The sequence below is a fragment of the Miscanthus floridulus genome, chromosome 8 (genome assembly GCF_019320115.1).
Source record: "Miscanthus floridulus cultivar M001 chromosome 8, ASM1932011v1, whole genome shotgun sequence".
NCBI classification, from domain to species: domain Eukaryota; kingdom Viridiplantae; phylum Streptophyta; class Magnoliopsida; order Poales; family Poaceae; genus Miscanthus; species Miscanthus floridulus.
In genome coordinates this window covers 30,349,069-30,420,624 of record NC_089587.1, presented here as the reverse complement: position 1 = coordinate 30,420,624, position 71,556 = coordinate 30,349,069, and the positions used below count along the sequence as shown (strand labels likewise).

The 71,556-nt window shown below is 47.8% G+C and overlaps 2 protein-coding genes, 1 long non-coding RNA gene and 3 pseudogenes across 4 annotated transcripts; 3 read left to right on the top strand and 3 right to left on the bottom strand.

Moving 5' to 3' along the window:
* The first annotated feature begins 19,852 nt into the window (after nucleotides 1–19,852).
* LOC136468798 (uncharacterized) lies at nucleotides 19,853–22,072 on the top strand. Its single transcript, XM_066467232.1, has 3 exons — nucleotides 19,853–21,161; nucleotides 21,363–21,562; nucleotides 21,992–22,072. The coding sequence occupies exons 1-3, from the start codon at nucleotides 19,853–19,855 to the stop codon at nucleotides 22,070–22,072; spliced, it is 1,590 nt and encodes a 529-aa protein (XP_066323329.1).
* A 3,559-nt stretch (nucleotides 22,073–25,631) lies between these two features.
* Nucleotides 25,632–27,553, top strand: LOC136471460 (uncharacterized). Of its 2 annotated transcripts, XR_010762044.1 has the most exons (4): nucleotides 25,632–25,946; nucleotides 26,559–26,659; nucleotides 26,746–27,156; nucleotides 27,263–27,553. It is a non-coding gene; the product is annotated as an uncharacterized lncRNA (long non-coding RNA). The 2 variants fall into 2 exon arrangements; XR_010762043.1 differs by having other exon boundaries at nucleotides 26,746–27,553.
* A 5,326-nt stretch (nucleotides 27,554–32,879) lies between these two features.
* On the bottom strand, nucleotides 32,880–33,644 carry LOC136471459 (probable pectinesterase 68). The gene is made up of 2 exons (XM_066469187.1): nucleotides 33,375–33,644; nucleotides 32,880–33,263 (listed from the first exon to the last, which is right to left on the bottom strand). Exons 1-2 carry the CDS (start codon nucleotides 33,626–33,628, stop codon nucleotides 33,200–33,202), a joined length of 318 nt encoding a protein of 105 aa, XP_066325284.1. The 5' UTR covers nucleotides 33,629–33,644; the 3' UTR covers nucleotides 32,880–33,199.
* A 3,153-nt stretch (nucleotides 33,645–36,797) lies between these two features.
* LOC136468797 (allene oxide synthase 3-like) lies at nucleotides 36,798–45,459 on the bottom strand (annotated as a pseudogene).
* Nucleotides 45,460–48,110: 2,651 nt separating this feature from the next.
* LOC136468796 (protein ROH1D-like) lies at nucleotides 48,111–50,157 on the top strand (annotated as a pseudogene).
* A 6,125-nt stretch (nucleotides 50,158–56,282) lies between these two features.
* On the bottom strand, nucleotides 56,283–57,871 carry LOC136468794 (phospholipase D alpha 1-like; annotated as a pseudogene).
* Nucleotides 57,872–71,556: the final 13,685 nt, after the last annotated feature.

Genomic DNA, 71,556 nt, shown 5'->3' with positions numbered 1-71,556 from the left:
CGATGACCCAAAACTGTTGAACGTACAATGTCTTCCCCACGGACGGCGCCAACTATCGGTATAGAAAGTGACCAACTAGTGAATATTTGTAGTTTTGCTGTACGTTGTGATCGGAGGTGGCCTAGCACTCAATGACACAGGATTTATACTGGTTCAGGCAACATGCCCTATGTCTAGTCAGGGTCAGTCGGTGACTTTATTCCTGAGCCTAGGTGCTCGAAGTTTGCAGTGTGGTTACAAACGAGAGGGAGAAAGATGGGGTGTGCAAGAGGTCCGGTTGGCTCCGACCGAAAGGGCCGAGAGTGACAGGAACTTTGCCATGAGCTAGGTATTCAAGCGTGTGCTTGAGGGTTTGTGAACTATCGATCTAGTGAGTCTGAACTTGAAGAAGTCGACCTCTCCTTGTTGGAGGGAGCGCATCCCCTTTTATAGATAAAGGGGATGGCTTTATAGGTGAGAGGGAGAGAGTACGGATGTTTCTAAGCCTTATTGCCCACGCTGATGAAGATTGGATAATGGTAGGTGCCCCCAACACTGTTGATGTCATTGTCAAATGTTAGATGCGCATGGGAGGTCATGCTATCTTCTTTAGGAAGGATGGATGTCGGTACCTGCAAATACTAGTTGATGCCTAGTGGCATGTGAGGAGCCATGCTATGTTCACCCGGTACGGAAAATCCTGGTGCCCATACTGTGATCGATGTCTAGGGACACGCGGGGGGGCTTACCGTATGGGAGTTTTAGCGGCCCCTACAATACTATAGGGGGAGATGTCGGCGCCTACAATACTGTTTATTTTAGAGTGGCTACAAAGTACTATTTCGTGCAGGGGATGGTCCCTGGTACAGTGGTTTTGACTTGTGAGCCTTGCCTTGCCTTTCTCCGCACATCTTCTAGTGCCTACCAAATGGGGTGCCCCCGGTCGGATGGCTCTAGTCGGCTCTGAGTGCGCCGGTCAGAGAAGAGCGGTGAGCAGGGTTCCCACAAGCCCCGGTCATGGGGTTGGAGTCACGGGGTCAGAGTAGAAAGCAGTGTTTTGGGCCAGGCCTTCCGATTGGAGAGACCTCTCGGAGGCAGCTGGTGCCCGAGGCGAGTGCTCAGGTCAGAGAGGTGGGCTGAAGAAGTTGATGAGCGGGCGCTTGTTCTTTTGGGCAGACCTTCTGGTCGACGGTCGGACTGCCCTTTTGGCCCGTTGTGTTTTAGACTCTTAGGCCGACCCATGAACTATATGTTATTTTCTTAGGCTGAGCCCGGGCTTAGAAGCCGGTCCTCGAGGGACCCCGGGTTTATGAACCCGACAACTACCTTGTGCCCTTGCTTCTTCAACCCTTTGTGAAACCTCCTCATAAAGAGAGCAACATCATCCACTTTCTCATATTGGTCATCATCATGTTCACTCTCACTAGAGGATGAGGTGGTCTCTATTCTTTCTTGAACTTGCTTGATTGCTTTGGGCTTGCTAATTGAAGCTTGCTTGTTGGTCTTGGACTTGCTAGTAGAGCCTTGGTTGCTTGATTTGTTGGCCTTGAGAGCTACATCCTTGTTGATCTTGATGCCTTCTAGCTTTGCTTGCAATTCTCCAAGCTTTTTCCTCTCATTTGCTTCTTCTCTTTGCATGTCAAAGGTCAAGATCCTCCCAAGTACATCATTTGGTGTGAAGTACTCAAACTTCTTCTTGTCTCTAATTAGAGTTACTATGGTCTCATTTCCTGGTGAATAAGCTTCCAACATAATCTTGACAACTTTGTGATCATCTAGCTCATCACAGCCATAGCCTCTAATCTTGCCCACCATGGTCATCAACCTATCAAACATCTCTTGTGGCCCTTCTCCATCCAAGATAACAAATCGGTTGAGTTTGGACATCAACAAATCAATTATTGCCTTTCTCACTTTGTCAACTCCTTTGAAAGCTTCTAGGCCCCTAGTTGGGTTTCGGTGATTAATGACAATACATGATTACTATGACTAACGTGTGTTTTATAGAGATAATTAAGTTATGTCACGGTAATGGAGATCGATTGGGCTATCAAGGTGGTCATGCCCCTACGTTGGAAATTGTTTTGGTTTTCAAAGGATGCACGACAAGGTTAAGAATGGACTAGTTCTAAGTGTCGATTGGAGTTGAAGAGACACTTAGAGTAGTTTAGGACTTTGTTTTTCCTTTGGCCATACTATTAAGGGGGGTATGGACGGGTAGCTTGACCTAGGTGAGTCTAGTGAGTTATATGTGGTGCACACTTGCTAAATCTAGCACTTGGTAGCTCCTAAAAAGCCCTTAGATCCATTAGAGCAAACTTCATTCACATATGATCGAGAGTTAGAAGTGAATGGAGGGTCAAATACTGATCAGACGCTAGCTCCGGGGTGACCGGACACTGGCGCAAAGTCTGGTCAGTTCATTTGATCAAGGTGAAATCATCTGGTGAGATTGGACGCTGAGAGGTGAAGTGACCGGACACTGAGTCCTAGCGTCTGGTCGACCCCAATTAGGTTCTAGAGAGAGAAAATCATGACCAGACGCTGTCCAGCGTCCGATCACAACTTAAACACTAGAATTCAGGGAGAACTGACTAGAGCGTCCGGTCAATATGACCAGAGCGTCCAGTCACCCTGCAGAGGCATATAATGGTTGGTTTTTAGCCATGGTTATAAATACTTCCTCCATTCGTGTGTGGAGGCACTTTTGCTCATTCCAACAGCTGAGGAACACCTTTGAGAGTGCCAAGAAGAGCAAGGTCCTAGTGAGGTGATTGAGATTTGAGAATCCCAAAGAGAGCCCTCATTAGTGAAAGCAAGAGTAGCAAAGTATGCATCCACCCTTCTCATTAGGCTTGTTGTGGTCAAGTGAGAGTTCATGCTTGTTACTCTTGGTGATCGTCATCACCTAGACGGCTTGGTGGTGATTGGGAGCTTGGTGATCATCTGGTGGAGCTTGTGGATGACCCAACTCAAGTTGTGAGCGGTTGTGGGTGATTTACCGTGATGGAGTGTCAAAGAATCAACCCATAGAGAGCACTTGATCCTTACGTAGATCAAGGGGGAGCTACACCCTTGCACGGGTGCTCCAACGAGGACTAGTGGGGAGTGGTGACTCTCCGATACCTCGGCAAAACATCACCGCGTTCCTCATTCTCTCTTTACTTTGAGCATTTACTTTGAGCAATTCAATTCTTATCATTTACATTCATAGAATTGCCATGCTAGAGTAGGATTGGAACATATGTTGTTAAACTTTTGTGTGGTAGATCAATAGAAACATTTTCTAGGCACAAGGGGTTAATTGGGCTAACCGTAGGACTTAATTATTACAAAGAAATTTAGAATTAACCCAATTCACCCCCGTCTTGGGCATCTTGATCCTTTCAATTGGTATCGAAGCCTCGTGTTCACGTATTTAGGCTTAACCGCCTAGAGAAAGATATCTCACGGGGATAGACCTCCTCCTATCTTTGAGAGGGATGATTTTTTATATTGGAAAATTCGCTTGGAGGCGTATCTAGAAGCTCTAGATGTTGGAATACTTAGAGCCGCCTCACAAGGCTTCCCAAAACCTTGGGATGCTACACACCTACAAGGCATGAGGTGAATTACAAAAAATGGAATGCAAAGGCTCGAAACACCATCTTTAGAGGCCTTTGCAAAGATGTGTTCAATCGGGTGAGGAACCACAAAGACACCCATGCACTATGGTCGGACGTTTGTGCGCTCCATGAGGGAACAAAGAGTGAGCATGAGGAACACTATCATCTTGTCATGAAAAAGCTTAACTCTTTTGAGATGCTTCCTAAAGAATGTGCTAATGAAATGTACTCACGCTTGAATATTCTTATAGAGGAAGTCAATGGGCTTGGACTCACTCAAATACAACCATCCAATGTTGTAAGAAAGATCTTGAGTGTCCTCCCCATTGACAAATATGGGCATATTTGTGACCATGCTTCATCAAGGTGATCTTTCCACCGCTACACCGACACAAATCTTGGGAAAGATCAATGCTCATGAGATGTACATGCACATCACACCTCAAGATGGCTCATCCTCTAACAAGAAGAAAGACAAAGACTTAGCATTCAAGGCTAGCCAAGAGAAGGACAAAGCAAGACTTGAGTATGAGAGCTCAAGTGATGATGAAATTGATGATGCAAGTCTTGCTCTCATGGTGAGAAGAACCACCAAGATGCTAAAGAAGCTCAACAAGAGTGGCATCAAGTTTGATAGCAAGAAGAAGTTCTTCGCTAGCTCTAGAAGGAAGTCAATCTCTGAGATGAATTGCTATAATTGTGGAGAATTTGATCATCTAGCACACCAATGCACCAAGCCCAAGAAAGACAAGTTCAAGAACAAGTACAAGGGCAAGAAAGATGACTCAAGCAATGAAGAAGAAGATGAGAAGAAGAAAAACAAGCCATACAAGAAGAGAGATGGCAAGAAGAAGGACTTCCACAAGAAGAAGAAAAGTGGAAAGGCTTACATCGTCGGTGATTGGCTCACGGACATTGATTCATCTAGTGGCTTATCCGATGATAATAGTGACAATGAGAAGGTGGCCACCATTGTTATTGACTCCTCATCATCTTCACCGCCACCACCACCATGATCCTCTACACACCTATGCCTTATGGCCAAGGATGATCACAAGGTATCAAATGATGATAGTAATGGTGATGAACATGCTAGCAATGATGATAGCGATAGTGATGATGATGAATATGAATCACCTTCTTATGATGATCTTGTTAAATTGCTAAATCAATACACTAAGCTCATTAGAAAGAGTAGAGCTAAGAATGAAAAATTAGAAGCTAAGAATGATTCTCTTTTAGCTAAATGTGATGTAGCCGAAAAGGCTAATGTTGAGCTTAGAGAGGCAAATGATGCTATATCATCCAAACTCAAAGAGCTCAAATCTTCAAAGAAAGAGCTTAAAGAAAAACATGATAAACTTGAGAGGATACACAATGAGCTCATCACTAGCCATAACATGCTAAAAGAAGAATATGCTACTCTTAAGATTAATCATGATAATCTTGTCATTGCTTAAGAATATATATCCAATGAGCCACATGATGCTACTAACAATGTTGTTAAGATTGATATAGCCACATCATATGATGATTTGTTCATTGAGAGCATTGAGCAAAGTTCTACTAGCAAGGGCAAGCAAGTGGTTGAGACCAAAGATTATGACTGAGTTTGTCAAGCTCAAGAATGACAATGAAAAGCTCAAGAAAGATCTTAAAGAGATCAAAAGCCACAACACTATTGTGCTAGAAACTCGTGATCATGATGGTGATTTGATTCTTGAGAATGAGAAGTTAAAAGAAGAGAACAAGAAGCTCAAGGAAGAGAAAAATAATGATGCACTCAAGGAAGAGAACAAGAAGCTTAAATTAGAGAAAGAGCATCTCAAGATTGGATTGAACAAGTTCACAAGAGGCAAGCAACTTTAAAGTGAGCTACTAATGAACACCATCAAGAAGATGGATAGAAGTGACATTGGATACTTGGCAAACCAAGAGAAGAAGGCTCAAGCTCAACAACAACACAAATCAAAGCCAAAGCTAAAGAGATGTTTTGAGTGTGGACAAGAAGGCTACTTTGCTCATGAGTGCCAAACTCCACCACCACAACCCTTTCCTAAGCATGCTAGACCTTTTGCCTTTAATGCTCATTACATGCTTAGAAAGGATTCTAGTGGGAAGATGAAAGTCATGTTCGTAGGACCTCCTAACAAGAATAGGCCTAAAAAAATTTGGGTAGCAAAGTCACTTGTTGAGAAGGTGATGGTCCCTCAACAAGTTTGGGTTCCTAAAGCTTGATCTCTTGTGTGTAGGTGAACTACAAGACCGATGGAAGTCATTGGGTTATTGATAGTGGTTGCACACAACATATGACCGACGATCCTCGTATGTTCACCTCACTAGATGAAGAAGTAGATGGACAAGAAAGAATCATATTTAGAGATAACTCAAAGGGCAAGGTGAAAGGATTGGGCAAAGTGACAATATCAAATGATCATTCTATCTCAAATGTGCTATATGTTGCTTCATTGAGCTTCAACTTGCTATTCGTTGGACAATTGTGTGATCTTGGCTTCCAATGCTTGTTTACTGGGAAGGAAGTTGTTGTATCTAAGAAGGATGATGATCAAGTGATATTCAAAGGATTTAGATACAACAACCTATATCTAGTGGACTTCACCTCCAAGATGCTAACTTGAAGACATGCCTATTCACCAAAACAACACTTGGGTGGCTATGGCATAGAAGACTTGCTCATGTTAGGATGAGCTCACTCAAGAAGCTAATGAAGAATGATTTGGTGAGAGGGTTGAAGGATGTGAAGTTTGAGAAGGACAAGCTTTGTAGTGCATGTCAAGCCAGCAAGCAAGTTGCAAATACTCATCCAACCAAAGCTTTCATGTCAACCACAAGAGTGCTAGAACTCCTTCACATGGACTTATTTGGACCAACAACATACAAGAGTTTGGGAGAAAATCTTTATTGTCTTGTGATTGTTGATGACTATTCAAGATACACATGGATATTTTTCCTTCATGACAAATCTAAAGTTGCATCTTGTTTCAAGAAGTTTGCCAAGAGAGCACAAAATGAGTTTGAAGTGAAGCTAAAGAAGATAAGAAGCAACAATGGGAAAGAATTTGACAACATAAACATAGAAGCCTATTGTGATGAAGTTGGGATCAAGCATGAGGTCTCCGCAACATATACTCCTCAACAAAATGGTGTAGTTGAGAGAAAGAACCAGACATTGATCACTCTTGCAAGAACAATGCTTGATGAGTACAACACTCCCAAAGCTCTATGGGCAGAAGCTATCAACACCGCATGCTATGCATCCAACCACCTATTCCTTCAAAAATTTCTTAGCAAGACACCTTATGAGTTGCTCAATGGAAAGAAGCTGGACGTCTCCTTCTTTAGGGTGTTTGGTTGCAAATGCTACATCTATAAGAAGTGGCAACACCTAGGGAAGTTTCAAGGACGTGGTGATATTGGTTTTCTTGTTGATTACTCATCAAAGTTCAAAGTATATAGAGTATTTAATCATGCCACTGGCTTGGTTGAAGAAACATATGATGTAGAATTTGATGAATCTAATGGCTCCTAAGGAGCATATGAGAATCTTGATGATGTAGGAGATGAACCATTGAGGGAGGCTATGAAGAACATTCTGGTTGGAGATGTCAAGCCTAAAGATGATGAAGATGATGTACAAGTAATTGATCTACCTTCTTCACAAATGTGCCACAAGATGGTGATAAAGATGAGAGAGTAGAAAATAAAGACACTCATGTCTCCCATGATCAAATGGTGGTACAAGCACAAGATGTTGATGCTCCACAACCTCCTCCACAAGTGGTTAATAGAAGAAACACACCTCTACTACAAGATCATCCACAAGATCTCATCATAGGGAGTCTATCAAAGGGAGTAATGACTCACTCACAAAAACTTGCTTCATTTATTGAACATCACTCTTTTGTCTCTTGTTTTGAGCCTACCAAGGTAGAAGAAGCTCTTCAAGATCCGGATTGGATCAATACCATGCATGAAGAGTTGAACAACTTCACTCATAATGAAGTTTGGACTCTTGAAGAGCAACCAAAAGGTGCAAGAGTCATTGAAACAAAGTAGGTGTTCCACAACAAGCAAGATGATCAAGGCATTGTTGTGAGGAACAAGGCAAGACTAGTTGCAAAGGTGTTCTCTCAAGTTGAAGGTTTGGATTTTGGAGAGACCTTTGCACCGGTTGCAAGACTAGAATCCATCCGTATCCTCCTTGCATATGCATCATATCATGAAATGAAACTATATCAAATGGATGTGAAAAGTGCATTTTTAAATGGCTTTATTAATGAACTAGTCTATGTTGCTCAACCTCCTGGGTTTGAAGACCCTAGATATCCTAATAATTTTTATAGGTTGTCCAAGGCGTTATATGGGCTCAAGCAAGCCCCAAGAGCTAGGTATGAGCGCCTTCAGGACTTCCTCATTAAGAAGGGCTTCACCATTGGGAAGGTCGACACCACAATATTTACCAAGAAGCTTGATGGACATATTTTCATTTGTCAAGTGTATGTTGATGATATCATCTTTGGATCATCAAATGAAGATTCTTGCAAGGAGTTTGGTGAATTGATGTCGAAGGAGTTCGAGATGTCAATGATTGGAGAGCTTACATTCTTTCTTGGTTTTCAAGTCAAGCAAATGAGAGAAGGGATTTTCATCTCTCAAGAGAAATATACAAATGATCTTCTCAAGAGATTTAAGATGGATGAATGTAAGGCAATCAAGACACCAATGCCAACTAATGGACATCTCAACCTAGATGAGGGAGGTAACATGGTTGATCAAACTCTCTACCTCTCTATGATTGGTAGCTTGTTATATTTAACCGCATCTAGGCCTGACATTATGTTTAGTGTGTGTATGTGTGCTAGATTTCAAGCTAATCCTAAGGAAACTCATTTGATTGCCATTAAAAGAATCCTTCGGTATCTTAAGCACACACCAAACATTGGCCTTTGGTATCCCAAAGGAGATATATTTGAATTAGTTGGCTATTCCGATTCGGATTATGCCGGTTGCAAAGTTGATAGAAAAAGCACATTCAAAGGGTGCCATTTGCTTGGTAGATCACTTGTGTCTTAGTCCTCCATGAAACAAAATAGTGTGGCTTTGTCCACCGCCAAAGCGGAATACATTGACATGGGTGCTTGTTGTGCACAAATTCTTTACATAAAACAAACTTTGCTAGACTATGGTGTAGTTTTAGAAAAGGTACCTCTTTTGTGTGACAATGAAAGTGTGGTAAAGCTTGCAAATAATCCTGTTCAACACTCTCGCACCAAGCACATAGATATCCACTATCACTTTCTTAGAGATCATGTTGCAAAGAATGATATTTCTTTAGAAGGTGTAAGGACCGAGGATCAATTGGCGGATATTTTCACTAAACTGCTAGATGAGGCGACTTTTTGTCGATTGCAGAATGAGCTCAATGTTCTTGATTTTAGTAACTTCACTAAAAAATGAGCTTGTGTTGTCCCTTGCATTGCATTGTAATATACAACATGTTTAATTTTTGGTAATGCATATAGGGCTTGTCTAACATGGTTAAGATGACCGCCATAAAGCGTGTGAAGAAGCTAAACTTGGATCAAACTTGACAAGCAACTAGATCTACCTTCAAGTATTGCATTGCATATGCATGAATATTGCTTTGTCATTTATCTTCAATTGCCCTCTTATTGCCTATTTTCCTAAAAAGAATGATAGCCTAAGGCAAAATATTTTTGAAAATTTTGAGGGTTTGAGAGAGGTCACTCATATCAGTCCCAATTGATGTTTATTTGGGTCTTATTCATGTTGGAACTTGATTGGGAATAGGCAGCTCGAAGGACTTTGAAGATTTGTTGGAAAAATAGTGACCTGATGCTACAGCAGACTCTGAAGTCCAGCGTCCGGTCAGTTCACAGGAGGTGAACCTACTATGATGGAGTGACCGGACTCTGCTGTTCAGCGTCCAATCAGATGACGTTCCTATGTCCGGTCGATCAAAGACGAAGGAGATAGGTTGCACTGGACTCTGGCTACATCCGGTCGGTGTTCACCGGACACGTCCGGTCGTGATTCCAGGGGTTTTGGACCTCTCTGGAATTGATCGGACGCTGGGTGGCAATGTCTGGTCGCTGCCACTGGAGCATTCGGTCAATAGGAAACATGCGGTTTCAGGACTTCTTCTCCGTTTCCTTCTCTATCATGCTAGGAGCCACCATATAACCGTATGCGTCGTGACCTATTCCCCAACCACCACGTCGACATTGCCGAGCCCGTGCCCTAGCCGTGCATCTCACCAGCGTCGCCCTGCTCCAGCACCCATACGCCGCCGTGCCCTGCTCGCGCCACCTGCTCCAGCGCCGCTGCCCATGCCGCTCCTCGTGCCTCCGTGCTACACAGCCCCGCACCGCTGTGCCCTACCCACGCCACCTGCTTCAGCGTCGTTGCCCATGCCGCTCCTCGCATCACCATGCTGCATAGCCCCGTGCCACCACGCCCTACCCATGCTGCCACGCCCTACCTACGCCACCATGCCCTGCCTGCGCTGCCACGCCCTGCCTGCGCCACGCCTTGCTCCTGCGCTACCGTGCCCATGTCTTTGTTTCACACCGCCATTCGATCCACGCCAGAGCCCTGGCCCTTTTTTAGTGTTGCATCCAGAGCCCTGCCAGAACCCTAGCCACTGATCCACACCCAATCCAGCGCAACATTGTCTTGCCAAACCCTAGCCTCGCATTACCTCCCGGTGGTTTCCCGATAGACGTTCCTCTTCTTTTTGAATCGCCGGTTCGTTAGGTAGCAAGCTATCATTTCCAATTTCATATCCATTGCTTGCTTTCTTAGGGTTTCATATATCTAGATATATTGTATTTATTTGTATATCCTATCTATTCTATCATGTAATGAGTTGGTGCCATTGTGGTTCCATTGGCAGTTGTTAGTTAACTCGGGGCCAAGCTCACGAGTACGGATCGAGGCCAAGCCTCAGAAGTCACAGTTGGTAGTTGATCTTTGTCAGCGGTAGTTATTGTTTTCAGATCCATTAGATGGCTCGTGTTAAGAATGTCGAAGGAGGTCCTGGTGATGTGGATTCGAGGCCCTAACCTCACCAGCCTGTAGATACAAAAGGCAAGGCGACAAAGAAGCTAGCAATGAGGAAGCTCAAGTACCTTAATGCAGATACAGCGAGAGCAGCCGTAGTTGCAGAGGCCACAGAGTGTGTAGAGAGAGGAGGTACTCGGAGTGGTGTTGTTATTGCAGATCAGCTTTCTCCATCTATGTGGGCTGCACTTGAGCAGGTTGAGCGCCGTCATGGTGGTTTAGCTGGGACTGTCATGGTTGGAGGACGGTGTGTGGCTATTGATGAGAGTCAACCTCAGGGGGAGTCACAGCAGTAGCCATAGCTAGCAGAGTAGACTTAGAAGGGAGAGCATGCTGAGGAGATAGAGTAGGCACCTCAGCCACAGCTTCGCTGCTCTGGTCATACCCATGCTCTAGTCACACCGAGATTAGAGACACAATGGAGGGGTTCTCGTTCACCGCCTAGACCATAGGGTCAGCCTCCAATGCCTCATCTAGATTTGAGGGCCACCACGGCCAAGCAGATGCAGCAGCTCAGATTTATGGACTTTGAGCAGTGGTTCCCACCGAGGAGGGATGACCGAGCTTCAGAGGGCTTCTACACACCACTATAGGAAGATTTTTATAATGCATATCTTAACAGTAGGGTAGTATTCAGATCTTAGAGGGTGTGCAACATTGAGTCCATTGTAGCTGTAGCTAGAGAGCATATTCACCCTTACTTAGCTTACCTGCCAGGGCTGATAGATTTACTTGGACAGACAGGCTTATATGTTCCATCTTGGGTCCATCAGTTCTATGCTATACTCTGGATTGACCCACAGCATAGATTCATTCACTTTGCTTTCAGAGGCAGAGATTACAGGCTGATGAGCTCTAGGGTCAGAGAGATACTTAGGCTTTAGAAGCAGCCCATCCCACTTCATGTGGTTTGCTATGGATAGACAGCGCCTCCCAGACGCCCTCACCGTGGTCTTGTGCCTCCTACAGATCTAGTGCGCCATTACTTCATAGAGCCTTTTGGTGAGGGGTCGAGCAGGACACCTAGTGATCTCACTCCTACTGCTAGAGTGCTTGATGCTATTATGAGGAGGACACTGCTTCCGACAATAGGGTATCATGAGGGTTTGACTCGCATATAGCTATGGCTACTGAACTCTCTGATGCAGCAGACTGTGTTTGACATTTGAGATCTTCTATCAGAGATAGAGGATACTATTGTAGAGGGGTTCAAGGGTCACAAGCAGCTGTCATATGCTCACTTGATTACATTCTTGATCCACCGGGCAGTTACTGTGAGGCCACCTGAGATACTGCTAGAGTATAGTGGTGCTACTATAGAGTTCCCTACCTACAACATGACTCAGATGATTCGCTATAGTGCAGTGAGGACTCCGAGCCAGTCGCACCATTGTCCAGAGGTGCCAAAGATGGCAGCCTAGCAAGATGAGACTATCAGGGGTATTACAGCTACAGAGGAGGAGTAGTTAGATGCTCAGCAGGAGAGGATGGTCGAGAGCGACCCTAGTGATAGCTCAGATGAGGACTACAGCGATATCCCTCAGATGCCTCCACAATGATATGACCATGAGGCCGGTAGCTCTAGTTTAGCTTCACCTGCACCATAGACAGACCTCGCTCTACTTGCCATACTTGAGCGAATGAGGCAGGATCAGACTCACTAGGCTCAGGAGACCGCTGCTTCTTTCGCATAGTTCCAAACTAGGCAGGATGAGTTCCAGCGACAGCAGCAGGCGATCCAGCAGCAGCAGTAGGCTATACAACAGCAACAGTAGGCCATGCATCAGCAGTAGCTTCTCATGCAGTAGTAGTTACTTGGGTTTATGCAGCATGTTGTGACAGCTATTGGGGCTCCACCGCCATAGCCTTCGCTCCAGCTTGGTCAGCCTGCCACTACTTCTATGACTCCAGCTTTACAGTCTAGTGGGCTTTAGAGTCAAGGATCGCCAGCGCCATAGTTTCCTTCACCTACAGAGCAGGTGTCCCAGTGGTTTGCTTCGCCAGTGCTAGCCCCGTAGTTCACTCCTCTTCATACGAGCTTTACTCTGCCTCAGAGTTCGTCAGTGCTCACCCTAGTTTCCAGGAGCCTTGGTGCTTCATTCAGTGACTTGATAGGGTAGCCTACTCCGCCAGAGCTACATGTCCCAAGTCCTTCCATAGTTGCGCCTATTACTAGGACTACAGAGATGCTCCCTTCATCAGTTACATCATCAGAGTAGGCGGCGCCAGTTATAGATCCGACCCAGACTGCTTCAGCATCGCTTCTAGCTCCAGAGGGTCAGACTGCTCAGAGCTTAGGATTAGATGATGATGGCACATAGTTCTAGCTCGCTCCTCGCAACTCAGTGCCCGACTCGTCCGCTGCAGCCCCACTGACCGACCCTTAGGTTTTGGTGTTTGACGCCAAAGGAGGAGAGGGATCGAGTATGTTTGACTTAGAGAGAGCGACTTAGGGGGAGATTAGTTTATCTATTATATCTGGTTTTTATGTGTGATACACTATTATGCATTCATGTGTGTTTACTTTCATGCATCAAACTATATTTGTATAATAGTGATATCTACGTGATCATGATATTTGACATGTGTGCTCTCTACTTTGAATTATTTATATGTCATATCACTTGTGTTATGCTCATTTGCTTTGCTTCTGCATTTTACTCCGATGCAAATGAGCTTTATTACTTGTACTCATGTTTATTTCATATCCTTTGAGTATATTATGTTGGCTTGGGTCATATAAGCTTGCCTAACTCTTTTGTTCTTATTGACAAAAGCTTATATGAACCAAGCATGTTAAAAACCTCATCTCTTTCACATACTCGAGGTGGTATTATCATCAATCACCAAAAAGGGGGAGATTGAAAGCATCTAGGCCCCTAGTTGGGTTTCGATGATTAATGACAACACATGATTACTTTGACTAACGTGTGTTTTAGAGAGGCAATTAAGTTAGGTCACGATAATAGAGATCGATTGGGCTATCATGGTGGTCATGCCCCTATGATGGAAATTGTTTTGGTTTTCTAAGGATAGACAACAAGATTAAGGATGGACTAGTTCTAAGTGTCGATTGGAGTTGAAGAGACACTTAGAGTAGTTTAGGACTTTGTTTTTCCTTTGTCCATACTATTAAGGGGGATATGGACGGATAGCTTGACCTAGGTGAGTATAGTGAGTTAGGTGTGGTGCACACTTGCTAAATCTCATACTAGGTAGCTCCTAAAAAGCCCTTAGATCCATTGGAGCAAACTTTATTCACATATGATCGAGAGTTGGAAGTGAATGGAGGGTCAAATACTGACCGAATGCTGGCTCCGGGGTGACCGGACGCTGGCGCAGAGTCTGGTCAGTTCATTTGATCAAGGTGAAATTGTCTGGTGCGACCGGACGCTAAGAGATAAAGTGACCGGACGCTGAGTCCTAGCATTTGGTCGACTCCAGTAAGGTTCCAGAGAGGGAAAATCGTGATTGGACACGTCCGGTCACAACTTAGACACTGGAATTTGGGGAGAACTGACCGGAGCGTCCGGTCAATATGACCAGAGCGTTTGGTCACCCCGCAGAGGCTCATAACGGTTTATTTTTCAGCCATGGTTATAAATACTTCCTCCATTCATGTGTGGGGGCACTTTTGCTCATTCCAACAGCCGAAGAACACCTTTGAGAGTGCCAAAAAGAGCAAGGTCCTAGTGAGGTGATTGAGATTTGAGAATCCCAAAGAGAGCCCTCATTAGTGAAAGCAAGAGTAGCAAAGTGTGCATCCACTCTTCTCATTAGGCTTGTCGTGGTCAAGTGAGAGTTTATGCTTGTTACTCTTGGTGATCGCCATCATCTAGACGGCTTGGTGGTGATTGGAAGCTTGGTGATCATCCGACGGAGCTTATGGATGACCCAACTCAAGTTGTGAGCAGTTGTGGATGATTCACCGCGATGGAGTGTCAAAGAATCAACCCATAGAGAGCACTTGATCCTTGCGCGGATCAAGGGGGAGCTACACCCTTGTGCGGGTGCTCCAACGAGGACTAGTGGGGAGTGGCGACTTTCCAATACCTTGGCAAAACATCGCCGCGTTCTTTCTTCTCTCTTTACTTTGAGCAATTCAATTCTTGTCATTTACATTCATAGAATTACCATGCTAGAGTAGGATTAGAACATAGGTTGCTAAACTTTTGTGCGGTAGATCAATAGAAACACTTTCTAGGCACAAGGGGTTAATTGGGCTAACCGTAGGACTTAATTATTGCAAAGAAATTTAGAATTAGCCCAATTCACCTCCCCCCCTCTTGGGCATCTTGATCCTTTCATCCTTCATGTGCAAGATGCAAAGTATCCCAAATTTGCTTGGCAACATCCACACCAATCACTCTATTGTACTCATCACCATCCAAGGCACTAAGTAGCACACTAGTAGCTTGACCATTGAGGTGCATGATTCTCATTTCTTCTATGGTTGGATTCTTGGGATCAACTAGTGGCTCAAATCTATTACAAACAACCTCCCAAATGCCAGGATGAAGACCTATAAGATAGGCTCTCATCAAGTGCTTCCACTTGACAAAGTTAGTCCCATCGAAATGAGGTAACTTGCCCGCGGGCACATTGATGAAGGACTTGCGACATGGCTAGTCATAGACATAGAAGAATACTTAAAGGATACGGTGGCATATTTATTGTCATCATTCTTCTTACCCTTTCCTTTCTTGTCCTTCTTGCTATGCACTTTGTAGGACTTATCATCATCACCATCTTCGGAGTTGCTAGATAGCTCACTTGAAGATGCATTTGAGGCTTTTGCTTCTTGTTTCTTCTTGTTTCTTGCTTCTCTTCTTTTTCTTCTAGCTTCTCTCTTGAGTCTTCTTTCTTCTTTTCTTGCTTTCTTCTCTTCTAACCATTGCTGCTCCTTCTTCTTCTCTCTTGCTTCTCTTTTCTAGCTACCCTTCTTCTTCTTTCTTCATTTTAAGCTTTTTGGGCATTGGTCATCTCTAGCTACGAGAGGGTGGAGTTGCTTGCTGTAGAGACGCTAAACTCACTACTGTTGGTGTCATGCAGCCCAACTTCCTTTGGATCAACGTTGATGGGCTTCACAATACTAGATCCTCCCTTGGGCTCCACACCTCACGCGGTGAAGCACACATGAGGTAACCTTGCTCTGATACCACTTGTAGGATCTCTAGAACATCTAGAGGGGGGATGAATAGGCCTATAAAAATTCAACTCAAACCGAAGTCAAATTCACCCGTGGCACTGCCACTCTATGAGCATGGCACTGCCACACCTGCAGGAGAGATTAGTTCACAATTCCAAATCTACCCAACGAAATTTAGATCGGGTAAATTTCTTAGCTTCCTATAGGGTAGTAGATCACAAATCGATAGTTGAAAGTGGTGGGAACACCACACACAAGTAGATGAGCCTCAAACTCTAGAAATCACCTCAATCAATAATATGTCATGCAAGTAATGTAAATCAAGCACAAGTAACACAATGATTTATCCCATGGTTTGGCTCGCCACCAAGGCTTGCCTACCCCCACGTTGTAGAGGTTAGCCACTAAGTCTTAGAGCTTTCCAGCCCTCCCTCATTCTCAAGTCAAGAGACTTAACTCTTGAGATGAGTGGTGAGTTTACTAGCTTTAAGAGATAGTTACAAACCTTCCGAGGTTGCCACACAAGTTGGCAAGCTTCGTGGGCGACGCTCTAGCTAGCTAGGAGCCAAGATCCAAGAGTAACAAACACAACCACCGGCTAAAACATGAACCAAGTGCTCTTTAGACTTTGGGAATCAATGGAGCTGCTCTCTAATCAAGTTTTGGACCCTTATCCCTCAAGGATTGATAGGGAAATCAATGGATTTGCTTGGGGGCTTGAGGTCAACAATGGAGTCTGTGAGAGAGAGCTCCTGCTCTATGTTTGGGTGTACTGAAGTGAGGAAGAAGAGAGCTTGTTTGGTTACCGTTGGGGAGGAAGGAGAAAGGTATATATACCCCCATCCCCCAACGGTCACTTTAAATCACAGATAGCCATTGGGGATGAAAGGAAAAGGTATATATACCCCTGGCCCACAACGAACACCACACCTAAGAGTTCGGGTGAGATGAAGCCCGTGGCCTCGAGGTCAAGCGAGATGGAGCCCACACCCAAGGGTTAGGTGAGACAAAGCCTGTGGCCTTGAGGTCAGGCCAGGTGGAGCCGGTGGCCTCGAGGTCGGGCGAGATGAAGCCCATGACCAAGGGGTCGGGCGAGACAAAGCCCGCGATCAAGGGGTCGAGCGAGACGAAGCCCGCGACCAAGGGGTCGGGTGAGACGAAGCCCGCACCCAAGGGTCAGGCAAGCCGGAGCTGTGACCAAGGGGTCGGGCGAGCCGGATCCCATGACCAAGGGGTCGGTCGAGCCAGAGCCCGCGACCAAGGGTTCAGGAGATCCAGAGCCCGCACCATGCAAGATAGAAGGGTAATAGTGAAGTATAGACTATCTTGACTATGAATCTGAGAATGCATGTGGTTGTTTGAGCACTTGGTAGCATATATTAGCTTAAGCATTGTGGCCCCCTTTATAGTACAGCTTTTTCTATACCCAAATTCAATATATAAAAGAATTTAAACCTCCTTTAAGTTTGAAGCCATCTATATTTATAATTGGGGGCTCCTTCATTTTGTGTAGCACCCTCAAATATAAATTCTCTGCTGTCATCTCGATAAATCTCATTAGTTCTCTAATTGCGTGGTCATTATCACCAAAACCCACAATTAAGGCTTGATTGCACTTTCAATTCTCATTTTTAGAGAAGTAAAAAAAAACTTAACTTCAACCAAATATATAATAAATTATTAATACTTATGATATATAAATATTATCATTAGATAGATCATTAAATCTGTTTCCATAATAAAATTATTTGAAGATATAAATGTCACAATTTTTTTTCTACAAATCTAATCAAACTTAAGAAAGTTTGATAAGCACAAATGCCATACTTACCCTTAAAAAGGGACAGTGGGAGTACATGATTTTCAATCCTACACAATCGATCTGCAAAGTATTGACAAAAAAAATCACATCATGAGTGTTGCTCATAAGACCGCCATTGTATAACCATTCATCAACGGATGATGCTTCCCAAATTGGGTAAAATCGCAATCCTATCACCGCAGAAGTAGGAATAATAGCATCAGAGATAATATTGTTTTCCATAAAGTAAAGAACCAGAAACAAGTTCATGAATACCATCAATATCTAGCGGAGTTGCAGCGATGAAGCCGCTAATAAATACAAAAGTTGCAGTCAATAAAGTAGGGATCGTCACAACACTGAACCATCAATGTAATTATGTAAAGACGATTTTAGGTGCTAGTTATCTAGTTGAAGAAGAGACCCTATCTTCTTCTTTTTTAGGAAAGTGTACCTATCTTCTTTTGCACATGACGAAGCTGTTTTTTGGGAGATACTAGCGTCGGACGTTTGGACAAAAGCGCGTGTCCGGATGCCTACGCCACCTTCGTCACGCGTGCCCATAGAAAAGGCCACGCTTGCTGCTACTTCCCCCTTGCCCCCTCCTCTCTCTCTCTGCGACCACAAGTCTGGACGCCCACGCGTCCGCTGGAAACGCCATGCCTGCCGCTCCTTCCCCTGCCCCCTCCTCTATCTCTGGGCAGGCGGGACCCGAGAGCCGGCATGAGGACGAGCACACCCTATCCATAGGATCCTAGGTGCACTACACGCCCCATCCCCTGACGCCCAGGCCGTGCCCTCATGACTCTACCTCTGAAACATGAAACGATTGGATGCAACATACAACTGAAACAGATAAAACATTTAGAATAGACAATTGAAACATGTGTGTGAAACATATGCAACATCCAGATAAAACACTTGTAAATTGCAACATGAAAACACTTATTGCAACATAAGACTGAAATGGCTGAAACATTTCGAACATACTCTTGCAACATAGGCGTGAAATATGTGCAACAACTAGATAAAAACTCTTGCAACATACGTCTGAAACAGATAAAATATTTTGAACAAACACTTATAACATGCCTCTGAAACACTTGCTAAATATGCAACATCTCGATCTACTTTTGCAACATCCATACGAAACACCTGCAATATACCTCTGAAATATCTGAAACAATTGAAACATATATTTGCAACATATGGGATGGGCGGTCAGGGCCGGTTGATTCTGGCCTTGGGGCGGGAGCACACCACCATGGGCCGCACTTACAGGTGACCTTGGCTTGGCCGGGGGCCACCCTGAAGCACGCGACGGCACCACGAGCACCAGCAGAGGCAGGCGACGCGCCCAACGACGCGAGAGCGAGCGATGCGGGTGGGATTGCGGGAACAAGGAGCGAGAGGCACGGGTGGGCATGCACTACGGACAGGAGCGAGAAGCGAACATCACAGGGGGGAGCGTGCGGGAAAATAGCTACGGCGGCAAATGCGAAGTGGGACGGACGCATGGCCGCGTGACACCGTGAAGCGTGCAATGGGCGAGCAAGTGGGTAGATATTTTTTTAGAGAGGGAGATGTGGGAGACGTAAAGAGGAGGAGATAGGTTTGGTGGGCCGAGCAGGCTCAGAAAGACCGCTTCCGATCTGACGGACGCCCGCACCGAGCATTACTGTTTTTTTAGTGGAACATGACGAAGCTGGTAACGCCTAGCATTCTCTGTTGGGGTTACTAAGCCCATTCAGCCTGTTCCGCACGTAACAAGTAACAACAATCCTGTGAGGCCCAGCTGCACGCGTTCCTGGACTGGCCTTGAGCCCTTGTCGAAAACGTGTCCATCAGCCCATCACCTGCACGCGCCCAGTCCCAAGTCCCAACTACAAACGGGCCGTCTGGTTCCGGCGGCGGCGGCGGGGCGCCGAGCGCACGGCACCAATTCTTTCCACCACCGTCTCCACGCTCTCCGTACTCCGTACGCAAGCCCCTCCGACTCCGAGTCCGACACCGTCTCCGCCTCCGCCTCCCGTCCCACCCTCGCACTACAAATACCCGTACGTGCCATCCTCTGCACCCCCATCGCATCGTCGTTGCCTCGCCGAAGCCGCACGTCGCTCTCCGCAACTGCCAATGCGCCGCCCGACCAATCTCCGGCCGGAAGCACCAGTCCCTCGCTCGCGCATCTGCAGCTCGATCCCGCTACGGTCGGCAATGGGTCACAAGAACAAGGAAGGCGGCAAGAAGGCTGCAGGCAGCGAGGCGTCGGCTGGGAAGGCCCCGCTGCTGGCACCGTCCGTCAACTTCAACCCCAAGGATGTGACGGACCCGTTGGAGCTCCTGGACATGTGCGTGGCGGTGCTCCACGACAAGTTCTCCTCCGCAGCCACGCGGGAGGCGGCGCTGGCGTCGCTCGTCGGCGCGCTGGAGGGCGGCGTCGTGCCGCTCGACGAGGCTACCGACGGCAGGCCCCTCGTCATCTTCGCCGTGTGCGGCGTCTCCATCAAGAAAGGGAGCGCTACCCCGGCGTTCGCCAAGGAGGCCCGCCTCGCGTACCGCGCCGTCGGCCTCCTCGCGCTCACCCTCCACGGCGGCGGCGCCACGGAGATCCTGGCCGAGTCGTTCCCGATGCTGGCCCGGACGCTGCAGCAGCCGTCGTCCATGGACCCGACGACGGTGGCCGCCGTGCTTGACTCCCTCGCGGCCGTCACTTTCGCCGGCGCGCTGGGCACGGAGGACGCGGAGCGGTCGCTCAAGGCCATCTGGGGCGTGGTGTCCCCGAACCCGAGCTCGAGGTCCCCCTACCCCAAGGCGGTGGTCTCGGGCAAGGCGAGCGCCGCCCAGCTGGTGAGCGCGGCGCTCTCCACGTGGACGTTCCTCCTCACCACCGCCACCATCACGGACGCGCAGCGGAAGGCGGACCGCGCCGCCTGGAACGCGACCGTCGCGTCCCTCGCGGGGCTGCTCCAGGCCGACGACCGCGCCGTCCGGATGGCCGCCGGCGAGGCGCTGGCGGTGTGCGTGGAGCTGAACCTGACGCAGCACACCCCGCGCAAGGACATGGAGGCGGTGCAGGCCCTGGTGTCAGACCTGGCCGCCGAGGCCGGCGGCAAGGGCGCGGACAGGGCGCTGCTCGTGGAGCAGAAGGAGCTGTTCCGGCAGGTCTCGGCGTACATGGAGCGCGGCGAGCGGCCCAAGAAGGCGCTGCAGACGTCGTCGGACCGGCGCAAGTCCATCAAGGTGTCGTCGTGGGCCAAGATGGTGCAGCTCAACTTCCTGCGGCGGTTCCTCGCCGCCGGGTTCCTGAGCCACGTGAAGGGCAACAAGCTGCTCAAGGAGTCCTTCGACGCTGGCGCCGACGAGAAGAGCACGCTGTCGATCGCCAAGAGGAAGCTCAGCATGAAGACCAAGGACAAGGTGATGAAGATGAACCGCGAGCAGGCGTGGGCGGCCAAGAACGTTTACTGCATTCCTCAAGGAGGGCCGCCGGAGAGCAACAGGCCGGAACAGCTTCTCAAACTTGGCACTAGCTCACTTCTTAGAGTTTTTTTTCCTTCACCTGTTCGTTTCATCGTAAACGATCGTCGATTATTTACTGCTGGCTGGTTTGGTGTGAGAGAAAAATAATGTTCCAGTTTATAATCCACGATCGTATACGAGCGAGCGAACGAGCTGTCTGTCTATCGGTCTGCAGTTTCTAAAACTATTTTCTTCTCCATGACAGCTGGGGAGTTGTCATGGAATCTCAGTTACAGGAGATGTTTTGGAAATCTTGAAATGGAGGAGTGGAGAGAGATGATGACCAAATTAGAGAGGATCAACCTCACAGAAGTGGATGACAAAGTTACTTGGAAGCTGGAAAAGTCAGGAAAGTACTCCACAAGGAGCATGTACAGATATATTACTTTTGCTGGAGTAGTGGATGTTAGAATGATGGAAGTTTGGAACTCCAAAATCCCATTAAAAGTGAAAATTTTCATGTGGATGGCATGGCATGACAGAATCCAAACAACTCAGCAATTGAAGAGGAGAAACTGGGATAAAGCAGATGTTTGTAAATTCTGTGACAAAGAGGAATCAGTTAACCATCTGCTATTTCAGTGCCCAATTGCAAGGATATTGTGGTGTTGGGCCAGGGACAGCTTAGGATGGCCAAGTGCCCCAATTTCTATCACAAATTTTCAAGATCTTTTTCTGGTACAGGGGAATAGGGATGATCATGAGATAGTGTGGTGGGTGATGGCGGCTGTGGGGTGGTCTATTTGGAAAACTAGAAATGACTTAGTTTTTTCTAACATTGTGATCAAATCGTCTAAACAAGTAGCTTATAAGTCTCTTGGCTTTATGAAGCAGTGGATCAAGATGACAAGAAAGGATGGAGCAAAGAAGGAAGCGGTGGTGGAGAAGCTGATGGCAGGGATGGAGCGCTGGTGACTTGTGCTTAAAGCAAAGATCTCTTGTGTTCTCCTTTTTAGTTGCAGCTCAAGTTTCTTAGCTTGTGTTTTTTTTTTCCCCTTTCCTTGAGCGAATGTGAGGTCTGGAGGGTAGGTGCTGTTTCTGAGGAGGAAGGGTCTCTTTCTGTGTTGTCTGTGTGGCTGCAGGGTCGTGGAGTGGTTTTGTATCGGAACATGGTCTTTGTAAGCCTGTATCCCCGGTAGAACCTCTTATTAAGCTTTCAATATAAGCTGGGCCAATGGTCTTTCGTCTTACTTAAATCGATTTTTATAAAAGGATTCTAGTTTCTGAAAACATTTCCGGCCTAGCCCGACTCGGCTACGAGACCACAACGTTCCTTGTCAGTTGTCACAGCCCGACTATGGCTATGGACCTATCACCTATGATGCCTTCCAAGTTCTAACAAGGAAAAAGTCCCGTTGACGGTTAAAATTATCAAAAGAGGTTAAATAAAGAATTTTCAATAGAAAATGCCTTTTTCAGATCGGCTAAGTCGGTTTTGGCATTTTGTCAAAATACACAATGGACTTCGCCTTTGTGTTTCTCTTGTTGAACGAGAACATATATAGATCCTCTAATTTGAAGGCTAAATGAACAAAATGCAACTTTAGGGAAATTATCCAGCACAAACCGGCTTAGCCGGTTTTAGAAGGTTTTGCGTAGCATGGACGTGATGCCCGAAGAAACCGGTTTTAGAAACTGGCTAAATCGGTTTTAGTGGTCCGAGTCAAAATCAAATTTATTTCGATGGGAACTCATCCAATGACATTGGAAACTTGTAGATTTCGTGTGGGGTAGGTTTTTTACTGGGATAAGATCACCCCCTCTATATGTATCAAAGGATCACAACCGATTGAGGTATTCATTCTGTAAACAATTGATCAAAGTATCAACCTACTACCCTCTTCTCCTATCTTTACTCGTCGAGAGAGGTGTTGGACAACAGGAGGTTGGAAGACCTCCCTTGCTATCTAACACCTATCTCGTTCAGGTTTATATATAGGAGTTCTAGGTGGCCTTGCCGACTCTAGGGAAAAACTTATTGTGCTCCTCCCTGATGGGTCTTTCCGGAAGGTATTCATAGGCTTTTCGGGTGAAAAATGAGCATCAATATGCATAGCTGACTTGTTGGTCGACCTTGATGTTTTTGACCTCCCTCGCTGCATGTCTAGGCCGTATGCGGAATCCAACATTCTAGCCATTGTTGATTTGTGACCTAAATTCGTGTCAACACACTTTTTTAGTGACTCCACTGTGGTAGATAAGAAGATCGAACATATCTACTAACAATATGTCTGAAGACAACGACAAGAAGATGAGAGATACCATCAATCCAAAGAATCTGGAGAACATGCTCTCGCCTTCATCGCTAGATCGACTCCCCCGACAACCTTCGCCAGGTGTTGGAAGCAAGATTCGCCACCGATCTGAAAGTGGTTCTTATTAGGAGCTGCAAAGTAGATCAGCATGGAGTTGTTACCTAATACATGAGTCTCATCTTCGACGAGTCTTCTACTTCCACATCTACATCTATCACCCGAGGTAAAGAAAGATGAAAAAGTTGATGATCCACCTTCTATTCATGCTGAGTTTGCCAAGATGCTAGATGATCATAAGAAAGGAAACAATAATAACCTTCTTCCTGTTGTTAATATGCTCATGATGCGTTTTGCATAGGCTAAGATTTGTTGATAAATTAATTTATTGCCCTAGTTCATCCCCTCTTGGGGGGCATTCGGTCCTTACATAGGCATGGTGGAGCGGCTTCAATCTTGGAGGGATAAGGGGGCGGGAGGTTGCAGAGCACGTTCTTGCCCTTGAGCCTCGAAGCTTGAGTGCCTATTGAGTCGTGAATTGTGTGGAGCTCGACGACGAGCGCAGCGCTGCATGGTCGCCCTTGGTCTTTAGAGTCTTGTGCATCCATGACAGATGGGACGAGAGGTAAGAGGCCAGGAGCGGGGTTGCGAACAGCTAGAGGATAGAAAGATGTGAGAGCAAGGAGGGATCGGCGAGCCAGTGTAAGAAAGTGAACGACACCGTCGACACGAAGGGATAGATGGGGGTTTAGGAAAGTCTGGGGGTGCTGCAGGAAAAAAAAATGAAGGAAGGATCAAAGCAACGGCCGTGGGAAGGGTGTATGTGCAAGGGGGAGAGGCTAGAGGGAGCTAGATTTATAGCTACGTTTTTTTCAGGGTAAAGTACACTTTACAACCCTCAACTCGCGCCGAAGTTCGATTTTCAACCTTCAACTATGAAACCGGTCAAGAAACACCCTCCAACTATCAAAACCGGACAAATTTGGTCCTCGGTCGGTTTCAAAAGCGGTTTTCTATTTTCGGGAGGCGCCGAAATTTTAAATTATTTTTTGAGCATCTTAACGTCCTCAAATGAAAAAACTCAAAACTACAAAGTTATAGGTCTCATTGAGGTCTACAATTTACATATAAAAATTATCTTCATCCGACATAGTATTGAAGTGTTTTCTATTTTTTGAAATTTGAGTCTCATCACGAGACAAAATATGGTGCTGAAATTTTATATTATTTTTTCGAGCATCTTACTTTCCTCAAATGAAAAACCTCAAAACTATAAAGTTGTAGATCTCATCGAGGTCTACAATTTACATATAAATATTATCTTCATCCGATATCGTATTGAAGGGTTTTCTATTTTTTGAAATTTGAGTTTCATCACGCGATAAAATTGTTTGTCGTGTGATGAGACTCAAATTTCAAAAAATAGAAAACCCTTCAATACGATGTCGGATGAAGATAATTTTTATATGTAAATTGTATACATTGATGAGATCTACAACTTTATAGTTTTGAGTTTTTTCATTTGAGGACAGTAAGATGCTCAAAAAAATAATATAAAATTTCAGCACCATATTTTGTCGCGTGATGAGACTCAAATTTCAAAAAATAGAAAACCCTTCAATACGATGTCGGATGAAGATAATTTTTACATGTAAATTGTAGACCTCAATGAGATCTACAACTTTGTAGTTTTGAGTTTTTTCATTTGAGGACGTTAAGATGCTCAAAAAAATAATTTAAAATTTTGGCACCTCCCAAAAATAGAAAACCGCTTTTGAAACCGGCCGGGGACCAAATTTGTCCGGTTTTGATAGTTGGAGGGTGTTTCTTGACCGGTTTCATAGTTGAAGGTTGAAAATCAAACTTCAGCGCGAGTTGAGGGTTGTAAAGTGTACTTTACCCTTTTTTTTAAGATAAAGACTGTAAACTTCGCCCTCTATATCCACATATGTGGGATATATATAGAGAGTTAAAAGTTACATAACCTTTTAAGTTTAAAGCATAAAAAATGAGCCCAAAACAATAAGAAAGAGAACTTAGAGACTAAGGCCCTGTTTGAAAGCCCAGTTTTGGGTCGAAACCGTTGTAAATTACAGGCCCGAATTTTCTTTTCGACGGAGGCCGCTTACGTGTTTGGATGACCGGTGAGCCCAATAATTTTACACCTGGTTTGGCCCAAAACCGGTGTAAAAAAAGTCGTCTTCACAGGCCTGAAAAAAAAAACGAGAACTATCGGCCTCCGCTCGGTGTCGAGGGGCGACGGTTTCTTGCGCCGCCCCGCCTGGTACTGCGCCGCCTCCGCACCCGACCCCGACGGTCCCTCCCCCTCCCTCTCCCCCAACCACTCGTCGAGACCTCGACGACCGCTCGCCTCGCCGCGGAGCCGACGGTGGCCTTGAGCGAGCACGCTGCCTGATTTGCGACCGGATCTGGGGCAAGGGCGCGCCGGGCAAGGGGTGAAGACGGTGCGAGCGAGGACGGTCTAGCTGAGGTAGGGATCGGCGGCGGAGAGGCTTGGTGCGCTGCGGAACGGTGAGGTAGGCTTCTAGCGTCTCACAATTTCTTTGTCAAAGTTCTTGTGATGTTCTGTTCTTGGTGACCCTCGTCGAGGGAGGAGTTCGATTAGCCCTTGATGCTTTCATTGACAGGAATACATGTGGGGATTAACATGTGGTGATTGAGATTTCAACTACTAGATAAGGCACTGATTAAATGAGAGAACGATGTGTCAGGCTAGATCGATAGGATAGGATGCTAGTTGTAGACACCAGTGCAGTGCTGATTCAGTAGTGTAACAAGTGGAAGAATTATGTGGTCTTTGATGGATGTGGTCGGTAGTAGACACGAGTGCAGTGCTGATTCAGTAGTAGACACCAGTGCAGTGTTGACTCAGTAGGATGCTAGAACGATGTGGTCGGTTTGAATGATGCTAGGAGTAGTTGACCATCACTACATGTGGTCTTTGATCGGTTTGTAGCCTGACGGTTTGTTTTTCCTTTCATGTTTAATTAGCATACAAGTACATTATTGAAATGGATGGATAACAGAACGGTGTAGTATCAGGTTCTTTAAAAATGGTTATTTAACAAGTATAGGACTCCCATCGTCCAATATAGTATTCATTTTCTAATGTTTTTTTTTTGTACCAGGTCGCGGGTTCGAAGCAGCCTCTCCGCAGATTTTGCGGGGAAGGCTTGCCTCGGTTTTTTCCTTCCTCAGACCCCACTCACGTGGGAGCCTCCGGCACTGGGTCTGTCATTTTTCTAATGTTTTTTTTTGGTACAACTTTCTAATTTATGCCATCACATTCCTTATTTATATACTATCCTTCTTTAGACTACAAATGCTAGTAGATACATTCATCCGATGGATATCGAAGAGGATAGAAGAACTGAAACTGATTTGGAGGAAGAAGATGAAGAAATGATGATGCTTGTTTTTCCAGCATTATATGCAGCTTCTAGTAGAGCTAAAACACCATGCCATACTTCAAAGCTTAGTGGTGCGGAGTATATATCTATCAGATTTTTATATATCTACTGTTTAAGTATACAACTATATATTACTTCCTCATTTTCTTGCCATTATTTTATCAACAACCATGAGAATTCATTTTTTTTCCTTTCTGGAAGCTATGTGATTGCAGGTTCCCTATTTAATCTTGAATTAGTTGAAACTCAACTGAAAGGTGTGTAGTGAGATTGGGGACCTCAGTTGGATCAATGGCAGCCTTTCAGTTAGCAGCAGGTTAGCAGATTTTAACTAGTAAAATCTATGTGACTGCTAACCTGCAGGTTAGCAGCAGCAGGGCCTTATCTAATCACTGTGCTATTGATCGTGGAACTCAAAGCAGATTTGGTGTCTAATTTAGTAATTTCTGAGCTCAAAAGCTGGAGGCAAATGAGTTGCTCAGTTGTGATGCATCTGAAGTATGAATATGGTCATGTTTGCTTCTAGCGTTTGCAGTTATGGATACCACCTTCTAACTATGCAAATGCAGCTTTAGCCCATGTAAAAATGTACTAACTGCATGGAAAATAACTATAACACAAGCTCTTATGTTTACTATCACCAAAGTTTGTTTATTTAGATTATACAGTGTATTTTATAACTCTATATATTTTGAAGGTTAGTGGCCGCAACATTTAAAGATGAGTTAAATGCATCATTGGTCCATTAACTTTTGTCCATGTTTCTCTTGGTCCATCAACTGTGAAAGTGGTTTTTCGGGTCCATAAACTTTTTAAGTGATGCATCTCTAGTCCATACCCCTTCGTTTCTGTTTTTAATCCGACGTGGCTGTCCATAGTGGCGCTGACATGTCCTTGGAGGCGGTTGCGGCTCACGTGAGCAGTAGATGATGGCTGGTTGATGACCTCCTGGCACTGGTGGTGCTCGCCTACACCGTCCACGGCAAGCTGCCACGCCGGCGCCCGGCGGTGGCGTGTGGCAAGGCGCTGCCACTGCCGCCTGAGTCGATGGACTTGGCGTACCGAAGCAGCTATGGTGAGCAGTCGTAGCCTGGAGGAGATGCAGAGAAGGGCACGGGAGGTGTGGCCGCGGGACCAACGACCGTGAGGCGGACGGAGGGCGGCGTGGAGCCCCACGACATGTGGGTGAGCGCCTCGAGCAGCGTCGTCCATCGGACACCGTGCGAGACGCCGATGTCCACATCGTGAACCTGACGGGGCTCGGTCAACGCGGCCTGCGTAATCGCGGAGTTGGCGAGCGCGTTCGCCGAACGATGGGCTTGACCTAGATGAACTTTATGGGCGAGGCTCGGAATCGGCGTCTGAGAATACCGGCGTTGGGCACTCGCAAGCTAGCCGCTTGGCGCATGGCGTGGGAGGCGTGGTGGTTCGGTTCGCCGGAGGAGGAGGCTAGCTCGACGAGCACGTACAGCAGGTGTTGCGTGCGTGGCATGTTCCCCACTTCGATGGCGGCCACCCACACGTTCAACAGCTGCTCCGCCCACCGCACCTCCCTGTCCGGACTTGCTGCGGTGCCCCTGCCACCCGTTGATGTCTACTCTGTCCAGGAGCCGTATTCTCTGCTGCGAGGTGCGAGGTCATTGGTGACGACGCAATGCTAGTACCCAGGCTCAAGCTTGGCTGGTGCAAGGTTGTGGCATTAGGTGGTAGCGTCTCCATGGTCATGTTGCTGACGTCGTGCTGCTCCTGCGCTTCCGATGCCGACAGCAGCGCCTTGCCGCACGCCCGCACGGCCACCCATCGACCCCGGCGGCAGTGGCAGCGGCAGCACCTTGCCGCACGCCCGCACGTCAGTACCAGCTCGGCGGCCCGCCGCTTCCTACCGCAGATGGCGCAGGCGAGCACGACTAGTGCCAGGAGGTCCATCAACCAGCCCCATGGCTCCAAAGACATGTCAGCGCCACTGTGGACAGCCACGTCATGTTAAAAACAAAAGCAAAGGGTTATGGACTAGAGATGCATCGCTTAAAAAGTTTAAGGACTCGAAAAACCATTTTTACAGTTGATGGACATAAGTGAAACATGAGCAAAAGTTAATGGACCAATGATGCATTTAACTCTTTAAAGATCATACAAAATCGAAACATTTAAAGATCACACTATTGTTTGATGCTAGCAGTTCCTTCAACCATTAGTCAGCTGTTTTGAAACATTATCTATGTCCTTGTATTTGAGCTTAGAAGAACATCCGAGCATGCCAACTTTGTTGGATCCTATTTGAAGGAAGTATGTCGAATTTTGGCTCCTTGTTGGATATGAATTTTGTTTAACTTTCAGCTTGAACATGTCTTGTTTTCGAATTTTCTATATGCTCCATGTCATGATTGTGCTTACTGGCTTACTGAGATGTCCAGTAGTCACTGCTGCAGACTTTGGTCATTTGAGATGTCAGAAGCTCACAGCCTTCAGCCATTTGGGACTAGCGTCAGTGTGTGTGTGTGTGTGTGTGTGAATCCAGCGTCACTGTGTCTGTGTGTATGAATTCAGCAAACGCATGCAGTAGTGGCTATTCATTTTGGGCAACGAAGGCAATTTTTTTTACCTTCAATCCAAACAGCTTATTCCAAGGGAAAAGATATATATACAACTATATCCTTGTGCACTAGAAATTACACCTGTAAACCAATTACATATCAATAAAAATACCATTCTGCCAAACAGGACCTAAGAAAAAAAAAAGCTATCGACTCACGATTCCGTTAATTGGATAACTCTTCAACGTCCCTAGAGCACACGTAGTCAGCTAGTCACTGCTAGTTACAGTTGTATGGTATCACTTGACGGATCTCTTGGCTTCTCGCCACATGGCCACTTCCAATTCCAGTTCGAAGTGTCCGATGCAACAGCTATATGCATCCGGCATTGTGCTGTCCATGCAACACCGGGATTGATAAAAATTTCCAGTAATGTACACTGAAAAGAAGGGTAGACACACCGCTCGAGTGTTTCAGGTGGATAGAACACCCGAGTGTCAGATCCCCTAGAAACACTCAATTGCAACAAACAAACATAATTGAGTGTCAGATAGCAGCCAAACACTCAGATTCCTATAACCACTCGATCCAGATCTAACGATGCAAACAAAATATGTCAAATAAATACAAAAACCGAATAATAAAATAACAAAAAAATTACCACATGATTTTCTATGAAGGACAAATTTGAAAAAATTCAAAGAAAAAGCAAATAAAACATACAAACAACAAATAATACAAAATATTAAACATAGAAAATAAAAAATAGCCCGCTTATTTTTATGGAAGCCAATTTAGAATATTTCAAAGATGAACCAAATAAAGCATACAGAAAAACAAAAAAAATTGCGAACAATCAATTTACCCCAACTAAACACAAAACTTACACACAAACAAGAATAGTAAAATATGGTCCGATGAGATGTAATCTACAACTAAATCGGCTGTGTACTGTATTCACTCTTATAAACACACGTGTCGGTACAGAAAGTGACCAACTAATGAATATTTGTAGTTTTGCTGTACGTTGTGACCGGAGGTGGCCTAGCACTCAATGACACAGATTTATACTGGTTCAGGCAACGTGCCCTACGTCCAGTGTGGGTCGGTCGGCGACTTTATTCCTGAGCCCAGGTGCTCGAAGTCTGTAGTGGGGTTACAAACGAGAAGGAGAAAGATGGGGTGTACGAGAGGCCCGGTCGGGTCCGACCGGGAGGGCCGAGGGCGACCGGAACTCCGCTATGAGCTAGGAGTCTAAGCGTGTGCTTGAGGGGTTATGAGCTATCGATCTATGAATCTGGTGCTTGGAGAAGTCGACCTCTCTCGTTGGAGGGAGCGCATCCCCTTTTATAGATGAAAGGGGTGGCTTTACAGGTGAGAGGAAGAGAGTTCGGATGTTTTTAAGCCTTGTTGCCCATGCCGACGAGGATAATGATGATGGTAGACGCCCACAATATTGTTGACGTCACTGTAGAATGTCAGATGCACATGGGAGGTTGCGTTGACTTCTTCAGGAAGGGTGGATGTCGGTACCTGTAAAATACGTTGGTTATGTGAGGAGCCCTTACCACGTGTGCCAGGTATGGTGGATCCTGGTGCCCACTATCGATGCCCAGAGGCATGGGCGTCTTTTTGCCATATGGAAGCCCAATGGCGCCTACAATACTGTAGGCACAAATGTCGGCACATACAATACTGTTTGCGTCAAAGCGGTTGTGGACCACTGTTCCCGCAGGCGTACAGGGTATGTTCTCGGTATCGTGGTTTGACTTGTGCGCTGCCTTCTCCGTTCGCCCCTGGTCCCTTCCGAGTGGACGTCCCCGGTCGGACCTGGCCGCGTCAATCGGAGAAGAGCGGTAAGCAGACTTCCTACGGGTCCTCGGTCGTAGTCGCGAGGTCGGAGTAGGAAGCAGCGTTTTGGGCCAGGCCCTCCGATCGGAGAGACCGCTCAGAGGCGGCTGGTGCCCGAAGCGAGTGCTCCGGTTGGAGAGGTGGGCCGAAGAGGTTGACGAGCGGGCGCTTGTTCGTTTGGGTAGACCTTCCGGTCGGCGATCGGGCTGTCCTTCCGGCCCGTTGTTTTTTAGACTCTTGGACCGGCTCATGAACTACGTGTTGTTTTCCTGGGGCGAGCCTTGGCGTGGAAGCCGGTCCCCGAGCGACCCCGGGTTTATGAACCCGACAACACGTACGCAAATTCTACCCTTATGAGGACCTCCGAAGGACCGAGCCGGCAGATCTCGAGATTCACGAAGTCACCACAGGTGCCTCGATGTCGATGGGGACGTCGTCTAGCATTGTAAGCATAGCGTCGTTAAATACTGAAATAAAATCAGAAAAATACGAGCACTCGTGCCAAGTCGAGGACTTGAACTCAGATGGGTAGGTTCCTTCATTTCACATATAGTTTCTGGTACTTCACAATTTGAATTCATATACATTCACACAATTGCGCACGAATGATTAACAGTCAATCGGTGATCTTGATGCATGCAAATTGCCTAACAAGCTAAAACAACTTTTTCTTGACAGATGTGAACAGTGCCGGATGCTCAGTGTGCACTCTGTGATCAAATATCGGAAATGATGGACCACATCCTGATTGAATGATTGGTTGAGTCTTCGGCCAAGTGTGGTCGATGGTGCTGGGCCATTTCATTTGAACCTTGGTTATTTATCCACTCAGCTCCCGTGCTTATCAACTGAACCAATAAGGACGTGCCACCAATGAAGGTTCTGTCATTTCGTTCTCTCCCACATTGTCCATGAAATCAACAGGACCACACTTCGCCGGAATTGACGAGACATCAGCAGCTAGGGTGGCACGTCCTTATTGGTTCAGTTGATGGACTCTATCGCCTCTAAGGCTAACCGCCACCCTAGCTCTCTGGTGCACGGCCGCACGGCAGGATTCAGGAAGCCCCAAATTTTTACTATTCAGCTCTTTTTTTTAAAAAAAAATTCGAGTCTTAAACTCATCTTTAAATCTTAGGAGTCGACGCCAGAATTCGTGGCGCCGAGGTAACACCTCTCGACGCCGATGCCTGGCTGTGCGCTGGAGGAACCTTGTGGCGTTGACGTGGCCGGCGGCAAGCTCGGCCTCCGAGCCGTATAATCTGCACCGAGCATGCTGTAAAGAACTGCCAAGGACAGGCTTCGACAGCAGGGCTAGCTTTTTTTTTAAATTGAGCTAGCAGGATACACACAGGGCCTGTTTAGTTTCCAAAAATTTTTGCGCGGTATTCATCACATCGAATCTTGTGACATATGTATGAAGTATGAAATATAGACGAAAAAAAACTAATTACACAGTTGGGTAAGAAATAGCGTGACAAAACTTTTGAACCTAATTATTATATAATTAGACACTAATTGTTAAATACAAATGAAAATGCTACAGTAGTCGAAACCTAAAATTTTTTAAATCTAAACACGGCCACAGGAAAGAGAGCTAGCTAGCTAGTAGGATACAACGGCAGTGTTCGGCTGGCTTATTGTCGGCTGGCTCACGAAATCATAGAGACGGCAGCTAGCGTTTACAAAGTCCAGACTTGTGACTCTGAGGTTTTGTCACTTTGCCTGCCACAGCCCTTTTTCCCTGTGCGTCTTGTGACCTCGCGCTCGCGTACGAATGCACACTCGGGCCTTTCGTTCATCATCATGGACCACTGGGTCAGGGCAATGCATGCAAACGGCTGCTGCTCACCTTCAAGCTGATGTTCTTAGCGTTGAAATAGTTAGCGAGAATGGTTACTGAGGCGGTGTTGTAGGTGCGGAGCGGCTGCCCGTCGGGGCCGCGGTCGCTGGCCCGGTCGTGCCACTCCACCGTCACGTCGCGCCGGCGCCCTGGAACGTCATGTACGGCTTCGACGCCGGCACCACCACCTTCTCTCTGCACGCACGCACGCACATATACACCCCGGCCGGTCCGTCAGGAAATGAACGAAGCTCTATCAGCCTCAGCGAATGAAAAGGGCCAGAGCTAGATAGCTAGCAAACTTACATGTACGTGCCGGCGTTGATCTGCATGATGACGCGCATGGTGTTGCCCTCCGGCACCGAGTCGACGGCCTGCTGGATGGACACGAAGTTGCCGGCGCCGCTCGCGTCTACCACGATCTTCCGCACGCCCACCGGGTACTTGTACCGGTGGCCGGAGTGCCTTGTGTACTCGCACTTCGTCGCTGCCTGCTGGCTCGCGATCGGCGGCAGGAGGCTCGAGATGGTGACCAGCGCCAACAAGAGGATGCGAGCCATAGTGCTTCGCGAAACTAGCGCGAATTATTCTAGCTCGTTGCAACAATGTCCGTAAGTAGCTTGCTAGAGGTTCCTTTGGTATGCGCGTGGCCTTAGCTTGAATGTGTCTTGTCAACCTATGTATCACTCTTCTATCAGTCTAGCTCTCTCACCCTCTCCCTCTCTCTCTCTCTCTCTCTTCACATGCACAACATATGCTGAGACGACGGAGAGCGAGGCAAGGGCCGCGTTTAGTTGCGGCCAAACTTGCGCTGCCTGAATTCTATAGACACTGTAGTGCATCGTAATATTTCGTTTGTATTTGATAATAATTGTCCAATCGTTGACTAATTAGGCTCAAAACATTCGTCTCGCAAAGTACAACTAAACTGTACAATTAGTTTTTGATTTCATCAACATTTAGTACTCCATGCATGTACCACAAATTTAATGTGACATGTAATCTTCTTTTTATATAGTGTTAAAGTTTAGATTCTGAGTGAACTAAACATGGCCGAGGTAGCTACCACACGGGCTCTACTGCGGTGCAGCTGTGCACTGCTGCACACTCTGCGCCTTGTCCCTCCATTTAAAAAAAAAGCTGGGCTTGGTTTAGATCACCTCTAAATTCTAAGTTTTTTCATTCTCTTTATTACATCAATTTTTTGGACGTATGCATGGAGTATTAAATGTAGGTAAAAAAAATAACTAATTGCACAGTTTGGTTGTAAATCACGAGACGAATTTTTTAAGCCTAGTTAGTCCATGATCAGACAAAGTTTATCAAATACAAACAAAATATGCTATAGTATTCAGATTGCAAAAATTTGCAATCTAAACAAGGCCCTGGCCTGCGGTCAAAGCCTGTCCTTGGCAGTTCTTTACAGCATGCTCGCCGCAGATTAGACGGCTGTGGCGCAGAGCTCGACGCTAAGCAGCATGCTCGCTCGGTTGTATTTAGTTTATAATGCATATGTTATCAATATTATTTTTTTTCTCACGTCAAACCAGTCAACAGCATTTTTAGCCATGGCTTATCAGCCAAACAAGCCCAAACGAATATGACGAAGATCTACGACGTCGAACTCGGCGCCATGTATTCTAGCGCCGAGGTACCGGCCACGTCAACGTTACCTAGGATTCCCTGCAGTGCACGGCCAGACACCTCAACGCCAAGATCTGTGGCGCCGAGACATGTTATCTCGACACCATGAGTCCTGACGCCGACCACAGGGTCCAAAAATAAGTTTAAGTCTCTCGGGAGGTAAAACATAATTTTTTTTAGAAAAAGGCCAAAAAGTAAAAAATTAGGTCAGAAGCTGGAGTTGCCGACCTTGTTGCTTTGATCAGTTTGCTTCCGAGTAGAGCTTTTAGTCGCAGAGCTCTGTTTAGGGGTTGTTTGGTCTTAGGCCACGTTTTGCCACGCCCAGCTGCGGCGAGTTGTTTGGCCCCGCAAGTGTGCCGGGCCACAGCTGTGGCGTAGCGAAGTGTGGCGTGAATCCAAACAATTTCTCGATGTCTATGACTGATGATGTTGTCGTTTTTTGATAGGTACTATGTATTTTTTGGGTTATGGTTCCGTTTCTTGCCCGCCTGTGGTAAGCCAAGGCTTGCTTGGGGGTGGCTGTGTCTTGTATTGTGCTAGTTTCAATTGAGGAACAACCACGCCTAGTAGTGAGCTTTTGAGCAATATTCTGTTTTGTAAGATAGCTCACAAAAAATATTTCTTTGAAAAAAGGAGTTATCTCCAGCCTCTACATGCAACCTTGTTTAGGGTTTTATGACAAAGTTAATTCAGATAAACTACAAATCAAAACATGGAACTGAAGACCGAAAATTAAATAAAGCAAATTCTATTATGAAAATTGATATAAATTTTATCTTCATCCGGCTTCATTTGAAAATATTGTAAATTTATTTGTATTGGAGATATTTCTAAGGGCGGTTCACTTAGCTAACTGCCTTCAAAATCGATTTCCAGGGACAGTTGACTTCACTCAATTTCAAAGATGGTTGACATAAGCAAGTAGCCCTGAAAAATTATATTTTTAAAAGCGGTTCTCTTAAGTCTCACCCTGAAAGTAGATATATTTTTAGTGACGGTTTACAACGCTTATGGAACTAGTTACAAACAGTTTGCTAAGTAAACCGTCCTTAAAAAAATAGGATGCGTCTGTAAAAATATATATATTTTTATACAAGTACATGTACTAGTAATTTATTACAAGATTATCTCCTAGAATTGTGTTATGTGTTAACTTGGGTTCCTTTCTTTCACATGTACTAGTTTCTGACTTAGTTCACAGTTTGAACTTACCAGTCTGGCTTATTAGTCATGGTATAGTGTTTTTTCTCTCACAACAAAACAGCATCAGCTGACTTATCAGCCACACAAATCATCAGCCGAACATCCCGTCACATGCTTGTGCACAAATGATTAACGGTGAATTGGCGATCCTGATGCATGTAATGGCCCAACAAGGTAATAAAACAACTTTTCTTCAATTAGTATGCTTCAAAATATGGAATGTGGTTCCCGAATTATATTTATAGTCTATAGTTGAGACTTCGGAACAACCACTCACATGCTCACTACTCATGTGAACACTTGCGACTTGTGGAATGTAGCTCAAAAAAAAAAAGGAAAAAGGGGATTATCTCCAGCCTCTACATGCAACCTTGTTTGTTTTTTTGGACAAAGTTAATTCAGCTAAACAACCGATCAAACACACATGGAAAGTGATTGACCTACAACCATTACACCACTCCGTTGTTCTGCAACAATCGAAGTCTAGATGAGAGTTCTCCGACAATCGAAGTTACCATACATATTGGAGGATCTGGCTGCTTATACATACATCACAAGTCACAACCAATCAAACTGGAACTGCAAATTGAAGAATTATAATTAAATTAATGAAGCGAAGTCTATTATTATTCCTCCATATGCCCTTATAGCTCACAGAAAGCATGACACACAGTAGCAAATGTTTTGAATTTGTAACCTTTTACAACAGATAATTTAGAAGGGTCTCCTCTTATTGCCCCATCAAACATTGTGTCGTGGTCCACCATTGATCTAATGCCACCAAAACCATAAGCTAAGCAAAGTCAACATCCTCACTGGCAAGCAAAGCACATGACAGAACTACGTGCAGTACGTATCACACACAGCACCGTGCATGATCGATCAGGGCTTGACGACGCTGCCATGGCCCACGGCGGAGGAAGCCGCCCTCGTCAGCGAAGTGAACGTGACCACGGGCTCCACGGGGCTCTCCTCGACGCTGGCGACGAACGTGTCGTACCGACGGAACAGCTCCGCCACCATCAGCCGCCCCACCGCCACCACCGCGTCTTTCCCGGGGCACTGCTTGTTCCCCTCCGCGGCCGCGCCGGTCTCCGGCCCGTTCGACCACACCACGTGCTCCAGCATCCGCCGCCGCTCGTCGTCGTCAGAACATACAGCGAACCGGTCGGGGACGAACTCGCGGCCGCGCTGGAACACGCGCTCGTCGCGCGTCGCCAGCGGCTGGTAACCGAACACCATCTCGCCCTTCTTCACCTCGTACGCCGCGTCGTGGCTCTCCACGACCGTGTCCCGCCGCGCGCGCCCATACTGGAACTCCACCGGTGGGTTCATGCGCAGCGTCTCCCACACGAACGACTTCACCAGCGGCATCTTCTCCACGTCCGACAGGGTGATCGTCGTGCCCGGCGGTGGGACGACGGCGCGGACCTCGGTGGCGAGCCTGGCGTGCAGCTCCGGCCCGCAGCGCGCGAGCCACTTGACGACGTGCGGCAGGAAGATCTTGTGTTAGCTCATTCAGTTAGTTCAGTCTAGGTTCAGAGTCTTGTTTTTCAGAGTTTCAGAGTCCAATAACTGAACCTGCTAGAGGTGCGTCATGTAAGGCCCTTGACTTGCGCATTGTCCGCAAGGAGGTGGCCACGTTTTCGTCTTTCTGTTGAGTCGTAGCTGAAGCTTCGCACTCCACTAGTTCGGTCGTGGGATGGCGCGGCCCTGTAGGAAGTAGTGGCGTGCATGGCGTTGAGTTTGAGTGGCCAGGAGCTGCTCACTGCATGTATATATATGAATAGAGTCTGAAAATGCCGGGGGGGGTTCACGGCACCAAAACATTTGTGTGTGCTCTAAGTTTCATAGTGTTCGCGTGTGTGCGTGAGTTCACCGAGTTTTCTGGGTCATCCTCTTCGACTCCGGTGACGGGCGCCGGCGTTCAGGAGACGACATTTGGTATCGGAGCCGGAGTAGCCATGGATCGGCGCAGGTTCCGCTCGTCCTCACCGGCAAGGCGGTTCCCGTCGGGTGCGTCGGGCAGCGGTGGCGGTGGTGACCGCGCACCGCGCGTCGTGCGCGAGGAGAAGGCGAAGTTCCCGATCCTCACCAAGTCCAATTACTACTCTTGGGCGGCGCTGATGAAGTTGAAGCTGCAGGCGAGAGGCCTGTGGCAGACGGTGAGCCTCGGCCCCTTCGACTACATAGAAGACCGGAGTGCTCTTGAGATCATCACTCTGGGTCTTCCGGAGGAGCTGCACGGCGCCATCGCTCGGAAGATCACGGCAAAGGAGGCGTGGGAGTCCTTGAAGAAGTCGAACCTCGGCGTCGATCGCGTGCGTCAGGCCAAGGCCAACACGCTGCGCCGGGAATTCGAGGCACTGCGGTTCAAGGACTCGGAGACGGTGGACGAGTTCGCAATCCGCATCACCGATCTAGCAAGCCAACTGGAGGTGCTGGACTCCGGGTACACTGAGCCAGAGGTCGTGCGCAAGTTTTTGCAGGCCACGCCGGCCAGGTATGCCCAAATCGTTATGGCTATTGAGACTATGCTCGACCTCGATGATCTGTCAGTGGACGAGCTGGTGGGGCAACTCAAAGCGGCCGAGGAACGGTACAACCTTGGTGGCGACAATGGTGGGTCCTCGGCGCGGCTCAACCTCACGGAGGAGGAACTTGTGTCGCGAGTGGTGTCGCGGCTGCAAGTCTCAGGCGGCGGAGGAGGCTCCTCTGGCAACGGACGTGGTCCGTCGTCGAACCAGAGGCGCGCACGCGGCGGCGACGCTTCCCAAGGTGGGGGGAGTGCTGGCGGCTCCAGGCCACCCGGTGGCGCAGGTGGCAGGAAGAAGGAGACCGGCAAGAAGAAACTCGCCAGTGACGAGTGCGCTTACTGCGGCAAAACTGGGCACTGGGCCCGAGAATGTCGCAAGAAGAAGCGTGATGAGCAGGCGCATGCGGCTGAGGTCCAGGAGGAAGCCGCGCTGATGGTGGGGATCACCACGGTCACCGCCGTATCGGTGATGCCCGAGAAGCAGAAGGATGCGGTGGGCGTCCAGATTGGCGACGGCGGCATCCGGACACGCTGGGTGTTCGACGACGAGGCGCCTGAACCGGTGGACGCCACGGCTCACATGGTGTTCGCCACCCCGACAGCACCTGCGGCGAGCGAGACGGTGCACATCCGGGAGGACAAACTCTTCGTTCAGCTCGAGGAGAACGCCGAGGAGGGCAGTACCCGGTGGATCCTTGATACGGGCGCCACAAATCACATGACCGCCGTGCGCTCGGCCTTCTCCGAGCTCGACACGGGCGTGCGCGGCACCGTTCGGTTTGGCGATGGCTCGGTGGTGGACATAGCCGGGCGCGGCACGATCCTGTTCAGCTGCAAGACCGGCGAGCACCAGACCCTTGGCGGCGTGTACTACATCCCCAAGCTCACCGCCAACATCATCAGCCTCGGGCAGCTGGACGAGGGCAAGTACAAGGTGCTGATAGAGAATGGAGTTCTGCGCATCTGGGACCAGCGACGTCGCCTGCTGGCCAAGGTACCTCGTGCTGACAACCGCCTCTACATCCTCGATGTCAAGCTAAGCACTCCGGTGTGCCTCGCGGCGCGCGCGGACGACACAGCGTGGAAGTGGCACACCAGGTACGGGCACCTGGGCTTCCATGGTCTGAAGCTGTTGGCGCAGAAGGAGATGGTACGGGGCCTCCCACGCATCGACCATGTCGAGCAGGTGTGTGAGAGCTGCCTCGCCGGGAAGCAGCGTCGACGCCCGTCCCCGGCGGTGAGCAGGTTCCGGGCGTCCAAGTCACTGGAGCTGGTTCACGCCGACCTGTGTGGGCCGATCACCCCGCCCACGCCGGGCGGCAAACGCCTCTTCCTGCTTGTTGTTGATGACAGGAGCAGGTTTATGTGGCTCACTCTTCTGGCGTCTAAGGATCAGGCCGCGTTAGCCATCATCCAGCTGCAGGCAAGGCTGGAGAACGAAGCCGGGCGCAAGGTGGGCACGCTGCGTACAGACCGTGGAGGCGAGTTCACGGTGCATGCCTTCGCGGAGCACTGCGCTGACACGGGAGTCCAGCGCCATCTCACCGCGCCGTACACTCCACAACAGAACGGCGTGGTTGAGAGGCGCAACCAGACCGTGCTCGGGATGGCGAGGAGCATGATGAAAGGCATGAAGGTACCCGGCTGGCTTTGGGGGGAGGCGGTCTGCACTGCGGTGTTCATCTTGAACCGGTCGCCGACCCGGAGCGTGGACGGGAAAACACCGTATGAGGTCTGGTATGGCGCCAAGCCCGCTGTTCACTTCTTCCGCACTTTTGGTTGTACTGCCCATGTCAAGGTCGCCGACGGACACCAGCATAAGCTGGACGACCGGAGTACTCCTATGGCGTTCATCGGCTACGAGCCGGGATCCAAGGCCTACCGCTTCTTCAACCCGCGCACCAGGAGGGTGTGCATATCGCGCGATGCGGTATTTGATGAAGGGAGGTCCTGGAAGTGGGAAGATACGGCGGATGACTCACTGGACGTGGATTCGGAGGAGCCGTTCACGGTGGAGTACGTGACACTGCTCGCACCAGGAGGTGAACATGTGCCGCAGTCACCAGCGCACACGCCACCAGGCTCGCCGGGACCCTCGACATCACCCATGGGCCCGGCGGCTTCTCCATCGACACTGGTGCAGGAGGCTGCACCAACTGACTCGCCTGCACCAGGAACGCCAGCTGGAGTGGAGTTCGTGTCCCCTCCGCCAGGGGATCCGGATCTGGACATTGACGCCGACGACGCGCCATTGCGATTCCGGGCACTGGACAACGTGCTCGGTGACGCACCAGTGCCAGAGGAGGCTGAACGCGCGCTGGCAGAACTCTTGATGGGCGTTGAGGGGGAGCCAACCACGTTCGATGAGGCGCGTCACGATGAGGCGTGGAGGAAGGCCATGCTCGAGGAGCTGTCTTCGATCGAGCAGAACGACACATGGGCGCTCGTCAAGCTCCCACAAGGGCACCGTGCTATCGGGCTCAAGTGGGTGTTCAAATTCAAGCGCAACGAGCAGGGAGCCATCGTGAAGCACAAAGCACGCTTGGTGGCGAAGGGATATGTCCAGAAGAGCGGCATCGACTTTGATGAGGTGTTCGCGCCGGTGGCGAGGATGGAGTCGGTGCGGATGCTGTTGGCTGTCGCTGCTCAGGAGGGCTGGCTTGTCCATCATATGGACGTCAAGTCGGCTTTCTTGAACGGGGAGCTTGCCGAGGAAGTTTATGTCCAGCAGCCGCCGGGTTTCTCTGCGGCAGGCCACGGTGAGAAGGTGCTGCGTCTGAAGAAAGCATTATACGGTCTGCGTCAGGCTCCCAGGGCATGGAACCAAAAGCTGGATGTCAGCCTACGTGAACTCGGCTTCACGCGGTGCACCAGTGAGCATGGCATGTACACCCGAGGCAAGGGGTCTTCACGGGTGATCGTTGGCGTCTACGTAGATGATTTGATCATCACTGGAGCCAAGGAGGGAGGAGTTGAAGCTTTCAAGCTGGAGATGCAGCGCCTGTTCAGGATGAGTGACCTCGGGTTGCTGTCCCACTACCTGGGAATTGAGGTGCGGCAGTCCAAGGCGGCCATTACACTCGGTCAAGCTGCCTATGCCCGCAGATTGCTCCAGAAGGCAAACATGGCAGGGTGTAATTCTTGTCACACACCAATGGAGACACGACTGAAACTGTCCAAGGAAGGAACTTCAGCAGAGGTAAATGTGTCTGAATATCGCAGTCTGGTGGGAAGCTTGCGGTACTTGATACACACTCGTCCTGATATTTCTTTCGCGGTGGGGATGGTGAGTCGGTTTATGGAGAAGCCCAGGCAGGAACACATGGCGGCGGTTAAGCATTTGCTCCGTTACATCGCCGGCACTGCAGATTTTGGATTGGTTTACCCCAAGCTGTCTGGTATTGACAATAGCCTTATGGGCTACAGTGACAGCGACCTGGGAGGTGACGTGAATGACAGGAAGAGTACTACGGGGATTATCTTCTTCCTGGGAACCAAGGCGGTGGCCTGGCAATCCCAGAAACAGAAGGTGGTGGCGCTCTCTTCTTGCGAGGCAGAGTACATCGCTGGCGCTGCAGCAGCGTGTCAGGCGGTGTGGCTCACGAGGTTGCTGAAGGAAGTCACAGGCGACGATTCTCCAACACCTCAACTGAAGATGGATAACATGTCAGCCATTGCTCTCAGCAAGAATCCGGTACTGCACGATCGAAGTAAGCATATTGATACAAAGTTCCATTTCATTCGTGAGTGCGTTGGCAATGGTACGATTCTGCTGGAGTATGCGAGCTCGCAAGATCAGCTCGCCGATCTGATGACCAAGGCGTTGGGACGTTCAAGGTTCTGTGAGCTAAGGGAGAAGATCGGCGTGGTCAACCTAGTCTGAACTCACCTCATTTGGGGGGAGATTGTTAGCTCATTCAGTTAGTTCAGTCTAGGTTCAGAGTCTTGTTTTTCAGAGTTTCAGAGTCCAATAACTGAACCTGCTAGAGGTGCGTCATGTAAGGCCCTTGACTTGCGCATTGTCCGCAAGGAGGTGGCCACGTTTTCGTCTTTCTGTTGAGTCGTAGCTGAAGCTTCGCACTCCACTAGTTCGGTCGTGGGATGGCGCGGCCCTGTAGGAAGTAGTGGCGTGCATGGCGTTGAGTTTGAGTGGCCAGGAGCTGCTCACTGCATGTATATATATGAATAGAGTCTGAAAATGCCGGGGGGGGGGGGGGGGGGTTCACGGCACCAAAACATTTGTGTGTGCTCTAAGTTTCATAGTGTTCGCGTGTGTGCGTGAGTTCACCGAGTTTTCTGGGTCATCCTCTTCGACTCCGGTGACGGGCGCCGGCGTTCAGGAGACGACATCTTGTACCCGCCGTAGGCGTTGAAGATGGCGAGGAAGATGAGGTTGTGGAGGAGCTCGTCGCGCGGGACGGCGGCGCCGCCCGGGTCGGCATTCTTCTCGGCGTCGTCGAGGACTCCCGCCGCGACGTCGGCGAAGTAGGCCGTCAGGTCGGCGTAGTCGCGGCGCACCAGGAAGGGCGGGAGGCAGAAGGTGTGGAGGAGGAGGTCCTCCAGCAGCCACGGCCTGATGGCCTTGCTCGCGAGCGGGTGGAGCTGGAAGGCGAGCCACTTGTACGCCTTCGCCGCGGCGCCGTCGCCGATGGCCTTGCTCGGCGGCCTCCTGCCGAACAGCGCGGCGCAGGTGAAGTCCAGCATGTGCCGCATGCTGTGCTTGTTGAACTCCACGCCCGAGGCGGCGGCGCCCGCCGCCGCGAGTTCGGCTTCGACGGCGTCGAACGTGGCGGTGAAGGCGGCGGCGAACGCCGGCGCGACGTGGTGCATCCGCGCGGCCGCGAGGCGGATCACGACGCGCTTGAGCGCGGCGTGGCGCGGGTCGGCGCCGTCGAGGAACGCGAGCGGGCGGTGGCCGCCGAAGAGCGCGAGTGAGGGCATGTAGGTGCCATCGAGCGTGCCGTCCTTGTCGACGCGGGAGTCGTCGAGGAGGACGCGGAAGCTGCGCGCGTCGAGGACGGCGACGACGCGGGGGTTGCCCGAGAGGAGCAGGCCCGGCGGCATGTTGACGCGCAACACGGTGGCACCGCCGTGCTTGGCGATGCGAGAGCGGAAGTACTCCTCCGCGCCCTGGAAGTAGAAGTAGTCCAGGCGGTCGCGCAGCGGCGAGAAGAAGGGCACGCCGTAGCTTCCCGGGATCTCGCGGACCGGGAGCCCAGAAGGCGACAGCTTCTGCTGCTCGTCGCCGGCGTTGGCTCGTTTCGATGCCATGGCTGGGGAAGAGAGAGCAGCAGCAGGGCAGCAGAACAATGTACTCTCTAGTCTCTACACACAAGAATTTGGAAGGCATACATGGATGACCAGCTAATAAAAGCTCTCTGCCTGCGGCTTCTAGAAGGTCAACCTGCGTGCGGCATGCCATGGGACGAATACAATTATCTACGACATGCATGTTCACCGTTCATTAGTTAATTAGGTTTTGTGCTGATCAATGTCCAATGTCATCCCGAGTTTCCTCAACTGACATCCACAGCTGCGCATGCAAATTAAAGGGAGGGAGGCATCTCAACCCATACTATACTAGTAGTAGTTGCTAGCTACTTGATCGTTGGCCGATCCAGTCCTCGGGCGCAGTTGACAAAAATATGGTCAGGGGTAATCATTCTTTTCTTGTGTTAACTCTTTTCAAATTTGAAATGATGGACCGTAATTTACGGAGCCCCTTCCCGGATGACACCAAGGCGATCTCGTTCCCGACCTTATCTAGTTCACCTCGTCGGTGAAACTAGATTTTCTCGGCCGGTGGCCATCCCGATCACGGCGTCCACGCCCCGCCTACCGACACCCAGTCAGCGGCGGTCACCGCGAATTGCCGGTAAGCCGATCTTGGCGCCAACGACCACATATTTTCCAAAACCCTATTTCCCCACTAGGGTCTAATAAGTGCTGCTTAGGTTTAGCGTCGAGATGCGTTTTGTATCTACTTCGATCTCCGTTGCAGATCACTATCTTGTTTTCCCCTTCATACCAGATCATATACAGTGGCTGCAGGAGGTGGACGGAAGGGGCGTGTGGATGATAGCCCTAACCATAATGTGACTGATCTTTATTTTGCTGAGGCTTAACCTGACCGAGGAGGAAGAAGCCATGGTTGACTTCAGTGATGACGAAGGAAAAGGAGAACCACCGTTGGTGGAATGGGTGATCATAGGGAAGGTTCTATCCCGATGGCAGTCCATGTGAATACGGTCCGCGCCACTATGAAGCTGGCTTGAGGTAACCCTGTTGGTCTGAAGTTTCGGGCCATCGGAGAGAAGGAAGACAACTTGTTCATTGTAGAATTTGGGAGTAGTGTGGATATGGACAGGGCTTTGGCTAGAACTCCATGGATGGTGGGGAGATATGCGATTATCCTAAAACAATATGATGAGAAGCTTAGTGCGTCGGAGATTGTCTTGGATTGGATGGAGATTTGGGTGTGGATTCTGGACTTGCCCCTCGGATGGATGAGTCAACAGAGGGGAAGTCATGCCATGAGTTTGACCGGCCAAGTTATAGCCATGAGTTTGACCGGCCAAGTTATAAAGATGAATGTGGATTCGGATAGGAAGGCTAGCGGGGCATTCCTGCGCGCTCGAGTGGCAATTGAGATTGATAAACCCTTGCATCGGGGATGCTTCTCCGTATGAGTAGGATGGAAGATGGTTTCAAGCGCAGTATGAAAAACTTCCATTCTATTGCTTTGCATGTGGGGTGATGGGTCACTCGGAGGTGGAGTGTCTACATCCCGTGCCTCGTGATGATGAAGGGAAACTGCGCCGTATGCTGTCCAATTGAGGGACCCAGAGGAGAGGAGAAGGAGGTTGCAATCCTTCACTAGGGCAGCAGCAACGTGTTTTGGGAGCAGTTCGTCTTCTGCATCAAAACCTCCTAAAGGCTCAATACAGCAGATCCGGGGATGGCCGGTCTTCTATGGGTGATGGTGGCTCGCTCCACTCCTCCATGTGGGGGAGACGAAGGACCTAGATTGTTGCAAACTTTGTATGAGTCTTATGTAATTTGTTTTCTACATTGCTTATAACTTATCTATATATTTATTTATTGTTATTATCTTATTTTGTAGATGAGGGACTCTTCATTCTTAGATTCCGGTATTATTTCTGTTTCTAATGATGATGCTGGCCCTAAACATTTTAATGATTCAACTTCTCATGGCCTTGATGGATCTAATGTAAGTTTTTATGTTTCACTCTCTATTTAATTTCTTTTTGTCTTATTTTTTTTTTCTAATTCTATCTTTTGTTAATTTCTGCTAATTCATTTTCTATTATTGCTGCTCCGTTTTTATGTTTTTTATTTATTCTATTTTCAGAATTCTTTGTCTGATGGCAACCATTCCGAGATGTATGTTTTTCTGAATTTAATTTAATCTTGTGGTTTTCAATCTTTGTTGGATTTTTTAGTTGTTCATTTATGCTTTTCAGTACTCAAAAATGAAGAAGTTGAGGTTATTAATGTTCTTAAGTCATAATGTATCTAACTCTACTTTTTTTATTTTCTTTATTAGAGCTAAAGTTGTCTTTACCAGGTTCTCTTTTATTGTTTGACAAGTGCTTTGTGCCTAATAAATTTGTGAAATGGGTTGCACATATGGTGCATTACAAATCTGGTGGTATTGTAATTGATGGGAAGGTGATCTCTCTTACCAAGCAAGCTGTGCGTCTAGTTCGGGATTTACCCTTTGGTGGTTTACCTTTCTGTGCTGACTACTCTGCTAGTAAACCTACAAACTGTTGTCCAAGATCAATTACGAGTATGAAGTGAGATCTAGGATGAGGTAGCGGTGCTAACATCAAGATGATATTAATATTTAAGCTTAATTTACAATTACTATTTACTATAAAATGAATCTCAAAGACTAGAAATTAATGTCATAGTCATCTTTGGTTTGCACTAGCCTCCCAACTTCTCAAGATGTTGTCTTGTCAAAGATATATATATATATATATATATATATATAGTAGTATTGCTTCATTAAAAAAAGTTACTACAATTTATCTAAAGGGGACGACCCATGTTTAATCAGCGTAGCCAATCGTGATGCATGCATGCAGAGGAAATCGAGTGATCCTTGATGCATGCAAGCAAATCACGGAAAGACACTTCCAGTCTGAGATTCTATCTATTTCGCCTAAGAAAAGAATATAGAGGTGTACATGACATACACGTGAGTAGACTTTTACCCATCTAAGGCCTTGTTTGGGATGTTGTCGGAGCTTATAATCCACATGTGTTGAGGTGGATTGAAGTGAGAAATTTAGTTTAAGTTCCACCCTAATCCACCGCATGCACTACATGAAATACACGTGATTCAGTATATACAATATATCTTTTCACCTACCAGGCGTAGAAAGAGATGACTGACCATCTCCATGAAATGAGTGACTTGGCGATTTCCTAACTCGATTCAGACCGGCCCCATTTCGTTTCTAGGTTTAAAGTTCGGAGTTGCATGATCCATGCATGCGTACAAGAAAACTTTCACAATATTAATCAGTGATTGGAGTCGTAATTCATAATAATGTTTGCTCGGAAATAATATTACATACTAGATATTATAGGTCTTAGGTCCACCGTCGCCAACTCGCATGCATATGGGGGTCATCATCAACAATCAGATCAGTGTCGGCCTACTCAAAGATCGATCAGAATCAAACGATACCCACGCGAAACACGAGCCCTTAGGCACTGTTTGGATAAATTCATAATTGGATTAACTAACTTCAGAATCATCAAGAGGTATACCAATGATTAATACGAAAAATAATGGTGATTTAATTATCTGACCATATAAGAACCATCGCACAGTTGCATAATCGATGGCCTGGAAAGAATTGAGGACCTTGTTGCAGTTGCAACAGATTCAGTACAACATGGCAAACTGATCATGGTTCAAGTCCTGGATTTGGCACAGTTGCTTATATTTTTCTAGATTTATTCTAGAATTTAATGGCGCTATGCTTTCAGTGTTAGACAACGTCCCCGTCGATAGCAAGACGCCTGTAATCACTTCGTAAATCTCGGATCTGCTGGCTCAATCCTTCAGAGGTGCTCATAGGGATAGAATTTACATATTTGTATTTATAGGGTGTGAGTGTGTGTGCGTGTTGTAGGTGTCTATGTTCTACCGTGTAATTCTAAAAAAAAAAGATTCAGTGCAACATCAAGAACGCAACAATTTTTTTCCTTCTAATGGAAGGGGTCTCTATTCTGTACATATGCATAGGTCCAGACAGTGGCGGATTTAGGCCGGGGGCCGCTAGGGCCATGACCCTAGGCGTTGGGCTGTTTTTTCTATACTGTAGACTACTGTAGCAAGAGGGCCTAATACAACCAGCCCATTAACTCTATTGAGTGGCCCTAGGCTTGGATTTGGCCCAATTCCGCCACTGGGTCGAGATGTAGATTCCTAAACGAATATATTAGAGCTTATTTCATTACTTTGTTTCTGTGAAATGCTATGAGCCCTCAAATAATTTGTGAAAGAAGATCACAACTAATTTATGAGCTTCCCGCGCATGGCCTCCCGATTTGGCGGCATGGCCAAGCGGTAAGGCTGGCAAGGGACTGCAAGGTGTCGCTGCTCTCTGCTTGTCGACATGGCCAAGGTGAGTTTGGGAAATATGGAAGGGTGTCTGCAGGTTGTCATCAGCTTTGACATATATTTTCTCATGTAAAAGTGGTTACTTTTAGTTGCTTTTTTTATGTTTTGTTTAATCAGAACTCAAATAAAAATAAAATGTTGTTTCGATGGTCAACATATATATTGTTGTAGTAGCAGGCTAGCTTTCATTTGTTGGATGTCTTGTGAGTTGGGAGATGCTGAATGTCACTGGTACCTTTCAATGGTACATTATGCCAACTGGATTGTAGCACATATATCTATATATGATCCAATTTGGAGTCTTGAAAAGGACGCTGAACCTAGATAGTTCTATGTGATCTTTGAAAGAGGAGAATTTCTATATGATCCAATTTGGAGTCTGAAATGAACTTGGATTGTTCAATTCATTTTTCTATCTTGCATTTGGTTGGTGCATAGAAATTTGTTTGACATTTTTTAGATAATGGAAAGAGTATCTGGCTTCATCCTCATTGAATTGGAATCAGACCAAATTATTACAGCTTATTACTTAACAACTCTGGATAAACAAGGTTCTTGTAAGAAAACAACTCAAAACCCAATTCTAGACAAAGAAGGCCATCCATAGGATGCAAAGAGACTTTTGCCGCTGTCTCCAGAGATTGACGAGCCTCCACCATGAGCGCTTGTTGAACCTCACACCATTGCAATTGGGTCCAGAACTGTAGCCAATGGGTCCCCCGGAATACACCTGCAAAAGAGAATTGGGTCGACAATTGTCAAAAGCAACTTTGTTCCTTGTTATCCAGATTGACCATAAAATGACTGCCGCACCAATCAATAAGAGTGATCGAAAATTTTTATCTTTCCAAGAGTACCATCCATTAAACAAGTTATGGGCATTCCGAGGTGGCTTAAATCCTAGGGGAATTTTGCTGCAGGACATCGCTAAAAAGCCTAATATGCTGACGGACACCGCCAAGAGCGAAATTTGCCCAGTACCATTACAAAATCGCGTCCATTTGCTGAAACACACCGCACCGAATATTTTATTCATTTATCAGATTTGCGGAGAGAGAAGGTGGGGAAAATGACTCTTCTGCCCTCGTCTTCAACCTTAAAGGGACGTGATTAGAGGCAGCAGATCCACAAGGGCCAGCTCCGGCGCGCGCGGAAGGCGCTCTCGGACCTCTCCGTGCTCCTCATCGACGACGACGCCGCCGCCGCGGTGGGCGCCGGCGGCGGGCTTGCCTCGTTCCTCACATCCCACCGCAACCGCTCCTTCGGCCGCGCGTGGGCCTCCCCCTCCCGCGCCGCATCCCTCGCCTCGGCTTCCTCCTCCTCGTCCTCATCCTCGTCACCCTCCACCCATTTCCGCTCGCTCTCGTGGAGCGTGTCGCGCACCTGGTCGGCGGCGCGCCAGCTGTAGGCCATCGGGGCCGGCCTTGCCGCGCCGCACGCCAACGAGGCCACCGCCGCCTCGGGCCTCGGGGCCCCAGCCTACGCCATGGGCTGCCTGCTCCACCTCGTCGCCTGGGCGCTCGTCGCCGCCGTGCCCTGCCCGGACCGCGCCGCCGCGCTCCAGGCGCACCACCACCTCCCGCCCCCACCGCCGCGCGCCGCGTTCCCCTGGGCACTGCCGCTCCTCGCGCTCCAGGAACGCCTCGCCGAGGAAGGGAAGCGCAAGGACCGACGCAACTCGTGCGGCCTGATCAGGGAGATCCACGCGCTGGAGAAGTGCGCGCAGAGGCTCGCGGAGGCCATCGACGCCACGCCTGTCTCACTCACCGGCGAGCGGGAAGCCGAGGTGTGGGAGGCTGCTGCTAAGCTTGCCGCGGCATGCACCGCAATGAAGGACGGGCTGGACCCGCTGGAGAGACAGGTCTGGGAGGTCTTCCACCGCATCGTGCGCAACCGAATGGAGGGCCTCGATTCACCGATGCTCAATGCCGATTGAGCTCTGTCAAGATCATCATCATCATCTTGCCTTTGATCTCGCAATGTGGCGGTGCTAGGTAGCTATCCTGTTCTTGCTTTTTTTTGCTCACTCTTGTGATCAGCTAGTGGTAAGTATAAAATGCGGGGATCGAATTGTAACACAACAGCAAAAAATGCGGGGATCGATTTTCTGTACTTAATGAATTTGCAGTATTCATTATGTGCCGAAGAAGGGCTCGTGCCGGCCGTCGCCGGAGAAGGCAGCCTTGATGCTGCCCCTGCCGAGGCCGAGGTTCTCGTCCATGGCCTCCATGACGCGCTCGGCGAGCTTCCGCAGCTCGGCGCGGTACTCGCGCATGGTCTCCTTGAACGCCGGCGGGTCGGACGGCCACTAGCAGCCATCGTGGATGTAGAAGATGTCCTCCCAGTCCAGGTCGTCCACGGGCGCCACCTCCTCGCCGTGCCGCTCCGCGTCGATGAGCGCCTCCAGCGTGCGCCCAAGGTTGAAGACGAGGTCAGAAGAGTCATTTTCCCCACCTTCTCTCTCCGCAAATCTGATAAATGAATAAAATATTCGGTGCGGTGTGTTTCAGCAAATGGACGCGATTTTGTAATGGTACTGGGCAAATTTCGCTCTTGGCGGTGTCCGTCAGCATATTAGGCTTTTTAGCGATGTCCTGCAGCAAAATTCCCCTAAATCCTAACACCATATGGACAGCTCTCCATAAAAACATGGCATATGTGAGCAATCAAAGAAGGGATGTTGGATGGTTTCAGGTTTGCTACAGAAACAACAGAACATATCTCCATTCCAATTCCTCTTTGCCAAGTTGTCCTTAGTGAGAATAATCCCTCTTAATCTTCAAAGGGATCTTAAGACGTCAAACTACTTGTGATACTTTTAATCCATTACTGATTAGGTAGCTGTACGTTGAGTTAACTGTGAATGAACCCGTTTTATGTAAACTCCAAACAAAACTATCAATACCCTGTTGCGGGTTAATATTAGCCATCCTTGCTACTAGGTGGTTCCATTCTAGTAGCTTGTTTCCCACTAATGTCCTTCTAAACTCAACCTCTAGTGAAACTGAGCTTAATACATCTGTAACCTTCGCTTGTTTCTTACGAACAATGTTGAATAAGGTTGAGTACTGGGGTTTTAGTGGTTCGGTATTGAAATTTGTTTGACACTCGGGAATAAGAAACCAAAGAAAAAACTCTTATTTAATTGAGTCAGTAGATAGGTGTGGCAGTTTGTTGTCAAGTTTGTACCTGACTAACGATGAGTTCTTGGTTATAAGATTTAGGTACTAATTTGCATTTCCAACGGTTCCTTCTTTTACTTTGATATCTCGATAGTGTTAGCACGGGTATTCTACTAGCACAGTATATCTGCTCACCTGACTAGGCATAGAAAGAGACGATGATGAGCATCTCCCTGAAATGAGTGACTTCTCGATTTCGTTTTTATAAGTTTAAAGTTCGAAGTTGCATGATCCATGCACATGCGTATAAGAAAACTTTCACATTAGTCATCAGTGATTGGAGTTGTAATTCATAATAATGTGTTGGAAATAATATTACTAGATATTATGGTTTCAGGTCCACCGTCGTCCACTCGCATGCACATGGGTCATCATCATCCATCAGATCAGTCGGGCGTCTACTCAAAGATCGATCAGAATCAAACGATGCCCACGCAAAACACGAGCCCTAGGCACTGTTTGGATAAACTCATAATTAGATTAAATAATTCAGAATCATCGAGAAGTATGCCAATGATTAATACGAAAAATGATGGCGATTTAATTATCTGACGATATTCATGACCCAAAATAAGCCGAAATATAGTGATTCTTTTAAATGTATATTTTTCTATAGAGTATTTTTAAGAGCTCCTAAAAATCACTTCATTACTAAATCACCGTTTATTCTAACTCTTAAAAGAGTACACTTAAAATTTTGTCTTTCTCACACCATTTCTATATTACTTCTAAAAATATATAAAAACGGACCTATCACATAATTTTCCTCTGCCCTTGGCGCACCACCGCCCACTGTCTGATATCATGGACTAGAACTACTGTCTCTGTCCTTAAAAAACTACGGTACAATTCTTACTTTTTATGGAGTCGAAGGATATCAATTTTGATCACGTATATACGAAAAAGTACTAATTTTTTATAGGAAGAATTGTCTGTTGGACATTCGAAGTGATGGTCCTTTGCTAACGGACACCCACTTTGGAGCACTTTGCCATAGGACACTCTGGTTCATTGAAATGAGGTCATAGGACACCATGGACCGGTTACAGCCGATTGAGGAGAGAGAAAACTTCATTTTAGACATCCGGTGCCCCTGAACCACTCTTGGGTCCACCCCCAACCTGGTCTGGCCCATAAGAACCGGCCCCGCCCCGGCCGTTAGGGTTAGGTCGCGCGCCGTCCCTAATCCCACACTCCATTCCTCGCCGCCCACTCAACCCCAGTGCTCGCCGCACCGCCATCCACCCCAGTGCCTGCCACCGTTGACACCTCTAGCCTCGGCCGTCATCCGCCGCCATGTGGGGCTGAGGATCTGGAGCACCCCCACGACCAGAAGATGAAGTCCCCCAGCAGGAAGAACGTGTAGTGCCCTGGTTCTCCGCCTAGGGTTCCTCAATTGAAATGAATTCCAAAAGGGTAAGCTTTTTTGAACCCGTACTCTTTGGATTTGTATGCCTGTTGATGCGTTAGAAAGGTTGCGGTTTGAAATCGTTTAGTTTGGTTCTTTTCCTTTGTTTTGATTTAGGATGGATCCGATGGCCGCGTGTAGGTTAGCGATTAGAGTACCTACCTATGTAGAGCAAAGACCAGATAGGCTCGATGATTATTATGTAACTGCTAACTACATGTGTGTGGTGGACAAGGATCTCTTCAATTGGATGGGTTTTCATGAGTTGCTTTGTCAGGAGATAGTTCATGGTCAGGATCAAGAACTGCAGGTTACTTTCTTTGACAAAACCAAGGATGAGAAAGTGCGCATAGATTCTGATTCTGCTCTGTTACATGCATTTGATGTGTATTGGGACTATAGGAAGCTGCCACTGACTATACATGTTGTTGACATTGGTCCTCGTTTGTTAGTCTCAGTTTTCCAGTGCGAATGCCTCTGTTGATAGTCAGTCTCTTATTAGCACACAGCAGAGTCAGGTCAATTGTTTGCCACTAGCTATGATTTTGCCTGATGATATTCCAGTGCCTAATCTAGTAGATGATTATAATACTAAAGCTATTCATATCCTAGTGCCTAATCCAGTAGATGATCATAATGCTGAAGTTGTTCATATTCCAGAATGTGTTAGTAACCCTGATGTTGCTGCTGATACTAAAGTTGATAATCCTGATGTGGCTGCTAATTCTGATGTGGCTGCTAATCTTGATGGCGATAGTAATCCTGAGGTTGATGCTAATCCTGAAGGTCATGATAATAATGAGGATGATTCCACAGTTTTGACAGCAAAGTGGAAGGGGCAGTTAGCAGCTGTAGTAGGGATTGATGGCCACAACTGGATGTTCCCAGTGGCCTATGGAGTATTTGGCAGTGAGACCAACGAGAATTGGGAATGGTTCATAAAGATGTTGCACAAGGCTATTGGATCCCCACCTGGTCTTGTTATTTCAACTGATGCAGGTATGTTTCCTTCATTGTTTGATGCAGTGTTGCATTCATTGTTTCATCCTATGCAACCTGACATTGTTTACTTTGTTGCTAACTGTAGGTAAAGGAATAGACAAGGCTGTTACCAAAGTCTTTAGAAATGATGTTGAGCACATAGAATGCATGAGGCATGTTGTCAAGAATTTTCAGAAGAGATTTAGGTGAGAAGTGTTTGAAAGGAACTTGTGGCCTACATCAAAGTGCTATAGACAGACAAACCATGATAGGCACTGGAATGAGATGCTCAAAGCATACCCAAAGGCAACAACATGGCTATTGGAAAATCACAAACAACTATGGATGTTTAAAGGCATGACTAGTTTAAAACATGTTAACCACATGTTTCATCTTGTAGGGTTCCAAACTCCTCGATCACTAGGAGTCAGGCTACCTCAACACTGACATCTAGTCCAAGCGCATGCACTAGGAACAAGAGGGCCCTGATGGATGTCTAGGCACTGCAAGCAACACAGAAAGAGAAGAAAGCTTTTGAATTCTGTGCTTTTATGTGATTTTGTGTGCTTTTGAGCCACCTGTGCCATATGAACTTGGCAGAACTTGGTATTGTAATGTATTAAATATGGTATTGTAATCTAGCGTATGAACTTGGCATAACTTGGTAATGTAGTGAACTTGGTAATGTATTCTTGTGAACTTTAAGGCTTGGTAATATAGTGAATTCAAGGCTGTTGTTACTTGTTGTATGTTGCTAACCTTATTCAAGTTGGTCATGCTGAAATTTTATTAACCTGGGCAATGTCACATAACTTCATTTCTTTCATTTCACAAACATTACAAAGCTAAGTTCATGCTTGGTTATACAATAACATGCACATGGCAACAAAGCATACAACTCCAAACACATTGGCAACATTCATCCACCTAAGAACTCTTTGCTTTCCAGCTATTCTACTCACATCAGCCCTCAGAGCTACTACAACATTGTTTAGGTTCAACATAGAATTCTCCAAAGCCTTCAAGCCAGCCATCACTGCTGCAACATCCATGCCATCTCCTGCGCTCACTGGTTTCCACATGAAGAAACTGCACTGCGTGTTGCCCTCATCACGCCAAAGAACACAACATTGGGATGAACCCTAGATCCAATTTGGAAATGCCAAAATGAACTAGCAAGAAATGCAAATAACTCACCCCGTCACAATTCCTGTAAGTGTAGAACTGCTTGTCTGGGTTATTTTGGGTTCTAGACGTCTACTCCACAACCGTCGCTGTCCTGCAGAAAGGGCACAACAGCTTAGCCTCTCTCGCTCCACGCGAACTTGTCGAGGACGAAGCGCCCAAGCCTGTCGCCATCTTCAACGGCCTCTGCTTGTTTTTTCGTGTCGACGATGCCAGCCCGCCGCCGCCGTCGCTGCCTTTATCGTGGAGACAAGGAAGCAGAGTGAGACAGTTAACGGACGGGTTCTTATGTTGGGGGTGGACCCAAGTGTGGTTCTGGGGCACCGAATGTCCAAAGTGAAGTTTTCTCTCTTCTTAACCGGCTAAAACCGGGCCGCGGTGTCCTGTGGCCTAATTTCAATGAACCAAAGTGTTCTATGGCAAAATGCTCCAAATTAGATGTCCACCAGCAAAGGACCATCACTCTAGAAGTCCAACAAACAATTCTCCCTTTTTTATATCAAATAAGTATTATTAGATGAATTATAAAATAAATTTATTTGAAGACATAATTATTAATATTTTTTCGATAAAATAGATTAAACTTGAGAAAATTTAACTAGCCGTCTTAAACCTAGAACTGTTATATATATATATATATATATATATATATATATATATATATATATATATATATATATATATATATATAACTACTATCCTGTAGCTGGCTACAGAATAACTTATTCTGTAGCCACTTTGAGTTACGATAATTACTATGTTATTTTACGAGATTATAGTAACTCCTTACTAAGTGGTTTAATATAACGTTATGGTAAATATCCCCATGTGTTATAGTAACCCAACTATCGTAAATATGTATTTATATTATGGTAAATTAGTATATAAAATTATAGTAAATGAAGGTGGCTACAGAATAACTTATTTTGTAGCCGGCTACTGAATAGCCTCTCCCTATATATATATATATATATATATATATATATATATAGTAGCTAGCTACACAATAAGTTATTCTGTAGCCACCTCTATTTACAATAATTTTAGAGTAAAATACACCGGAGGTCCATTAACTTTCGGTGAAGTGCCATCTAGATCCATCAACTTTGAAACTGCATTTTTAGGTCCATTAACTTTCGTTTTGTGTCATCTAGGTCCATCAATTTTGACTCTTGCATTTTTGGTCCATGAACTTTTAAAATGGTTTACTGTAGGTCCACGTATGCATGCACGCACGTCGACTTTTTGCGTCAGTGGAGCCATGCCTGCACTTGTCACCGTAGCTCGTCTGTCGGGCATGCATGTGTGTTTTCCTGCTCGAATCATGACAGGGGCGCATCATCACGCGGCTGCCCGATGCGACCGTCGACGACCTTCTCATCCCGAGCTACTCGTACCTCATGGGGACGCTCTACGACATGGTGCGTGGCAGGTCCAGCAGCGGACGGTGGTGGCACAGACTCGCAGGCCACGCATTGAGTAGAGCCCCTGAGTTTTGGTCCTTGCTGCTGACGAGCCCGGCCCTGGTGGCGTCGTCGGGGGTGTCGGGGAACCCGAACGCGATGTCGCCATCGATGCCGCCGGCTCCACGTCTTAGGGTCGTCCGGGAACGTGACGGGCGATGGTGGGATGAGCTCGTCGGCGAGGTCCCGGAGCTAGATGAGCAGGTCCTTGCCGCCCTGCTTGCGCCACCGCTGCTCGAAGTTGTAGAGCACGTCCCACGCCATGGGGCCCTCGAGGCGGTAGTGGATGTCGTGCCACGGCTCCCTCGGCCCGCCCTTGGCGATGGCGGCCATTGTGAAGTTTGGCTGGTGGAAGTCATCGTGGTGCACGCCGTCCAGCATCCGGAACAGCGAGTGGGACGACGTGTCGTAGCGGTCGTCGTAGAGGTCCAACCCGCCCATGAAGCTGAGGATCCTCCGCTGCCGCTGCGACGACCGCAACACCGGCATGTCATGGTCGACGACGACGATCTTCTGGTGGTGCGTGAACATGGTGGATATCTGCAGGTCCTGCATGATGCTCCCTGAGTCGTCGGGGTTCCGCGGGCACATCACGCAATGCACGTCGGTGCCCTAGAAGTAGTTCATCATCTCCTCGTCGTGGGTGGCCATGAGCCCGTCCTTCTTGAGCACCCCTATGGAGGTGTGATCGTCCCAGACGAGCATGAGCACGCGGACACCCTCGCTGGCCTTCTTCTTGAGCAGCTCGCCGAGCGTGACGCCGCCGCCGGGCCTGGGCGGGCGGGTGCCGTCCCTGAGCAGCGTGATCTCCGTGTACACCGACCACCCGGTGATGTAGATGAGGTGCTTGGCGCCGCTGATGGCATCGAAGATGTCCTCCTAGCACCGGTGCGCCTCGTAGCACCTGCCGCCGTCGAGCGGGATCCGTGGGACGAAGCCGTCGGGGACGTGCGCGTCCTGGTACAGCGTGACCCTGCACCCCTGCCGCTACGAGAAGAAGGTGTAGGGCACGCCGAGGTACTTGCCGCTGCGCACGCCCCTGCCCCAGCTCTGGTCCTTGGAGATGTCGAAGTACTGGAGCTTGACGTGGACCTTCCCGCCGCTCTCGAGCGGCTTGTGGTCCTTGCCGTCGCCGCCGCCGTCGTAGAGGTGCAGCCAGCGGTCCACCTTGTGGCCGTCGAAGATGTTGCGGACGGGGAGGTAGGCGACACCGACGGTGGAGGCGCCGATGGGGTTCTTGGCCCGGATGGTGAAGACGACGTCGGAGGCGAGGTGTGCGCAGTAGACGTGGAAGGACTCGTACCACCGTGGGCTGGCCATCTCGTCGGTGAGCGTGCGGGTGCGACCGACGCAGGCCTTGCCGAGCCCGATGGTGGCGTAGATCTTGCTGGTGCCCTTGCCCACGCCCACCGTGTCCTCGACCGTCTCAACCAGCTTGCGGAGGAACCCTGGAGCCTGGCTGCTGGGCCTGCTGGAGTTGGACCTCTGCCTCAAAGATGGTGACGTGAAGCGAGCCATGGAGCAGTATCCTCGCCATCCCTCCCGTCGATTTCAGATCACCTGCACATACATACGCGACCAAAGCCAATGTATGATGGCAAACGTACGTACAGATTCGAACAGGAAAACACACATGCATGCTCAGCAGACGAGCGACGGCGGCGAGTGCAGGCATGGCTCCACCGACGTAAAAAGCCGATGTGCGTGCATGCATGCGTGGACCTACAGTGAACCATTTTAAAAGTTCATGGATCAAAAATGTAAGAGTCAAAGCTGATGGACCTAGATGACACAAAACGAAAGTTAATGGACAAAAAATACAGTTTCAAAGTTGTTAGACCTAGATGACACTTCACCAAAAGTTAATGTACCTCCGATGTATTTTACTCATAATTTTATATACTAATTTACGATAATATCAATACATATTTACGATAGTTGGGTTTACTATAACACATAGGAATATTTATCATAACGTTATAGTAAACCACTTAGTAAGAAGTTACACTATAATCTCGTAAATTAACATAGTAATTATCGTAACTCAAAGTGGCTATAGAATAAGTTATTTTGTAGCCAGTTACATAATATATATATATATATATACTTGTAGATGTACGGAATCAAGCTACTGTTACCCTGCCACGCTTCCGTCCAGATGCCACACGCTCCTGCTTGCCCCCTCCACCCTCGACCTTATCCTCTGGACGCTTCCTCAACCCTTCCATCTTGGCTGCCCCCAGTAGAAAAAGAAAAAAAAAATCCTCTGCACCTCCAAAACCCTCGGTTCTGCCGCCGGCCTACGCGCTAGCTGCAGTGCCGCCCTGAGGATTTGTTTTTATCTTTAACACTTTTTTAAAACTATTTTTAAATATGACATTGTTTTTTTTTCAAAACTAATACTTTTAGCCGTGCCTATTCGTATGGCGTGGCGAAATCACGCTGCCGCGCCATGTATGGGGGCGCGGCAGGAGCGGCGATGTGGCAGCGACCAGGCCCGTTGAATGCTGACGTGGCCGGGGCTCCCGCGCCGTGGATCTAGACGCGGCACTGACGCGCCATGGCGCATGGCGGGGCAAGGCCCATCACAGGCCCACGGCAAGGCCTCTCTTCTTTCCTTTCTCTCCATTTCTTTCTCTATCTTCTCTGTCACATCCACCGTCGTCCTACCGCGCCGCCACCCTCCCGTCGCTCCCGCCCACAGCCTTAGGCCCTCCACCGCGCCTCCATCCCTCCCTCCCTCTCCCCATTTCCCTGCTCAGGCGAGGCCACACCCCTTAGCCGCCCGTGCCCCTCCCTTCCTGTGTGCCCGTGCCCGTCGTCGTCGCCCGTGCCCACCGCCGCGCACCACCGTCGCCTCCTCCCTTGGCTCGTCCACCGTCGACCGTGCCTCCCTACCTACGCCCGCGCCACCTCCCCTGGTGATAGGCTGGGGGGTCAGCCCCTTGGCCGCCCGCGTCGCCTCCCTTGGTGGGCGGCTGTTCGGCCACCGCCGTCGCCGGCGAGGACGCCGGCGGCCCACTCCATCATTGGGGCTGACCCCTAGGAGCTCTCCCCGTTGTTGCTAAGCTATTCCCCCCTCCAAGACCTTCATTTTGGTGATTAAATTTTGAATGAATTGATTTTTATTAGTGATTTGGTATAGTTAAGTAGTTAGGATTTATGGTATGGTTAGGTAGTTAGCCTTTATGTTTTTGTTAGTTAGGATATTGGGTTTAGGGTTTGGTTAGTAATTTAGGGTTTATGTTTTTGTTAGTTAGGATTAGCGGTTTAGGGTTTAGGCTATTGTTAGTTAGGACTTTGGGTTTAGGGATTGGTTAGGTAGTTATGGTTTAGTTAGTTTATAGTAGTAATGGTAATTAGTATAAATACTAGTTTTCATGTGTTGGTACTTAGTAGTGCGTGATACGACGATTTCAACGACTTGATGAAGTTTCCTCAAATGCTTTTATAGATGGATTGTTGTGTCTAAGTTTTTTACGGAGTAAGTGTTAGAATATGGAAGAAGAATTGGAATAGTTTGATGAACCTCCTAGCTTTGATGACCTTTGTGTCCGTTTCAATGCAAAGGTTGGTGGTGATTTCATAGTGAAGGGGAGGTTTGATAGTGGGAAGACTAGGGCACATTATGTCCTGATGCCCTTGCGCGACCGTACTCACTGGTCCCGCTACAATAGGGTGCTCCAAGGTTCCAAGGTTCCAATATGCCCATAGCTGAGGTGGTGGTGGAGAATGGGTATAGGATGTACGGTCTCCAGGATGGGTCATCCAATGACGGTGTTGGAGGCAAAGAACAAGAATTGGGGGTCGAAGGGGAAGTAACTCAGGGTAACATGGATTTAGACGGTCAGTTGACGTAGGAGCAGTTTCATTCAACTCCAGTAGGCTGTATAAGTAATGACTTTGATGTGAATGAGTTTGAATAGGAAGAGGAGGAGCTAGAGGAGGAGGATAGGATCGGTGATGCAGTTAGTAGTGATTCAAATTATTCTGATGATGACCAAGGAGGTAGAGATGCTATGCCAACATCGGTTGATGCAATGCCAGTATCGGTTCATGCTATGCCATTAGCAGTACCAACTGAGGTACTTCTTGCTATGTCGGCTCAGGGTAGACTAGTTACAGATTTGCCAGAGGATGATACCCCCTATGATTCATGGGGTAGAATTAGCGAAGCACAGCAGTATATTCCACCACCACCTTACACGGCGACAGAACTTATGCAGCTGAGGTCGATGAACGTACCTTTTAGTGGTGTTCCAAACTATAGAGATGTCAGCATAACGGATATGTCAGTTTGTGACACCAGTCTGTAGATGTGTAAAAAATCATTGTATGACCATGAGAATGTAATCCTTGTAAAGGGGATGATATTCAATACAATGTCAGAGATGAAGTTGTTCCTTTAGGACTATGTTGTCTATCACCATAGGCCCTACAACGTCACTCATTCTGACAAGGAGTGGAGGTACCACGTGGCATGCAAAAATGGTTGTATGTGGATGTTAAATGCACGAAAGAGATAGAGTGATGGCAAGTGGAGGATAAGCAAAGTGGTCCAACCCCACACTTGCCTATCAAATAAGGGAAAGGAAAATCATCAGCAGCTCACTGCACGTTACATTGCCCGTTGTATATTGGGGCTCGTCGATAACAATAACGACATTGTGGTGTCTTCCTTGCAAAAGTCCATATCCAGATTTGTTAAGTATGATGTGAAGTACGAAAAGGCTTGGCGTGCTAAGCAAATTGCCCTAGTGATTCGTTGGGGTAGCTGAGAGGAAGCGTACAATAGGGTACCCCGAATATTCTGTGCAATGCATTACTATAACCCTAGCTTAAAATGGTTTGTAGACACTAGAGGGATGTATTTTGAGGACCTATTGAGGCATGTCCTACATCGTGTGTTCTGGTCGTTCGCACAGACGAAGCATGCATTCCGGTATTGTCACCCAGTCGTACTTATTGATGGCACTTTCCTAACTAGAAAGTACAGGGGCACCTTGATGATAGATGTTGTTATTGATCCAGAGGACCAGATAGTACCCATAGTTTTTGCCTTGGCAGAGGGGGAGAACAATGAATCTTGGTCATGGTTCTTATGGCTTCTACATGTACATGTGCTTGGCCCATCTCGCATGATATGTTTGATCTTGGACCGTCACCCAGGGATTCTTAATGCTACAGGTGAACATATAGATGGGTTCCCACCTCTAGTGCACAGATGGTGCATGCGATATTTTGTCGCTAATTTTTGGCGGCGTTAGAGGAAGAAGGAGGTTTGTGACAAGATAAAGGCTCTATGTTGTGTACGTATAGAACATCAGTTCAAGGAGACAAAGAGAGAACTAAACAAGATGGTAAACGAAGCGGGCAAGGCCTGGTTAGAGGCACAGATGGAACAGAAGGCTAAGTGGGTGTTCGCATATGATGAGGGTGGTTTCAAGTACGGCATCATGACCACCAACTCGTTAGAGTCTTTAAACCATGTATTCACCAGAGTTCGATCGTTGCCTGTGTCTAGAATTATTGAGTTCTCCTTTCACAAGTGCAACAAATATTTTGTCAAGAGGTGGGAACTTGCACAGAGGAATATAGCTAAGCATGGGCGATTTGGAAAGGCCAGAGCAGAACATTTGAAGGAGGCTGAGGAATTGGCCAAGCAGCAGACCACCAAGTCGTATGGACCTCGCCGACATGTCTTTAGTGTATGGGGGAAGGGTGGCACAAGCTTGGGCGGTGAACATTATGGTGGATGGAACTACCAAGTTGATCTTGACAAAATAGAGTGCAGTTGCAACGTTCCTCAGATCATGCATGCTCCTTGCTCTCACATGATCACTGCCTGAAGGGTCCGCAGATATGACTTTGAGGGTCTGCCATACATGTCACCCTTGTATCTCCGTTTGAACACCCTTAGTATATTGGAGAAGATCTTTGAGCAGTACCTTGACCCGACACAGTGGCACCCTTATCATGGTTATGACTACGTACTGCATCCAGACCTAATGAAGGTAGAGAAGGGTAGAAGAAAGAAGAAGCGACTCAAGGGGGATATGGACACTATGAGAGGATATGGCGAAGACATGTGCGGAGGGGGAGACTTCAACGAGACCCGTGGTAGGAATCTTTCCTCCATTTGCAAAGAATCTGGTCACAAGGCTAGCAGGCATAGAAGACAATGGCAGCAGGTCCATACATAGAACTTGCTTATTTTACTAGTGAAGTTGTTTAACATGTTTGTTAATGTTACTTTCAATATGTAAGTGTGCTTCTATATTGTGTTCATGTTGCATGTTGCCTATAGTAAGCGGCCTCCGCTTCATCTATGGCCTGAGACAAGAACGTGTTCTTCTCTGCCTTGTTCATGTGGCTAGGCTCACCTGCATTGCCCTGATCTGCCTATCGCCTGTAGTAAGCGGCCTACGGTTCATCTGCGACCTCTGTGGCTTGAGAGAAGAACACTGTGGGGGTATGGCCCCCAAGACGTGGGCCGCACCATCGGAGGTGGCCCGGCCCACAAGATCAAGGCGTGCACGGCGCTGCTCGGCGTGCACCGCAAGACATTGTATAGTACCAAATAGGATACTTTACTTGTAACCCTGCCCCTCCAGAGTATATAAGGAGAGGCAGGGGTCTTCTACTCGACATCATGTACTCAATACAATACACCAAAGACACAGGACGTAGGGTATTACGTCGACCAGACGGCCTAAACCTGTCTAAATCACTGTCTCTGCGCCTTGTGTCACCATCCGGTTCCTGATTACGCGCATTCCCACCGACAAATCTACCATCGTAGGATGCTCCTCGGTGGACTACCGATGATATTCTATCGACAGTTGGCGCGCCAGGTAGGGGTGTGCGCTTGATCCATGGTGAACCGGATAGATCTCAAATCAACAATGCATTCTCATCGTCAATCTCGTGGAGATCCATCCCGGTCCACGACGACGATTCATCACTGCTACACCAGCCCCTGCGACAGCAGATCCGATCTCAGAACCACCTCCGAGGTTGTCTTCACCAACAACTCGCCGCCGCTGCTCTCGTTAGTCCTTGTCGACCACTCATCACTGCTGCCCTCATCAGCCCTCGTCGATGACTCGCCGCCGCTGCCCTCGGCGGCCTTCGCCGACAGTCCTCGCTGACATCTTTCGCCGACGTCCCTCACCGTCGACTCATCATCACCGCTCGGCGGCCTTCGCCGACATCTTTCGCCGACGTCCCTCGTCATCGACTCGTCGTCACCGCTCGGTGGCCTTCGTCGACATCCTTCACCGACGTCCCTCGCCGTCAACTCGTCGTCACCGCTCGGCGGCCTTCGCCGACATCCTTCACCGATGTCCCTCGCCGTCGACTCGTCGTCACCGCTCGGTGGCCTTCGCCGATGTCCCTCGCCGTCGACTCATCGTCACCGCTCGGTGGCCTTCGCCGACATCCTTCGCCGATGTCTCTCGCCGTCGACTCGTTGTCACCGCTCGGCGGCCTTCGCCGACATCCTTCACCGACGTCCCTCGCCGTCGACTCGTCCTCACCGCTCGGCGGCCTTTGCCGATGCCCCTCGCCGACATCCTTCACCGACGTCCCTCGCCATTGTCTCATCATCATTACTTGGCGGCCCTCACCGACATCCCTCGTCGCCGCCGAGCTGCAAGCGAGCTGCCCGCGTCGCCGACCAGATAACGCCATATGCCGCTGACCCGACATTCTGTCTAAAAGCTAAGTCACGTTTTAATATTCTTCTAAATATTCTCCAATCTCTGTATATCGCCATTATTTTCCTCCGAGCTGTTTTCTCCATATTTCCAAAAGATTTTTCGAACCCCTGAACAGTCACGTTGATGCTCGGACGCCTCCAGAGACGGCCCTATCTCTGGCTCCTCCCTACATGTGCTACAGGCTCCGCGCTCTACGTTATGGGTGGTCGGTAGTGGCTCCTTAGCGACGCCTGTTCCTCCTACACGTGCACGGGCTTTGCGCTTGATGTTATGGACTATGGGCTAGCTAGGGCTGGAGACTCAGCTACACACTAACTGTTCGAGCGGTTTATATTAAACATAAATATATTTTCACGCCAACTGATCGTTGAATTGCATACGCCGTTTCATCACCATTGCTGATTTTTCTCCAGAGTTCATTTATTTTTACATCATGTACTACCCGTTCTACATGTTTATATTGCAGGATCATCATCCACCTGGTGCTCGGACTTCTCCACCGATCAACTGGTCGGATCGCTTGGTTCATGGACTCCGTCGCCGACCAGTTGATTGGACTGTTCGCCGCTTGTGCTTCATCGCCAGCTACGTCGGTTACTCCTCGGCCCTCGGATTCTTCGTGCTCGAGGACTAAGTGGGCACACTTCATCACATGGACGTCGTCAGCTACGTCGGTGCTCGGACCTCGCCGCCTACGCCGAGGATTCCTCGGTGCTCGGACATCGCCGCCTACGCCGGTGACTCCTCGGTGCTCGGACATCGCCGCTTACGCCGGGGACTCCTCACTCCTCGGTGCTCGAACATCGCCAGCTTCGCCAGGGACTCCTTGGTGCTCGGTCACCGCAAGCGACGCCAGGGACTCCTCGCTCCTCGGTGCTCGGTCATTGCCGCCGATGCAGGGGACTCCTCGCTCCTTGGTGCTCGGTCATCACCGCCGACGCCGAGGACTCCTCGCTCCTCGGTGCTTGGTGCTCGGTCATCACCGCCTACATAGGAGACTCCTCGCTCCTCGGTGCTCGGTCATCGCCGCCTTCACTGGGGACTCCTCGCTCCTCGCTCCTCGGTGCTCGGTCATTGCCACCTACGCGGGGGACTCCTCGCTCCTCGGTTCTCGGTCATCGCCAGCGACGACGGGGACTCCTCGCTCCTTGGTGCTCGGTCATCGCCGCCTACGCCGGGGACTCCTCGCTCTCGGTTCTTGGTCGTCGCCAGCGACGCCGGGGACTCCTTGCTCCTCGGTGCTCGGTCATCGCCGCCTACACCGGGGACTCCTCGCTCCTCGGTTCTCGGTCATCGCCAGCTACGCCGGGAACTCCCTGGTTGGTCAGACATCGCCGGCTGCGCCGGGGACTCCTCAGTGCTTGGATCTTGCTACGTCTCATCGGTGTGCTATCAAGCTGCTCCATGCTATTTGGATCAGGGTGCTGATCTTGGGCAGCACGTCTGGGGTCTTGATACGCACATGTCGGATGACGTCGGCAAGCTTTCAGACTTCTTTTTCTTTGACCCTGCTACAAGATTCATTCTTCATCTTCTAGCAGGCTCAGGGACTAAGTGGGCACACTTCACCTTGCGGTGAATGTGCTTGTTCTCATCTCGAGGCTACGCCTGGGGACTGGCTGCTAGCTCGGCTGGTCTTCTACTTTATGACCCTGGCACCACGTGACTGCGTCACCTACTGTCAGGCTCAGGGACTAACTGTGGGGGTATGGCCCCTAAGACGTGGGCCGCACCATCGGAGGTGGCCCGGCCCACAAGATCAAGGCATGCACGGCGCTGCTCGGCGTGCACCGCAAGACATTGTATAGTACCAAATAGGATACTTTACTTGTAACCCTACCCCTCCAGAGTATATAAGGAGAGGCAGGGGTCTTCTACTCGACATCATGTACTCAATACAATACACCAAAGACACAGGACGTAGGGTATTACGTCGACCAGACGGCCCGAACCTGTCTAAATCACTGTCTCTGCGTCTTGTGTCACCATCCGGTTCCTGATTACGCGCATTCCCACTGACAAATCTATCATCGCAGGATGCTCCTTGGTGGACTGCCGACGATATTCTATCGACAAACGCGTCCTCATCCTCCTCCGCCTACAAGCCCGCCTCTACTAGAGCGATAAGCTCACTCAGTCTACCAGTGTTGTCCTTATCCTTTTCCACCTGTAAGCCCACCTCCGCTAGAGCGATGAGATCGCTCAACTTGGTAGTGTCGTCCTCATCCTCGTCCCCCTCATTGTCCAACAGAATCAAAGATAGAATGCTACGACTAGCTCGCGTTTCTATGCTCATGTAACTTCTTTTCCACATACCTTGCACGAGTCATCTCTGTGGCATGCTCCCCGCTACATCCAATCCCTTCATGTATAAAATGCAACAAGTTAGCAATGCGATTATACTACATATAAAAGCAGGCAACGAAAATAACAAGGCTTCCAATGACTCACTTGCACACAATGCAGCAACATGGTCGTTCAAGACCTGCATCTGTACTCTTTCCTCCTCCATTACAGCCTTCCTTGGCCTCTCCTCTAATGCCCTCCGTCTCTCCAATTCCCATTTGTCAAGCCTGACACCGATCAGGTTACGAATACTGCTCTGTCTAGCAAACTCACGCATGTCCTTCCGTTGTTTAACGAATAGGTCGACGTAATCAGGTCCATATCCCCTCTTTCATGCAATTACTTGCCTCCCCTTCAACTCATCCAAAAACCTAGCTTGACCATCATAAGAATTTCACTTGCGTTTCCTAGTGCTCTATTGAAACAAAAAATTAGATCATAAATCTTAGCAAAAGAAAAAAAATATGATTTCATGTTTTCCACAACAATAACCAACCTCATCATAGTCAACCATATGACCACAATAATGGCCTATTCTAAGCTCTAAAGGGACTAGACCGTAGTTGGATTTAACACCATATTCGCACATGACAGGTGGTGCTTTGAAAATTACCGTTTTTTTCTTCTTTTCCTTTTCCTTTGGCGGCTCCGGCCATTGATTCTTAGGACCATAGAGCCACTCCTTGAAATGATACTTCACAAATGCAAACACCTAAAAGAGATGATATTAGTACATGAACACCTATAGCTCAATATTTCAACAGATACACTGTTCATTTACTTCATGCTTGTTTGAACACACAAACCCTAACGTATTTTCAGGGTTTATCATAGCACGATCTCTGCAGTAGCATAGAGGAGGTTCCTTGAGTCGTCTAACTATAGCTAAGTGCTTCTCCTTAGCCGTCATTGGCGGAGGGTTAGGGGGAGGTGGAACCCACCACTCGAAGTGCTCACGTAGATGTCTCTCTCTCCTACAATCATCGAAAAGGAGGTACATTGGGTCAAACTTATCTGCATCGTCGATCCACTAAAAGAAAAGGCATCTCTCATGGGCCTACACAGCAAGATTCCAATAAAATATTAGTAACCTAGTAACACAAATGAAGAAAAAAACATACGGAAAGAATTACTTACATTAAAACGACCGCATGTAGAAGCAACGAGCCGCTGTGTCCGGCTGTCTCGATTGAAACACGTCGGCCGAACGACCACAGTCACAGTTAGGGACAGGGAGATCATGAGGGACGAGGACATCTTTGCTAGACTCGTCGGGGTACAATTCTTTAGGACGACCCCGTTTTCGCTACAACTGCTCTCGATACATGTCTTGCATCTAATAAAACGGTTATAATTTAACATCAATCAAAACATCGCAAATTAATATAAAGGAGAACCATTTATATTACAACTAAAATAATACCTCATACTAAACATGGTAACATGCTTCTAACTAACTAATTAACCTTAACGATAACAAAATCGAACTAATATTTTTTCCAAACCCTAGCCCAAATATTCTTATCCTCTAAACCCTAGCTACCATTCACAATCTTTGAATCCACCGTTCAAACGACAAATAAGAGCATCGTTACCGTGATCGAGGCCGAGGAGAAGCTTGGGGAAGGGAGGGAGGGAGACGGGCAGGGAGGGACGGGCGACGGCAGGCTTCTGTGAGGCGGGAGGCGGCGGCGCGGGCGCTCTCATCTCTGTTCGACGTAAGGCAGAGAGAGGGAGGGAGGCTCGCGATGCGACATTAAGTCGGTTCTGCCGCGCCTTGGGCGATGGCGTGGCACTGCGCATGCCAAGATGTGCGGCGCGACAGCGCCTGCCACGTCAGCCGGTTAGGGCCCGTGCCCCTGCCACGTTATCGCCTTTGCCGCGCCATCATGCATGACGCGACAGCGTTGTTTGACCGCGCCATGACAATAGGCGCCGTCAAAAGTGTTAGATTTAAAAATAAAAAAACAGTGTTAAAATTGAAAATAATTTTAAAAAGTGTTAAAAAATCGGCACCGCAGCCCGCGTCCCCACGCACCTTCCCTCCCTCTCTCCCTCTCTCCGGACGTGACGGCGCAGCACCACGGTGGGCCCCTGGCGGCGGCAGCCTCCCGGCACGGTGCCGTGCGGCTGAGCCCCGCAGGTGCCCGCGGCCGCGTCCCATCGACCATGACCTGGGGGTGACCGCCTCCCGGCACGGAGCGGTACAGGCGAGCCCCGCCGGTGGCCGTGCAGCTACCTCTACCACGGCGACGGCTGTCAGGCTCTGCGAGGAGAGGGACATCTGTGAGGGAGAGGACCGGCCTGTCGCCTCAATGCCGAGCTCCACCTCGCGTGCCTCCATGCCTGCACCCTGCAATATTGGTCTTGCTTCATCCTTCCTCAGTTCATTGTTTTGTTTACTAATTTGAAAGATATTTATCTACAGCGTCCCTCTCCTACAAAAAAAGGAAACGCCAAAGATGGATCTGCAAGGTTTGAATCATTAACCATTCGCTTTACAATTTCGTTTTCCTTCCTTCGTAATACCAGACGTTTGTTCTGGACCGAATTTGTTGGGTTCAGTTTTATTTCCAGATGTGTCAAGAACATACATGAGGTTTTCTTTACGACACTGATTCCTCTGATCTGCCGGGTTCTTAATTGTTCCAGCAAATTAAGTGTCATAAAGTTTCAAGTACATATATGATGCATGACAATTAGAAAATAGAAATATGTTACCTTACTGTTAGTTCATTTATATTTATGGTTGATTTATGAAGCTCATGCTCTCCAAGTTTTTCAGTGGTTCAAACGATTGGATCAGTGTTCAAGCTGTAAAAGTACAACGTATTTGTGCTGATGTGCCGAGGTAATCAGACCAGTACCTATGCTTTTAATGGCCCTGTTCGCTGGTCCGAAACTTGGCTGAAATTGGCTGAAAAATATTGTTCCGGCTGAATTGTTGTGAGAGAAAAATACTGTTCCGTCTGAAAAAAAAGCCGAACAAACCGAATATGGGGTAAGCCGAACATGACCATAATACCGTATGCATGCTTCTATATTAGATTTTATCATTGTTTTCCCCATGGTGCACCAAGTAAATTTAGTTCATATCAAAGCCCCAGGGCTCAGAGTTCGGACAGATGGTCCATGCTAACGAAAAAAAAAACTTGCACCATAACAAAAAAAAAAAAGTACTTACACCATCTGATCTACAATTTATGGTTGCCGCTCACCAACATTGCTCCACTCATTGCGAATCTATCCTGCCTTTGGGTATGACTATTATGAAACTTGAGTGAATCAGGCTCTCTTTCTATCGTTGAATGCGAAATTTTAAGATTACGGAGTATTGCTATACGAAGCTTCAACAGCACATGAGTTCACCATGTTGCTACAGAACGTGCAGCAAAAGAGCACGCAATCACTACAGAACGTGCAGCAAAAGAGCACGCCTAGTCCATGATTCATCTTCCTTAAATTGTTCCTTCCGTGCTGAGCATCTGGGTGCCACTTCATGTCCAATTGTCCATGATGATGATAGCGGCCGCCAAGCGGATGCTCGACGCCAGCGGCGATGCCCTCTCCTTGACCGTGCTGTGGCCATGCTAAGGTGTCCCCGATGAATTCAGCTTCAGGTATACCGCACACCTAACTTCGCCCAAAGTCGAGCAGGCTACGGGTGTGTTTGGATCCTTTCCTCTAAACTTAAGATCTCAGGTGCTCTAAAGTTTTTAGATCTCTAAAGTTTAGAGAAAATGATCCAAATAGACCCTGTATAGCCTACAATTGGGTTACCCATTCCTAGTGCCCGCGATCATTTTATATCTCTTATGCTCTCGATCCGATGTTCGCTATTGCAGAGAAAATTGAAATTTTACCCGAAGAGCTAGTGGAATTCGCCTAAATGCTATTAAAGTTGTGGGATTCTCGCTCAAATGTTCCTATGAACAATTTTTCTGAGGTGGCTACTAGAAATCAATTTTTATTAGTGGTTACCAAAGAAGACTGATGTCAACTACATGAGCCCTGGATACCCTTACTAAGGCCATAATCAACTCCCGAGGCGAGGGTGGGCCGGGTTGACCGGTCGAGGATGACTCAATCTCTGATATAGAAAGAAGCGAAGGGTAGCGATTCGTACTGGCTCCTATCCTAAAAGAAGTGCTTGAACTTTTTTCATATAGAAAGAAGCGATAAGACATGGATCCTATCCTAAAAGATGTGTAAATGTGCCTGTATGCTTTTGTCCTATCGGAAAGGAATCTATTCTAAAAGAAGTGTAAAAGTGCCTGGATACTGGTCGACGTCATGTGATCGCTACTAAAGATAGAGTTTCCTTTTCACTGACTTGATGGACAATGCATAGGCAAAATATACATAGAAAGCGATTCAATTTATTGTTAATGACTAGGAAACCAACTTGTAAACTAATATTTAAACTAACATGCTATGACATTTAGTGAGACCTCTTCCAAAAGCTATTTCATTTAGTGGTTTTATATAAAACATTATTTTTTAAAATTAATTATGCATAGAAACATTTCTATTTTAAGTTGTGAATAAAAAACACTAAATAAAATATGTCTATAGTCTATCTAGAACTAAAAAGGCTCAAAAGCTTTCGTCCAACCGGTGCTTGGTGCACGCGCCTATGACGAAGGATCCCCCGACACCCCTGCAAGCATTTTTCTATCTATATGAACCAGTCTTCTATGAAGTATGATTTATAAATTTTCTAAGATCTAAATAGTTTTTTGACAATATAAACCATGCAAATGTGATTTTGTAAATTTTTTATAATTTAATTTAAGGTTGTTTGGTTTACATTCATGTCGTTACATTTAATTGTGTGAAAAATGAATTTAAAATCCATTTAATCTTTGATAGGTTTTTATTCTTTTTAATATAAAGATTCAAAGTATATTTTCAAAAACTAGTTTAAAATTTAATGCTTTAAAATGTAGTTTAAACTTTTCCAAATTTTATTACAAAACTAAGTTTAAAAAACAAGTGTAGTTGGTACTTAAAAAGGGCTTCAAAAAAGTTTGAAAAGGTTTATAAAATATGTGTAAAAGAGAGTTTGAGATTTATGAAGACCTTCATTTTGTCTTGGTCGAAATCTATCCAACCAATCCAATACTTTCCTCATTGTCCCCTTGCTACCCCACCC

Excerpts from the sequence above, each read along its gene's own strand:
- LOC136468798 (XM_066467232.1), top strand. The coding sequence starts at position 19,853 with ATGGGTCACAAGAACAAGGAAGGCGGCAAGAAGGCTGCAGGCAGCGAG. Across the intron at positions 21,162-21,362 it reads GGAACAGCTTCTCAAACTTG|CTGGGGAGTTGTCATGGAAT; the intron begins GCACTAGCTCAC and ends TCTCCATGACAG. Across the intron at positions 21,563-21,991 it reads CTTTTGCTGGAGTAGTGGAT|TGGATCAAGATGACAAGAAA; the intron begins GTTAGAATGATG and ends TTTATGAAGCAG.
- LOC136471459 (XM_066469187.1), bottom strand. The coding sequence starts at position 33,628 with ATGGCTCGCATCCTCTTGTTGGCGCTGGTCACCATCTCGAGCCTCCTG. Across the intron at positions 33,264-33,374 it reads ATCAACGCCGGCACGTACAT|AGAGAAGGTGGTGGTGCCGG; the intron begins GTAAGTTTGCTA and ends GCGTGCGTGCAG.